Source organism: Styela clava, chromosome 3 (genome assembly GCF_964204865.1).
Source record: "Styela clava chromosome 3, kaStyClav1.hap1.2, whole genome shotgun sequence".
Lineage (NCBI taxonomy): Eukaryota > Metazoa > Chordata > Ascidiacea > Stolidobranchia > Styelidae > Styela > Styela clava.
Window position 1 is genome coordinate 747,206 of NC_135252.1, and position 72,089 is coordinate 819,294.

Sequence of the window (72,089 nt, forward strand, 5' to 3'; positions counted from 1 at the left end):
ACAAGATATGTTTCAATTTGTAATTGAGCATAATTGCCAAGTCGAATTTCAACAAGATTTGTCGTAGAAAATCCAAATCGTTGACCCGATAATAACAATTTTGATCATTTTTATTGCAAATTCTATTCTTCAATTTCATCAACTCGCCGCCGATAGTAGTCCGATTTATTTTAAAGGAAGTCTATACGGGACGTAGTACTTGATGTGGTGTGCCCATTGGACAACGGTGAGGCTGCTATAGAGGATGCGGCCCGTCGGAAGCATCCAAAGTATGAAGAGTTGTTTCACTCCATTTCTCTTGCCACTGACAAGATGGTGGAGTTCCCCGCATTTGTGGTTGGTTCCCTTGGCAATTATGCCGTGTGGAACCAGACAATTTGGGTGTGCGATTATGGCGGTCTCCGGTAATTAGGAACTCCATGCGCGCTTCCCGTCGCGTCTGGAGGGAAGGAAGGCCTGGTGTGGACTTTCTAACCGTTGTTGTGTTTGCGTATATGTTTCATAATAAAACCTCAACAAAAGTTTGCATGTTCCTCTATAATTTAACTACTAAAGTTAATCAAGTCTTTTATAAACGTTGCTACACCGATTTTCAGTTCATCCGAAGTGTTTACTTTTAGTCCATCACAAATGAAATATTGTAACAGGATTTAACACTTACTGCATAGATTCATTATTCCTCGATGTACAACGTGACCTTATTATATTTCATCAATTGCTCGGATGGCAAAAATTCTATTAGAGTATTCTACTGAATGGGCACTGTAATTTCATTGCGTATGCCATAGGGTGTCCATAAAGTACTTTTTTTAATTGAAAGGGAATTTATCGATGCCATATTTTGTTTTGGCTCTCTCAGATGTATTAAATGAAGTAAAAATACATAAATAATTACTGATTCAATACAAAAAAAAAACTGGTTAGGTAATTTTGTGAAGGACTTTATGCACACCATGTATATATAAAAGCAAACTAAATATGGCAAAATGATCTTTAAGTTGTAGCAATTTCCATATTAGTGGAACACCCAATAGTTATTCAATTATATTTAGACAATATGCATATAATGATATAAAATTCTGATTTAAATGTTAACTCGCAAACCCTTGAGCTGTATTGTCGGAACCCTGGTTGAAAACCATCGCAATACAGCATATTGTCTCATTTTTGTAGATTTGGTAAGAGGACGTCAAGAATTTTAGCAAATTCTTGGTTGTGTAGGTATTTTACATACTTCTGGGGGTATCATTCTCTACGGTGACCGTACATTTGAACCCACTTACATTTGAACCCATGTGTATATCCGCGGGTTCAATCTACATACATGGGCTAAAACCCATGGGTTAGGGTTGGTATGGGTTCAAATATTTGCCAAACGGAAAAAAAATTCATAGGTGCAATTGTCGTGGGTTCAAATGTACGTGGGTTCAAATTTACGGAAACCCTTCTTCACTTGTTTCTGCCACGGCTTAGATGGTGGCACCGTTCCCATCAGGATGTGGGGCATGATGCAGTCAAGTGTATGTATAATAAGATGCAAGTAGTACTGCTCATGTTTGTGTTAGTCAGATTGATGAAGTAGGTAAACTGAAACCATTCGGTTATTACGTGTACCTCCAATAACACCAATTACTTCAACAATCATCACGCTCATAATTACCTCACAAGTTCACATTGATAATAAGTAAATAAAAATGACGTTTACTTGAAAATATATCATGGCCAGTTACACGTCTCATTGCGGAAGGTTTTTAACACAGCAATAGAAGGTCCATGTGCGCCGTAGATTAAGTTAATGTGGCGATAGTTCGCAGGCGTAAATTAATGCGGCCCGCACGTTACCGGAAATGTGTTTATTTTTCCCGCAAGTACATAAAGTTTGCCGACCACTGTCTTAGTACGATTAGTCACACCGCCGCACCTGTTAATCTACTGGAAAAGAAAAATAAGAACACCATGAAGAAAGAAAATGCACTGCACATAGAAAACAATATAAATACAAAATACGATAAAGTAACTGGACATGGACTGGTAACCAAGCAAGAGGCTATGATTGTCGTATGATCAAGCAGTCTTATAGTTTTCCCTTCCCCCAGGATAAATATGTAAGATCCTACCATATCTCATACCCGACATGGAATGGTAACAAGGCGAGCACATGTAGTGCGCCATATGAATAAGCTATCTTATGGGCTTTCCATTCCCCCGGGATACATTCAGGTTTGTTGCAAAATGTACGTAAATATCACTATATAAAGTTTGAAGTTTTCAGTGACCAATCAAAACACAATATGAAGCATATGATTGCCACCAGCCATATTCCCTTCGATAATAAACATAGCACAAGCATGATATGAAGTTTCCATTTGACATAATATATTATCCACTTTTGATTTATTGTGTGTTGTGTCTCGCACCTGACACGCATTTATTAATGCTTTATATTCTATTCAAGTCCCACCAATGTTGCAATGGTGCCTGGCATGTTTAGTAATGTTTAATTACATTTCATTTTACTGTCAAGTTCCAAGGTACATGAAGCCCTAAAAGAGGTAGCTCAGTCTCCGTCTTGTTGTAGTTCTGAACAATTACGGTGAGACCCAAACTTCAATATTTCCGAATTATTAAAATGTTCGAATATTGATATATTTTGATATATTGATAAAATTTGTTGATACAGGGGTGTCACTGCGGACGCTTGAACACGAATTGGACATTTGATTCCTTCGGTCGCTTAAGAAATTTGCAGTTACTAATCTAGTACCATCAGAAAATGTCATATACGTTCATAAGAACCACTTGAACTAATATATATGGCATCTATGTGGGCGCAAGCGACATTTGTCATGAGTTAGAACAATTGCAGTCAAAGCATGTTCCAAAAATGTATCTTGGGGATGGCAGCGTCTCACTTCGAGGCAAATTCGATTCCGATTTATATTAACAAAATGTTGAAATTCAAACATGGCATGTTGGCTGAAGTGGTTGACAACTAGTTCGTGAATTTATGTGTAGCCCATGAATACAGCGCTCGCGTGGTGGGTAGTGTAGCTGTTTTCTCAATACGCCCAGTTCTATTATCAACTCGTTGAAAAAATTGCTGGGTCGATTCTTTGGATCATCCCGTTTATTGACAGAAGGGGGATTTCTTTGATTTGTTTGAAATAACGCCACGGCTGAAATCCCCTCCTTACAATAAAAGAATCAGCGAATCTAAGATCAGCGACTCAAAAATGGACGGGTATTTTCCGGACGAATTCCGCCAAACTATATTTTATGTGATTTTTCTAAAGCAGCGTAATCGAACAGAATGGAGAATAATTCAAATGAACATGACCCTCGTTAAATTGCATTTACAATTCTTTTTTATATATTATCTATAAATATTTAGCTCAATATCAGATGGCAATAGCTAATAAAAATATTCCAATCAAATAGAGCTATTGTTATTGAAAAGAGTACGGAGTATATATACTTAAGAACTACTAATCTGAAATGAGATTTAATCAGCATCAATCTTCTGTTAAAAACTACAATCTTCTCAGTTAAATGAACAGAATGCAAGGCATAGCAATTTCCAAAGATTGACTTAGTAACTTGGTTCACAGGTTCATATTGAGACTTTTCGGTCCCGTGAAAAAGTGTGCAGCGACTATAGTTATGTCGTGCTTTTTCCGACACTATGTATGTCATTTTAAACAGTCATAAAAGCTTATTCAAGCAGTATATGAAGGTTGAGCTTTGCATGAAAAACTAAAGTTGAATCTGCATTACTTCTTGCTTCATTCGAAGTGGGATATCTTTGTAATACCTAGATGCCCCAAATAAAATGGAATCCACATATTCGTGAAAGAGTATACTCTACAATGTTGTGTTTGCCGGGGGTGTGCTACATAGTATTAAAATTCAGTCGTATTTTGCTCTCTATAGCTTGGAGTTTCTAAATATTTAATCCGCATTAGTATTGAATATTGGCACACAGTTTTTGATCAGTCACTAAAGTGAAATATCTGTCGTGCAAAAAGTGACTCTGTTTTCGAACTGCTTCATCTATTATAGCAGAGGCTTGTTTCTCTCCTATGGTATATCATGCATCAGTGGAAGATAAAATTCTGGAAAATAAAGCACAGGGAGATCTGCTAGGTAGCACACATCAGCTATTTAGAAAGTTTACATTCAAATCCAAGATTCCGTGTTATTATTTGTACATTGCTTGAATATAATCAAATATTCACAGTATCTGATTTGTACGATGCGATGCCTTAGGCTAGTGGTTAGCCGCGCCCTTTTTTTAGCGTGTTCCAAAATTTTATCTTACCTTCTATAGCTAACAATAAAACAGACGATAGAGGCGAAAATATGTTTTATCCAAAACACCTTGAAAATACATGGGTGGAATTGCAATCTCTAAACAATAAATAAATGTAGATATCCAAAATAAGACGGGCAAGATCAAATCTAACAAATATTTCTACTTTTAATTAGCTTCATGCACTCTCCAAAAGTTTTCGGTAAATAAAAGCGTTAATTTTCAGTTGTAGTCAATTTCATATTCTTTCAGAAAATAGATCGATATCAGTTTTATAAAACCGGTTTCATTCAGAAATATGCCTTCACATTTTAAAAACTACCTGATATACTAATAGTTTTGTGAGACTTCAAAATTCGAAGGGCGCTGGGATTTACATATTTCAGAGAGAAAAAAGATACTGAAACGGCTTAATCATGTGGCAAAACACGGCATATCGCCTGGTTGTCAGTCCATGTTTGGTATAGGATTAGTTGGCCAGTTATCAGTTTTCAGATGTTTGGTCTTGATCAGTGGTTCTCAAACTTTTTTAGTCCCAGAGCCGCATTTCAAACCTCAAAGTTATGGAGAGCCGCACACAAACAACGCAAGTTAAAATAGCAACAAAACTTAAGCGCGTATCTAAAATACCAAGTCATCGTAACAACAACCCACGTAACAACTAGGGCTGGACAAAAATATTCGAATAGTAAAATATACGAATGGCATTTTATTATTCAAATATCCGGTACCACCTGACCTGCGCCGCTCTGCTTGGACACCGAACTCGCGCGTCTCCAACTCAATCGTGAATTGTGCGAGATTTCCCAACGGCGCCTGCTATCAGAAAAAAAAGACAAATTTGAAAAGTTGTTGTCTTTGCGTTATGGTGTTATATGCTTATCTTTGCACTTAACGTTTCGTTTCAATTCCATATTTTGCATAAAAAAAGTACCGACAGTTCCGTAAATTTTGAAACATCAAACCAGATTAGGTATTTAAAATAAATTTCCCAGATTTTAGACTCCGCATGCTTGGTGACATGTCATTAGTCATTTCTTGCATTACCGAACATAAAGTTGATTAAATTTAAATGTTGAAATGACTTTTCGGCGTTTCATTGTGAAAAAAGCGATTTTATTTAGGTCATTAGAAAACTCGAGGTATATAAATGGATTTAAAAATGACCAAAAGTTTTTCCAAAAGCTGGTTTGAGTTACTTGTATGAAAAACACTTATCAGGTTGTAACCAGATAAGAAATGTCATATCCTACTCCCTTTAAAGCACTCTGTATTAGCTCTTTAGTGATCCCCTCTATCCTTGGCCAAGTAATGTTTCGAATATGTAAACATTTTACTCGACCTTGCATGGCCGTTGAGCCAAGAGTAGAATGTAAAATCAATTGTGAATTTCGTTGTTACAATGCACACTGACTCGTTCACGAATTGTTGCCTCTATTATCATCGAAAATGAATACGATTGTTAAATTTTGAAGCATTTCGGCAGTATTAATTGGGCCTTAAGGCATGACATAATCAAAATTATTAAGTGAAGTGCTGAATTTGCAAATTCCGTAGAGAAAATTGTGCGTTACTCAGTGAGTATTTTAGGTATAATAACCATTAGGGTGTTGTTTTCAAAACTTGACGGAATTCGTTATAATTAGCGTCTGACCCTCTGTTACGCATAACGGCCTAGAAATGCCTTTATTGCCAATTTATTTAATCGCTATTTATCAACATTCAGGATTCACGCAATCGTAAATTTGCTAGGTTTATCTATCTAATACTAAAATACAACGAGCACTATAGAAAAGCATGAGAAACTCAATAATAGAGTAACCAGTAACCAGTAAGAAAAACGCTTTATTGCCGACTTTTCAATGTTTCTATTAATTTCCAAATGGAGCATCGAACTCCGACGTTCTGGATCCCTGGTATGTATAAAAAATATTCACTATTCGAGTATTCGGTATTCGTTAAAAACATTCAAATCATTCGAGTCGAAAAAAAATTCGATTTTGCCCACCCTAGACGAACAGCCATGTAATTTGGCTTTGATTTCTAACAAATTTGTCAAAGCGGGTCGTAATCGTGGAGGATGCAAGGTGCAGTAGCTTGCACGCAATAGAGATGATCATCAGATATTTCGGGACTATTTTTGATTACTGGAACAAAATTAAAATGCTCTAAAAATTAAAATATTCATTGAGGTATTTGATTTATACGTAATATTCGGCAATGTGACAAAAACTAAAAATCCACGAAAGCAAGCCAATGATAACAGCCATGTATAAAATCATTCCAAATGAAAAGTGTCCGAGTGGCCGCGAAAACGCTTACTGTTGCGTCACTATTGCATTTTGTAGATTAGTAAACGCTACGCAAATAAACATGGGGAAACCCATTCGACTAACTAATAGACTTCCGCATTTTAATTTCAAGTCAATGATTAGTTTTCAATAAAAAACGACTAAATTTTCTTTGAAAGTAATTAATTTTTGAAGCATTACCAAGAGCCGCAGGAAAGGTTGTTGAGAGCCGCATGCGGCTCCAACAATGTTAGAGCAACTTTGACAACAATTGCATAACGATATTCAGAAACGCGAGTCACAAAAGAGCGCAGACAACCGTAAAAAAAATTGTGAGGCTTTTTTGTTTCGTTCTCGTACAAGATATCGTTTCAATTTGTAATTGAGCATAATTGCCAGGTCGAATTTCAACAAGATTTGTCGTCGTAGAAAATCCAAATCGTTGACCCGATAATAACAATTTTGATCATTTTTATTGCAAATTCTATTCTTCAATTTCATCAACTCGCCACCGATAGTAGTCCGATTTATTTTGAAGGAAGTCTATACGGGTCGTAGTACTTGATGTGATGTGCCCATTCGACAACGGTGAGGCTGCTATAGAGGATGCGTCCCGTCGGAAGCATTCAAAGTATGAAGAGTTATTTTACTCCATTTCTCTTGCCACTGACAAAATGGTGGAGTTTCCCACATTTGTGGTTGGTTCCCTTGGCAATTTTGCCGTGTGGAACCAGACCTTTTGGGTGTGCGACTATGGCGGTCTCCGGTAATTAGGAACTCCATGCGCGCTTCCCGTCGCGTCTGGAGGGAAGGAAGGCATGGTGTGGACTTTCTAACCGTTGTTGTGTTTGCGTATATGTTTCATAATTAAACCTCATCAAAAGTTTGCATGTTCCTCTATAATTTAACTACTAAAGTTAATCAAGTCTTTTATAAACGTTGTTACACCGATTTTCAGTTCTTCCGAAGTGTTTACTTTTAGTCCATCACAAATGAAATATTGTAACAGGATTTAACACTTACTGCATAGATTCATTATTCCTCGATGTACAACGTGACCTTATTATATTTCATCAATTGCTCGGATGGCGAAAATTCTATTAGAGTATTCTACTGAATGGGCACTGTAATTTTATTGCGTATGCCATAGGGTGTCCATAAAGTACTTTTTTTAATTTAAAAGGGAATTTATCGATGCCATATTTTGTTTTGGCTCTCTCGGATGTATTAAATGAAGTAAAAATACATAAATATTTACTGATTCAATACAAAAAAAAAATGGTTAGGTAATTTTGTGAAGGACTTTATGCACACCATGTATATATAAAAGAAAACTAAATATGGCAAAATGATCTTCAAGTTGTAGCAATTTCCATATTAGTGGAACACCCCATAGTTATTCAATTATATTTAGACAATATGCATATAATGATATAAAATTCTGATTTAAATGTTAACTTGCAAACTCTTGAGCTGTATTGTCGGAACCCTGGTTGAAAACCATTGCAATACAGCATATTGTCTCATTTTTGTAGATTTGGTAAGAGGACGTCTTATCGGGAAATTTTAGCAAATTCTTGGTTGTGTAGGTATTTTACATACTTCTGTGGGTATCATTCTTTACGGTGACCGTACATTTGAACCCACTTACATTTGAACCCATGTGTATATTCGTGGGTTCAATCTACATACATGGGCTAAAACCCATGGGTTAGGGTGAGTATGGGTTCAAATATCCGCAAAACGGAAAAAAATTTCATAGGTGCAATATGCAGGTGCAATTGTCGTGGGTTCAAATGTACGTGGGTTCAAATTTACGGAAACCCTTTTTCACTTGATTCTGCCACGGCTTAGATGGTGGCACCGTTCCAATCAGGATGTGGGGCATGATGCAGTCAAGTGTATGTATGATAAGATGCAAGTAGTACTGCTCATGTTTGTGTTAGTCAGATTGATGGAGTAGGTAAACTGTAACCATTCGGTTATTACGTGTACCGCCAATAACACCAATTACTTCAACAATCGTCACGCTCATAATTACCTCACAAGTTCACATTGATAATAAGTAAATAAAAATAACGTTTACTTGAAAATATATCATGGTCAGTTACACGTCTCATTGCGGAAGGTTTTTAACACAGCAATAGAAGGTCCATGTGCGCCGTAATTTAAGTTAATGTGGCGATAGTTCGCAGGCGTAAATTAATGCGGCCCGCACGTTACCGGAAATGTGTTTATTTTTCCCGCAAGTACATAAAGTTTGCCGACCACTGGCTTAGTACGATTAGTCACACCGCCGCACCTGTTAATCTACAGGAAAAGAAAAATGAGAACACCATGAATAAAGAAAATGCACTGCACATAGAAAACAATATAAATACAAAATACGATAAAGTAACTGGACATGGACTGGTAACCAAGCAAGAGGCTATGATTGTCGTATGATCAAGCAGTCTTATAGTTTTCCCTTCCCCCAGGATAAATATGTAAGATCTTACCTTATCTCATAACCGACATGGAATGGTAACAAGGCGAGCACATGTAGTGCGCCATATGAATAAGCTATCTTATGGGCTTTCCATTCCCCCGGGATACATTCAGGTTTGTTGCAAAATGTACGTAAATATCACTATATAAAGTTTTTAGTGACCAATCAAAACACAATATGAAGCATATGATTGCCACCAGCCATATTCCCTTCGATAATAAACATAGCACAAGCATGATATGAAGTTTCCATTTGACATAATATATTATCCACTTTTGATTTATTGTGTGTTGTGTCTCGCACATGACATGCATTTATTAATGCTTTAAATTCTTTTCAAATCCCACCAATGTTGCAATGGTGCCTGGCATGTTTAGTAATGTTTAATTACATTTCATTTTACTGTCGAGTTCCAAGGTACATGAAGCCCTAAAAGAGGTAGCTCAGTCTCAGTCTTGTTGTAGTTCTGAACAATTACGGTGAGACCCAAACTTCAATATTTCCGAATTATTAAAATGTTCGAATATTGATAAATTTTGATATATTGATCAAATTTGTTGATACAGGGGTGTCACTGCGGACGCTTGAACACGAATTGGACATTTGATTCCTTCGGTCGCTTAAGAAATTTGCAGTTACTAATCTAGTAGCATCAGAAAATGTGATATACGTACATAAGTAGCACCCAATCAATAGTTGCCCATTCATGGTTACAGTTTTTGTTTTTATTTTCAAGAATGCGATTGAAGTCTGAAGTCAAAATCTTATATTCATTGCACAGTTGCAACTAGCAATTCAACTAGTACCATTTCCTTAACTCATATACGGAGGCCTCAAAATTATATCAGGTCAGCACGAGTATCTGCAGGCTCTGATTTTATGAAAATTGGGGTCGCGAAAAAAAAGTTTGGGAACCACTTGAACTAATATATATGGCATCTATGTGGGCGCAAGCGACATTTGTCATGAGATAAAACAATTGCAGTCAAAGCATGTTCCAAAAATGTATCTTGGGGATGGCAGCGTCCCACTTCGAGGCAAATTCGATTCCGATTTATATTTACAAAATGTTGAAATTCAAACATGGCATGTTGGCTGAACTGGTTGACAACTAGTTCGTGAATTTATGTGTTGGATGGATACAGCGCTCGCGTGGTGGGTAATGTAGCTGTTTTCTCAATACGCCCAGTTCTATTATCAACTCGTTGAAAAAATTGCTGGGTCGATTCTTTGGATCATCCCGTTTATTGACAGAAGGGGGATATCTTTGATTTGTTTGAAATAACGCCACGGCTGAAATCCTCTCCTTACAATAAAAGAATCAGCGAATCTAGTTTGTCAAAAATGGACGGGTATTTTCCGGACGAATTCCACCAAACTATATTTTATGTGATTTTTTTAAAGCAGCGTAATCGAACAGAATGGAGAATGATTCAAATGAACATGACCCTCGTTAAATTGCATTTGCAATTCTTTTTTATATATTATCTATAAATATTTAGCTCAATATCAGATGGCAATAGCTAATAAAAATATTCCAATCAAATAGAGCTATTGTTATTGAAAAGAGTACGGAGTATATATACTTAAGAACTACTAATCTGAAATGAGATTTAATCAGCATCAATCTTCTGTTAAAAACTACAATCTTCTCAGTTAAAATTATATGAAATGCACAGAATGCAAGGCATAGCTATTTCCAAAGATTGACCTAGTAACTTGGTTCACAGGTTCATATTCAGACTTTTCGGTCCCGTGAAAAAGTGTGCAGCGACTATAGTTATGTCGTGCGTTTCCTCGACACTGTGTATGTCATTTTAAACAGTCATAAAAGCTTATTCAAGCAGTATATGAAGGTTGAGCTTTGCATGAAAAACTAAAGTTGAATCTGCATTACTTCTCGCTTCATTCGAAGTGGGATATCTTTGTAATACCTAGATGCCCCAAATAAAATGGAATCCACATATTCGTGAAAGAGTATACGCTACAATGTTTTGTTTGCCGGGGGTGTGCTACATAGTATAAAATGTAGCTGTTTTCTCAATACGCCCAGTTCTATTATCAACTCGTTGAAAAAATTGCTGGGTCGATTCTTTGGATCATCCCGTTTATTGACAGAAGGGGGATATCTTTGATTTGTTTGAAATAACGCCACGGCTGAAATCCTCTCCTTACAATAAAAGAATCAGCGAATCTAGTTTGTCAAAAATGGACGGGTATTTTCCGGACGAATTCCACCAAACTATATTTTATGTGATTTTTTTAAAGCAGCGTAATCGAACAGAATGGAGAATGATTCAAATGAACATGACCATCGTTAAATTGCATTTGCAATTCTTTTTTATATATTATCTATAAATATTTAGCTCAATATCAGATGGCAATAGCTAATAAAAATATTCCAATCAAATAGAGCTATTGTTATTGAAAAGAGTACGGAGTATATATACTTAAGAACTACTAATCTGAAATGAGATTTAATCAGCATCAATCTTCTGTTAAAAACTACAATCTTCTCAGTTAAAATTATATGAAATGCACAGAATGCAAGGCATAGCTATTTCCAAAGATTGACCTAGTAACTTGGTTCACAGGTTCATATTCAGACTTTTCGGTCCCGTGAAAAAGTGTGCAGCGACTATAGTTATGTCGTGCGTTTCCTCGACACTGTGTATGTCATTTTAAACAGTCATAAAAGCTTATTCAAGCAGTATATGAAGGTTGAGCTTTGCATGAAAAACTAAAGTTGAATCTGCATTACTTCTCGCTTCATTCGAAGTGGGATATCTTTGTAATACCTAGATGCCCCAAATAAAATGGAATCCACATATTCGTGAAAGAGTATACGCTACAATGTTTTGTTTGCCGGGGGTGTGCTACATAGTATAAAAATTCAGTCGTATTTTGCTCTCTATAGCTTGGAGTTTCTAAATATTTAATCCGCATTAGTATTGAACATTGGCACACAGTTTTTGATCAGTCACTAAAGTGAAATATCTGTCGTGCAAAAAGTGACTCTGTTTTCGAACTGCTTCATCTAATATAGCAGAGGGTTGTTTCTCTCCTATGGTATATCATGCACCAGTGGAAGATAAAATTCTGGAAAATAAAGCACAGGGAGACCTGCTAGGTAGCACACATCAGCTATTTAGAAAGTTTACTTTCAAATCCAAGATTCCGTGTTATTATTTGTACATTGCTTGAATATAATCAAATATTCACAGTATCTGGTTTGTACGATGCGATGCCTTAGGCTAGTGGTTAGCCGCGCCCTTTTTTTAGCGTGTTCCAAAATTTTATCTAACCTTCTATAGCAAACAATAAAACAGATGATTGAGGCGAAAATATGTTTTATGATAAAACACCTTGAAAATACATGGGTGGAATTGCAATCTCTAAACAATAAATAAATGTAGATATCCAAAATAAGACGGGCAAGATCAAATCTAACAAATATTTCTATTTTTAATTAGCTTCATGAACTCTCCAAAAATTTTCGGTAAATAAAAGCGTTAATTTTCAGTTGTAGTCAATTTCATATTCTTTCAGAAAATACATCGATATCAGTTTTATAAAACCGGTTTCATTCAGAAATATGCCTTCACATTTTAAAAACTACCTGATATACTAATAGTTTTGTGAGACTTCAAAATTCGAAGGGCGCTGGGATTTACATATTTCAGAGAGAAAAAAGATACTGAAACGGCTTAATCATGTGACAAAACACGGCATATCGCCTGGTTGTCAGTCCATGTTTGGTATAGGATTAGTTGGCCAGTTAGCAGTTTTCAAATGTATGATCTTGATGGTGGAGAAAGCCGTAACGACCATCGCTTACATGAAACACCTTATGGCGACAGGGAGTCCTGCAACACTCTCGCATATAATCATTCCCGCATGGGATTCGAACCTACGCAGGTTAATTAGAGGTTCTGTGACGAGCGTATTCTGAGTGTTCAGCATGATGCACCATAACACCGAGCCAAGAATATTTTTTGCAGAGCTTTGCTCAACATTATCATCCGTTCTGGACAATCTCAATAGGGCGCTGGGTCATATTGTATCTCTAATTCTGTAAAACAGTGTACAAACGCTTTTATTTAATTTTTATTTACATTTTTTATTTAATGAAGTGTGATAAACAAATGGCTTGACATGTCGACGTTTTTGAGGCATCATATCATATTTCCAAAATTGCAATTTGTCCTTAGTTCTCCACCTTCTCAACCATCATTTTCTTTAACTTTGCACAAAATTAGATTTCCCATTTATGAAGTCCAATTTCGCTCTTTCCACCAGCCGACCAAAATGCGGTGGGTTTCGATTGAAGCTTGCAGAATAGCATAGGTAGGCTCTCAGATGCTAAATATGACTTCTATGAATGAACATTTTTCTGAAAAATTGCTCGAGCTCACCAACGCTTATTTGAATTCACTAAGCGAAAAATATGAGAAATTGCATTAGCCTGTATCGACTGTATTTTCTGTTTTTTTTACAGAAAAACCAGGAACTAATTTTATACGTAAACCTCATATCAACAAAAGTGTTGTCATTGCAGCAGCATACTACATTAATGCAATTTATCTGATTGGAATGAGTAAATTACGTTTAATTACGTAACAATAATTAACTAATTGCAGCACAAGATTTGTTTATTCTATTTGTTTACGTCTGTGTTTACTTCTGAGCATGGGTGAAATCGGTTTGCTTTACATGTAGTTGTTGTATCATTTAACATAGCTGTATGAAAAATAATGTCCAATATTAATGTTGTAAGGAAACCCAAATGAGGAAAGATTTGATGTAATTAGTTTTCAAAAATGATTGCAATTACTATATTTTAGACATAAATTTAGATTAGTTCACGAAATGCAAGATGACATCTATATATATGTGTAAACCATCATTTCAAAAAGGAATCATATCCACTATCAGATTTAATATGACAAAGTTACAACTCACCAAACGGCAAGTTTCTTTTATAGATAGCAAAAAAGGAGAATGAAAAATAATGTCCAATATTAATGTTGTAAGGAAACCCAAATGAGGAAAGATTTGATGTAATTAGTTTTCAAAAATGATTGCAATTACTATATTTTAGACATAAATTTAGATTAGTTCACGAAATGCAAGATGACATCTATATATATGTGTAAACCATCATTTCAAAAAGGAATCATATCCACTATCAGATTTAATATGACAAAGTTACAACTCACCAAACGGCAAGTTTCTTTTATAGATAGCAAAAAGGGAGAATGTGTTATAATAGAGGTTATAGCATGGTTTATTTAACAATGATGTATGAGGTAAAGTGACACAAATATATTAACAAGTCTTAACACAGACGTAACATTATTATTCATTTACAGGTGTCTTTTTATAATAATTTTATCATTGCAACAAAAGTCTACATCAGTAAACAAGTCGGAGGTTGGTTTGGTCACTGGGACTAAACCCAGTCATCATTTCGGCCCTGGGTCATGATATATGACCTAGGTTTAAGGTGGTTTTGAAAAAGTTTGGGATGGATTCTTAAAGAAATTTGATTATCGATCTGTATTCAACCGCATTAGAGTCACCACCTTCCTGATTTATTTTTATTTCAGATTTCTGGATCGTTAATTTATGACTACAAAACATTTTTCGCAAACGGCATCGCATGCGGGAAGAGACTAAATTGCAAATCTACTTCTCGTATATCACCAAAAACATTTTGCACCCCCGAAAAACGCCCCGAGAAATGAACTAATCAATTGTTATGTTACGTCTTCAACAATGTTAGAGCAACTTTGACAACAATTGCATAACGATATTCAGAAACGCGAGTCACAAAAGAGCGCAGACAGCCGTAAAAAAATTGTGAGGCTTTTTTGTTTCGTTCTCGTACAAGATATCGTTTTAATTTGTAATTGAGCATAATTGCCAGGTCGAATTTCAACAAGATTTGTCGTCGTAGAAAATCCAAATCTTTGACCCGATAAAAACAATTTTGATCATTTTTATTGCAAATTCTATTCTTCAATTTCATCAACTCGCCGCCGATAGTAGTCCGATTTATTTTAATTAAAGGAAGTCTATACGGGTCGTAGTACTTGATGTGGTGTGCCCATTCGACAACGGTGAGGCTGCTATAGAGAATGCGGCCCGTCGGAAGCATTCAAAGTATGAAGAGTTATTTCACTCCATTTCTCTTGCCACTGACAAGATGGTGAAGTTTCCCGCATTTGTGGTTGGTTCCCTTGGCAATTATGCCGTGTGGAACCAGACCTTTTGGGTGTGCGACTATGGCGGTATCCGGTAATTAGGAACTTCATGCGCGCTTCCCGTCGCGTCTGGAGGGGAGGAAGGCCTGGTGTGGACTTTCTAACCGTTGTTGTGTTTGCGTATATGTTTCATAATTAAACCTCATCAAAATTTTGCATGTTCCTCTATAATTTAACTACTAAAGTTAATCAAGTCTTTTATAAACGTTCTTACACCGATTTTCAGTTCTTCCGAAGTGTTTACTTTTATTCCATCACAAATGAAATATTGCATCAGGATTTAAAACTTACTGCATAGATTTAGTCCGGCAGAATCGGGCCTTAACATTGTTTTGGGACATAAAGTTTTTTTTATTGTTTAGATATAATGTATATGACATATATAATGATACTCAGGTGGGTGTGGAGTATATAATGTTGAGCAATTTTTTTTAAGTGGATTTAAAGTATTCGGTCCAAGATGACGCACATCCTGAATCCTAACCTGGTAAACATACAATGTTCAGGTTATGCGCCATCTTGGTACGAATACTTCAGGAGCGCCTTTTTGTTAAAAATAATTATTTCATAACTACATGATTTAGTTTTGCATACATAGTAACATTGAACTTCCTTACAATGCCAGAAATTCAAATTTAGTAGAATAAATGGTAGTTTATTTCACTAATACAAGCCAAGATCCATCGACAGCATCTAGCCACTTTCTATTGCGCTCTTCAAACTACATTTGCGTTGCCGCGCGCATTTCGTTTTCCTAGTTTAAGCTTAGGGACTTGGGAAATATTATATTAGTTGAATTGGATTTGAATATTCTGTTCTTTCACTCCGAACAAGGCCATGTAAAACCATCCACTGGTATCTGAAGATGTGTAACGTGTTTTCTTTTGGAAGAACCGCAACCTTTCAGTGCTGCATTGACTTTGGCAAAATTAATATATCCTTGTGGAAATAGAAGGTATGCGTATGCGAAACCGAGGTGTGCACCTGTTATGCCAACATAGTTGAGTCAAACGTTTTGAATACTAGTACATCACACACATTTTCCTGCCTGCTTCGGTTGTACGTAGTAACGTGCACATTTTTGCGCACATGCATCAAATTCCACTTGGTTATTGAGCTATAGGTTTTTGACGAGCTTTTGTGTATGATTTCATTCCATAGAATTTGTATGCTGTTCTAAAGAATACTAGTTTTAGCTTTTTCATTCATTCAAACCGCGTGTTGAAAGTAAGTTTTGTAATATTGCGTGTTGGTTTCTAAAAGATCAGTCACATCTGCAATAAAAACAGCAGTACCCACTCAAATGACAGCTGGGGGATGAATACTCTTAGTATCTGCTCCATCGCGTGCCTCTTACAGTCTTACCAGTTTACATGAGTGCCAATTGGTATCTAAGCTCAGCCAGAGACAAAAAGTTTCGGACTGCAGTTGGCGTGACGAAATGTTTTTAAATATATATTCTACAATAAGATTATTTGATTGCATACTACTGAAAGTTCCGCCTTGTATGTCTTTTCCCATTGCACTATTTCTTTACTGATATTCGATAATATGATGCTCATCTGACATAGTTCTTAAAGTGTGTAGATAGGTATAATCTTTTCCACGCTGTTCAGATGGGAATGCGCGAATATATATAAGAATTGCTGATATTGGTTTGCAATGCGATAAAATCCCATCTTGGCATTTCTGCCTCTCGCAATTGCTGCGTATACTTATCGGGGAAGTTCTGTGGCGTGGTTATCAAATGAAAAAAAAAGCATGGGAGTATTCTTTCTACTTCTCTACTACTATCAAACTTTGACATTTTGTGAAAACTTTTTTTCATGCATTTTTTTTAAAACATCCCCAACAACCACAATTAATTCTGTTATTAAACTTCCGAAACAAACACATAAAATCATCAACAGATACATATCACCAAGTAGGTATAGCTGAATTGATCTTTATTTTACCATTTTTCATGTAATTCTTTTTGGTAAACCTGTTATCTATCGTAAATACAGCACATTTGACAATGTTGTAGTGTGACTATTTTAACCACACATTTTGTGAGAATATTAATAAAATCATAAAATTTAACAATCCATTTCCGTGAAATTTTTGTTGTAGCTGAATTCCAGGGACAGCATGACAACAAGCAAGAGAAGCACGGTCGCCTCTTTTAGTTTGTGACAGGGTTTCTGAAAAGGGGACCCCGTCCTCCTTGGAGGCCGCTGATCGGTTATCTGGGAGCACGAACAAACAGATGGAAATGCGATCATATAATAACAATGTATTTTTATAGAAGAGAAGAAGCAAAAGTGTTGAGAGTCTTTGGTAGTTTGAAAAGCATTGGCATGGAACATAAGAATGAACTACATTCTTTCCCAGGGATATACTATAAAATGTAGCAATTTTCTCATTCTTCTTCTCATGATATCATTATCTTTCACTGCGTCGTCGTGATCATCCCGCTGCATAACAATTCTCGCTAATAAATAATTGACTCCATCGGGTGTATATCCACTTGAACCACTAGCGACTGCATTAGCAGGCTTGTATTGTTAATTGCAACAAAAACGGGTATTTTTAAAATAGTACTCTTTATTTTACGCGTATGTTTCGACAGTATTTCCATATACTGTATATGGGTCGCGACCCAAAGCTGGGCTCAACAAATACCTAAAAGTTATCGATTTTATTTCCTAGTAAATTTGGTGCTTGCGTAGTTTGTGCACCAAGCTTGCGCACAACCTGAACATAGTATTGTAACAGATTATGGTTCAGGTTGTGCGTCATTATGATGCACATGTTTGACGAAAAACACTAATAAAAATATCTCCATATATACCTAAAAGGTATTGATTTTATTTCCTAGTAAATTTGGTGCTTGCGTAGTTTGTGCATCAAGATTGCGCACAACCTGAACATAGTATTGTAACAGGTTATGGTTCAGGTTGTGCGTCATTATGATGCACAGGTTTGACGAAAAACACTAACACAAATATCAAGCCGTAAAAAAAATTGCTCAAGGCTGTAAACTCCACACCCATGTAGAAATGATGGGCAATGACCTCAAGATGAATAATCACAAATAAAAAAAACTTTATGTCTGAAATCAAACTTGGACCAAAAAGGTCCCCTTATCTGCCGGACTAATTCATTATTCATCGATGTACAACGTGACCTTATTATATTTCATCAATTGCTCGGATGGCGAAAATTCTATTAGAGTAATCTACTGAATGGGCACGGTAATTTTATTGCTGGTTTCGATTGCAGCTTGCAGAATAGCATAGATAGGCTCTCAGATGCTAAAAATGACTTCTGTGAATGGACATTTTTCTGAAAAATTGCTCGAGCTCACCAACGCCCATTTGAATTTACTAAGCGAAAAATATGAGAAATTGCATTAGCCTGTATCGACTGTATTTTTTGTTTTTTTTACAGAAAAACCAGAAACTAATCTTATACGTAAACCTCATATCAACAAAATTGTTGTCATTGCAGCAGCATACTACATTAATGCAATTTATCTGATTGAAATGAGTAAATTACGTTTAATTACGTAACAATAATTACCTAATTGCAGCACAAGATTTGTTTATTCTATTTGTTTACGTATGTGTTTCTTCTGAGCATGGGTGAAATCGGTTTGCTTTACATGTGGTTGTTGTATCATTTAACATAGCTGTATGAAAAATAATGTTCAATATTAATTAATGTTGTAAGGAAACTTAAATGAGGAAAGGTTTGATGTAATTAGTTTTCAAAAATGATTGCAATTACTATATTTTAGACATAAATTTAGATTAGTTCACGAAATGCAAGATGACATCTATATATATGTAAAAACCATCAATTCAAAAAGGAATCATATTCACTATCAGATTTAATATGACAAAGTTACAACTCACCAAACAGTAAGTTTCTTTTATAGATAGCAAAAAGGGAGAATGTGTTATAATAGAAGTTATAGCATGGTTTATTTAACAATGATGTATGAGGTAAAGTGACACAAATATATTAACAAGTCTTAACACAGACGTAACATTATTATTCATTTACAGGTGTCTTTTTATATTAATTTTATCATTGCAACAAAAGTTTACATCAGTAAACAAGTCGGAGGTTGGTTTGGTCACTGGGACTAAACCCAGTCATCATTTCGGCCCTGGGTCATGATATATGGCCTAGGTTTAAGGTGGTTTTGAAAAAGTTTGGGATGGATTCTTAAAGAAATTTGATTATCGATCTGTATTCAACCGCATTAGAGTCACCACCATCCTGATTTATTTTTATTTCAGATTTCTGGATCGTTAATTTATGACTACAAAACATTTTTCGCAAACGGCATCGCATGCGGGAAGAGACTAAATTACAAATCTACTTCTCGTATATCACCAAAAACATTTTGCACCCCCGAAAAACGCCCCGAGAAATGAACTAATCAATTGTTATGTTACGTCTTCAACAATGTTAGAGCAACTTTGACAACAATTGCATAACGATATTCAGAAACGCGAGTCACAAAAGAGCGCAGACAGCCGTGAAAAAAATTGTGAGGCTTTTTTGTATCGTTCTCGTACAAGATATCGTTTCAATTTGTAATTGAGCATAATTGCCAGGTCGAATTTCAACAAGATTTGTCGTCGTAGAAAATCGAAATCTTTGACCCGATAATAACAATTTTGATCATTTTTATTGCAAATTCTATTCTTCAATTTCATCAACTCGCCGCCGATAGTAGTCCGATTTATTTTAAAGGAAGTCTATACGGGTCGTAGTACTTGATGTGGTGTGCCCATTCGACAACGGTGAGGCTGCTATAGAAATGCGGCCCGTCGGAAGCATTCAAGGTATGAAGAGTTATTTCACTCCATTTCTCTTGCCACTGACAAGATGGTGGAGTTTCCCGCATTCGTGGTTGGTTCCCTTGGCAATTATGCCGTGTGGAACCAGACCTTTTGGGTGTGCGACTATGGCGGTATCCGGTAATTAGGAACTCCATGCGCGCTTCCCGTCGCGTCTGGAGGGAAGGAAGGCCTGGTGTGGACTTTCTAACCGTTGTTGTGTTTGCGTATATGTTTCATAATTAAACCTCATCAAAAGTTTGCATGTTCTTCTATAATTTAACTACTAAAGTTAATCAAGTCTTTTATAAACGTTGTTACACCGATTTTCAGTTCTTCCGAAGAGTTTACTTTTTGTCCATCACAAATGAAATATTGTAACAGGATTTAACACTTACTGCATAGATTCATTATTCCTCGATGTATAACGTGACCTTATTATATTTCATCAATTGCTTGGATGGCGAAAATTCTATTAGAGTATTCTACTGAATGGGCACTGTAATTTTATTGCGTATGCCATAGGGTGTCCATAAAGTACTTTTTTTTAATTGAAAAGGGAATTTATCGATGCCATATTTTGTTTTGGCTCTCTCAGATGTATTAAATGAAGTAAAAATACATAAATAATTACTGATTCAATACAAAAAAAAACTGGTTAGGTAATTTTGTGAAGGACTTTATGCACACCATGTATATATAAAAGCAAACTAAATATGGTAAAATTATCTTCAAGTTGTAGCAATTTCCATATTAGTGGAACACCCAATAGTTATTCAATTATATTTAGACAATATGCAATAATGATATAAAATTCTGATTTAAATGTTAACTTGCAAACCCTTGAGCTGTATTGTCGGAACCCTGGTTGAAAACCATTGCAATACAGCATATTGTCTCATTTTTGTAGATTTGGTAAGAGGACGTCTTATCGGGAAATTTTAGCAAATTCTTGGTTGTGTAGGTATTTTACATACTTCTGTGGGTATCATTCTTTACGGTGACCGTACATTTGAACCCACTTACATTTGAACCCATGTGTATATCCGCGGGTTCAATCTACATACATGGGCTAAAACCCATGGGTTAGGGTTAGTATGGGTTCAAATATCCGCAAAACGGAAAAAAAATTCATAGGTGCAATATGCAGGTGCAATTGTCGTGGGTTCAAATGTACGTAGGTTCAAATTTACGGAAACCCTTTTTCACTTGTTTCTGCCACGGCTTAGATGGTGGCACCGTTCCCATCAGGATGTGGGGCATGATGCAGTCAAGTGTATGTATAATAAGATGCAAGTAGTACTGCTCATGTTTGTGTTAGTCAGATTGATGGAGTAGGTAAACTGAAACCATTCGGTTATTACGTGTACCGCCAATAACACCAATTACTTCAACAATCGTCACGCTCATAATTACCTCACAAGTTCACATTGATAATAAGTAAATAAAAATAACGTTTACTTGAAAATATATCATGGCCAGTTACACGTCTCATTGCGGAAGGTTTTTAACACAGCAATAGAAGGTCCATGTGCGCCGTAATTTAAGTTAATGTGGCGATAGTTCGCAGGCGTAAATTACGCACGTTACCGGAAATGTGTTTATTTTTCCCGCAAGTACATAAAGTTTGCCGACCACTGGCTTAGTACGATTAGTCACACCGCCGCACCTGTTAATCTACTGGAAAAGAAAAATAAGAACACCATGAAGAAAGAAAATGCACTGCACATAGAAAACAATATAAATACAAAATACGATAAAGTAACTGGACATGGACTGGTAACCAAGCAAGAGGCTATGATTGTCGTATGATCAAGCAGTCTTATAGTTTTCCCTTCCCCCAGGATAAATATGTAAGATCTTACCTTATCTCATAACCGACATGGAATGGTAACAAGGCGAGCACATGTAGTGCGTCATATGAATAAGCTATCTTATGGGCTTTCCATTCCCCCGGGATACATTCAGGTTTGTTGCAAAATGTACGTAAATATCACTATATAAAGTTTTTAGTGACCAATCAAAACACAATATGAAGCATATGATTGCCACCAGCCATATTCCCTTCGATAATAAACATAGCACAAGCATGATATAAAGTTTCCATTTGACATAATATATTATCCACTTTTGATTTATTGTGTGTTGTGTCTCGCACATGACATGCATTTATTAATGCTTCATATTCTTTTCAAATCCCACCAATGTTGCAATGGTGCCTGGCATGTTTAGTAATGTTTAATTACATTTCATTTTACTGTCGAGTTCCAAGGTACATGAAGCCCTAAAAGAGGTAGCTCAGTCTCAGTCTTGTTGTAGTTCTGAACAATTACGGTGAGACCCAAACTTCAATATTTCCGAATTATTAAAATGTTCGAATATTGATAAATTTTGAAATATTGATCAAATTTGTTGATACAGGGTTGTCACTGCGGAAGCTTGAACACGAATTGGACATTTGATTCCTTCGGTCGCTTAAGAAATTTGCAGTTACTAATCTAGTAGCATCAGAAAATGTCTTATACGTACATAAGTAGCACCCAATCAATAGTTGCCCACTGGTTGACAACTAGTTCGTGAATTTATGTGTAGCCCATGGATACAGCGCTCGCGTGGTGGGTAGTGTAGCTGTTTTCTCAATACGTCCAGTTCTATTATCGCCTCGTTGAAAAAATTGCTGGGTCGATTCTTTGGATCATCCCGTTTATTGACAGAAGGGGAATTTCTTTGATTTGTTTGAAATAACGCCACGGCTGAAATCCCCTCCTTACAATAAAAAAATCAGCGAATCTAGTTTGTCAAAAATGGACGGGTATTTTTCGGACGAATTCCACCAAACTATATTTTATGTGATTTTTCTAAAGCAGCGTAATCGAACAGAATGGAGAATGATTCAAATGAACATGACCCTCGTTAAATTGCATTTGCAATTCTTTTTTATATATTATCTATAAATATTTAGGTCAATATCAGATGGCAATAGCTAATAAAAATATTCCAATCAAATAGAGCTATTGTTATTGAAAAGAGTACGGAGCATATTTACTTAAGAATTACTAATCTGAAATGAGATTTAATCAGCATCAATCTTCTGTTAAAAACTACAATCTTCTCAGTTAAAATTATTTGAAATGCACAGAATGCAAGGCATAGCTACACTCTAAGAAATGTTCGGTAAATTTTACCGTCATTTTAGGGGTAAAAAATTAAAAAATGAGGTCGGTAAAATGATTCACCGACAAATGTCGGTAATAATCACCGACATGGGAGGCGTGGCATTAGTCAATGTTGCGCGCGCACACTGGTTAAGGAGAGCAGCCAATCAGACGCTATATTTCAAACGCGTAATTAATCACGCGCGTTTTTTTGTTGCTTTACTCCTTAATTTGTCCGTTTGATTTGACGAATTCCAGACTTTTGGATTTTGATATTTGGTCGGCCGACAGTCATATCTTGGTCGCTTTTGTAATTACTGCAGTATTGCGTTGGCAGTATTTCTGTAAGCCATCTTGGATTCAATAATGTCAGTGTAGGTGTTGTGTTGTTTAGTGCTGGGTATTAATGTGTATTGTTCAGTGGGATTACATTATGGCAGTATGGGGCAGTCGGGAAGTAGAGTAAGATCTATCGTTTCAATTACTGAATTAATATATATATATGATAATATGAATACATACTGACTATAACAGTACAGCAGTATACGGTACTGGTATAAGGTTGATTGGACTAGCTTACATCAGTACATCCGCAGATCCATGTTACGCCTGTCGATACTTAACACAGCCAGAGCTTGATTCGTATTTCCAAATCTGAATTTTTTTGTCAGTAGACTGGCAAATGTAAAAATGCCGAAACGGCAATACAATATCTGAATATGCCCATTTTACAGCTCTAGACTATGAAATGTTAGCATCTAATTACTGAATCAAGATAAACCTGTAAACCGTCAAAATTATCAACAGCTTTATGATGATCGCAAACTCAGACTACTGGCAGGCTGGACTACAAGAAACACATGAACAGGCAGACAGGGGAGGGGGTGACGTTGCTCTACACCCAGAAACCGTGACTTGAAGAATGTGGCATTAAAAGAAACAGGTATCAATTAATTATATAGGCCTACTCATATAATTATATACTGATTCAGTGATTGAAAATCATCTACAGACAGACAGATTTGTATTTGATTATGATATTTTAAGTTATTGATTCTAGGACTAATTCAGAACAGTTTCATTTGAAAAAGAGCAATTTTAGGCAATTCACATTTAACTGTCATAAAAACACTAGATTTTCTTTTAACTTATGACACTATAAATAGAAAATTAATCAAAACAACATTTATCCACCTTATTCTGCATATTTACCAAAACCAATTCTATAAATTTTGTTGAATTTCTCTTTTGAATAAGACCGAATTTGAACATATTACATATAATGATGGTGGGGAATGAATACAATCCTTTTTAACAGTGTTTTCTTTTTAGAAACTGAAGAATCTGATTATGCAGGCATGAACAAATTGTCTGCCCCAACTCTGAACTATGAAAATGTCAATGTCTAAGGCTTCATAATATTTGAGATTCTTACTAACATGTTATTTCAAGGAAGAAGAATTTGAGGTTAGTTATAATGTTAATTTTAAATTGTTAAAAGAGAAACTTTGTCATCTGCTCTGACAATAAAGTATTAGGACTTAGGAGTGTAATTTTTATTATTTAGGGACTTCTGAATAATTTATTCCATTTCAATACTATTTCAGGTAGCCTACCTCTTCCATCTCATCTACAAAGTTTGGTAATACTGGAAAAGTCTGTATCGATTGATTGCCCACAGATTTTTGTCCTTGAACTCCAAGAGGAAAAGAAAATATGAAAATTTATAGAAAGGTTGGATATTGTAATGAATGCTAGTATATGCAATTGAATAATTTCAGATATTTCCAACTTGCAAAAGAATTAGATTGATTGATTGAATACTACAAAATGTTAAATCTTATTCGAAAATTAAGTAATATTTTTAAATTTTGGAGTTGTTTGGGTAAAACTCTTTGTACATTCCATTTCAGATAACTTGAAGTTATGGAGAAGAAAATACCATGAGTTCCTCAAAGCAAATGGATAATGCAATACAATCAGCATGGGAAACACTAACCCGGAAAGACTCCCCCTCTGCCATAGACTATTCTCTCTTAGAGGCTGTCTATAGAGACTTGTTTAAAGTGACTATGTGGACGGATACCCTGTGAGCATAAACTTCTTCAACGAGAAGTTTCTGTTTACCTCGCATTTCTAACTTTTCACTATACAATTTCTCATTTTTCCAAGTTTTCAATCATTCATTTCACGTTCACTTTTATTTTTTGAATAAACCTTGTTTCATAGAATAGTCTGTGACTTTTACTGATCATATCCTGTAAAATGTAATGCCAGGAGATTTACGGTACTTTTTACCGGGTTCTGAATGTAAATTCACCGAATTTGTAATGTAAATTCACAGGCTAGCGTCGGTAAATATTACTACGCATTGCCGGTGAAAATTACTAGAAAATAATTGTAAGGATTACTAGGAAAATCCTGTAAAATTTACAGGTGTTCAACAGCGATTTTACCGAAAATTCTTGTGATATTTACCTTAAAATCGCATTAAAATTTCACAACTACATTCCAGTAATATGTAATGCCAGGCGATTGCCGGTAAATATTTCTTAGAGTGTATTTCCAAAGATTGACCTAGTAACTTGGTTCACAGGTTCATATTGAGACTTTTCGGTCCCGTGAAAAAGTGTGCAGCGACTATAGTTAGTCGTGCGTTTCCTTGACACTATGTATGTCATTTTAAACAGTCATAAAAGCTTATTCAAGCAGTATATGAAGGTTGAGCTTTGCATGAAAAACTAAAGTTGAATCTGCATTACTTCTCGCTTCATTCGAAGTGGTATATCTTTGTAATACCTAGATGCCCCAAATAAAATGGAATCCACATATTCGTGAAAGAGTATACGCTACAATGTTTTGTTTGCCGGGGGTGTGCTACATAGTAATAAAATTCAGTCGTATTTTGCTCTCTATAGCTTGGAGTTTCTAAATATTTAATCCGCATTAGTATTGAACATTGGCACACAGTTTTTGATCAGTCACTAAAGTGAAATATCTGTCGTGCAAAAAGTGACTCTGTTTTCGAACTGCTTCATCTATTATAGCAGAGGCTTGTTTCTCTCCTATGGTATTATGCACCAGTGGAAGATAAAATTCTGGAAAATAAAGCACAGGGAGACCTGCTAGGTAGCACACATCAGCTATTTAGAAAGTTTACATTCAAATCCAAGATTCCGTGTTATTATTTGTACATTGCTTGAATATAATCAAATATTCACAGTATCTGGTTTGTACGATGCGATGCCGTAGGCTAGTGGTTAGCCGCGCCCTTTTTTTAGCGTGTTCCAAAATTTTATCTAACCTTCTATAGCTAACAATAAAACAGATGATTGAGGCGAAAATATGTTTTATGATAAAACACCTTGAAAATACATGGGTGGAATTGCAATCTCTAAACAATAAATAAATGTAGATATCCAAAATAAGACGGGCAAGATCAAATCTAACAAATATTTCTACTTTTAATTAGCTTCATGCACTCTCCAAAAATTTTCGGTAAATAAAAGCGTTAATTTTCAGTTGTAGTCAATTTTATATTCTTTCAGAAAATACATCGATATCAGTTTTATAAAACCGGTTTCATTCAGAAATATGCCTTCACATTTTAAAAACTACCTGATATACTAATAGTTTTGTGAGACTTCAAAATTCGAAGGGCGCTGGGATTTACATATTTCAGAGAGAAAAAAGATACTGAAGCGGCTTAATCATGTGACAAAACACGGCATATCGCCTGGTTGTCAGTCCATGTTTGGTATAGGATTAGTTGGCCAGTTATCAGTTTTCAAATGTATGATCTTGATGGTGGAGAAAGCCGTAACGACCAGCGCTTACATGAAACACCTTATGGCGACAGGGAGTCCTGCAACACTCTCGCATATAATTATTCCCGCATGGGATTCGAACCTACGCAGGTTAATTAGAGGTTCTGTGACGAGCGTATTCTGAGTGTTCAGCATGATGCACCACAACACCGAGCCAAGAATATTTTTTGCAGAGCTTTGCTCAACCTTATCATCCGTTCTGGACAATCTCAATAGGGCGCTGGGTCATATTGTATTTCTAATTCTGTAAAACCGTGTACAAACGCTTTTATTCAATTTTTATTTACATTTTTTATTTAATGAAGTGTGATGAACTAATGCCTTGACATGTCGACGTTTTTGAGGCATCATATCATATTTCCAAAATTGCAATTTGTCCTTAGTTCTCCACCTTCTCAACCATCATTTTCTTTAACTTTGCACAAAATTAGACTTCCCATTTATGACGTCCAATTTCGCTCTTTCCACCAGCCGACCAAAATGCGGTGGGTTTCGATTGCAGCTTGCAGAATAGCATAGGTAGGCTCTCAGATGCTAAAAATGACTTCTATGAATGGACATTTTTCTGAAAAATTGCTCGAGCTCACCAACGCTTATTTGAATTCACTAAGCGAAAAATATGAGAAATTGCATTAGCCTGTATCGACTGTATTTTCTGTTTTTTTTACAGAAAAACCAGAAACTAATCTTATACGTAAACCTCATATATATCAACAAAATTGTTGTCATTGCAGCAGCATACTACATTAATGCAATTTATCTGATTGAAAGAGTAAATTACGTTTAATTACGTAACAATAATTAACTAATTGCAGCACAAGATTTGTTTATTCTATTTGTTTACGTATGTGTTTACTTCTGAGCATGGGTGAAATCGGTTTGCTTTACATGCGGTTGTTGTATCATTTAACATAGCTGTATGAAAAATAATGTTCAATATTAATGTTGTAAGGAAACTTAAATGAGGAAAGGTTTGATGTAATTAGTTTTCAAAAATGATTGCAATTACTATATTTTAGACATAAATTTAGATTAGTTCACGAAATGCAAGATGACATCTATATATATGTGAAAACCATCATTTCAAAAAGGAATCATATCCACTATCAGATTTAATATGACAAAGTTACAACTCACCAAACAGCAAGTTTCTTTTATAGATAGCAAAAAGGGAGAATGTGTTATAATAGAGGTTATAGCATGGTTTATTTAACAATGATGTATGAGGTAAAGTGACGCAAATATATTAACAAGTCTTAACACAGACGTAACATTATTATTCATTTACAGGTGTCTTTTTATATTAATTTTATCATTGCAACAAAAGTCTACATCAGTAAACAAGTCGGAGGTTAGTTTGGTCACTGGGACTAAACCCAGTCATCATTTCGGCCCTGGGTCATGATATATGGCCTAGGTTTAAGGTGGTTTTGAAAAAGTTTGGGATGGATTCTTAAAGAAATTTGATTATCGATCTGTATTCAACCGCATTAGAGTCACCACCATCCTGATTTATTTTTATTTCAGATTTCTGGATCGTTAATTTATGACTACAAAACATGGGTTAGGGTTAGTATGGGTTCAAATATCCGTAAAACGGAAAAAAATTTCATAGGTGCAATATGCAGGTGCAATTGTCGTGGGTTCAAATGTACGTGGGTTCAAATTTACGGAAACCCTTCTTCACTTGTTTCTGCCACGGCTTAGATGGTGGCACCGTTCCCATCAGGATGTGGGGCATGATGCAGTCAAGTGTATGTATAATAAGATGCAAGTAGTACTGCTCATGTTTGTGTTAGTCAGATTGATGGAGTAGGTAAACTGAAACAATTCGGTTATTACGTGTACCGCCAATAACACCAATTACTTCAACAATCATCACGCTCATAATTACCTCACAAGTTCACATTGATAATAAGTAAATAAAAATAACGTTTACTTGAAAATATATCATGGCCAGTTACACGTCTCATTGCGGAAGGTTTTTAACACAGCAATAGAAGGTCCATGTGCACCTAATTTAAGTTAATGTGGCGATAGTTCGCAGGCGTAAATTAATGCGGCCCGCACGTTACCGGAAATGTGTTTATTTTTCCCGCAAGTACATAAAGTTTGCCGACCACTGGCTTAGTACGATTAGTCACACCGCCGCACCTGTTAATCTACGGGAAAAGAAAAATAAGAACACCATGAAGAAAGAAAATGCACTGCACATAGAAAACAATATAAATACAAAATACGATAAAGTAACTGGACATGGACTGGTAACCAAGCAAGAGGCTATGATTGTCGTATGATCAAGCAGTCTTATAGTTTTCCCTTCCCCCAGGATAAATATGTAAGATCTTATCTTATCTCATACCCGACATGGAATGGTAACAAGCTATCTTATGGGCTTTCCATTCCTCCGGGATACATTCAGGTTTGTTGCAAAATGTACGTAAATATCACTATATAAAATTTGAAGTTTTTAGGGACCAATCAAAACACAATATGAAGCATATGATTGCCACCAGCCATATTCCCTTCGATAATAAACATAGCACAAGCATGATATGAAGTTTCCATTTGACATATTATATTATCCACTTTTGATTTATTGTGTGTTGTGTCTCGCACATGGCATGCATTTAATGATTTATTTTCTTTTCAAATCCCACCAATGTTGCAATGGTGCCTGGCATGTTTAGTAATGTTTAATTACATTTCATTTTACTGTCGAGTTCCAAGGTACATGAAGCCCTAAAAGAGGTAGCTCAGTCTCAGTCTTGTTGTAGTTCTGAACAATTACGGTGAGACCCAAACTTCAATATTTCCGAATTATTAAAATGTTCGAATATTGATAAATTTTGATATATTGATCAAATTTGTTGATACAGGGGTGTCACTGCGGACGCTTGAACACGAATTGGACATTTGATTCCTTCGGTCGCTTAAGAAATTTGCAGTTACTAATCTAGTAGCATCAGAAAATGTCATATACGTACATAAGTAGCACCCAATCAATAGTTGCCCATTCATGGTTACAGTTTTTGTTTTTATTTTCAAGAATGCGATTGAAGTCTGAAGTCAAAATTTTATATTCATTGCACAGTTGCAACTAGCAATTCAACTAGTACCATTTCCTTAACTCATATACGGAGGCCTCAAAATTATTTCAGGTCAGCACGAGTATCTGCAGGCTCTGATTTTATGAAAATTGGGGTCGCGAAAAAAAAGTTTGGGAACCACTTGAACTAATATATATGGCATCTATGTGGGCGCAAGCGACATTTGTCATGAGTTAGAACAATTGCAGTCAAAGCATGTTCCAAAAATGTATCTTGGGGATGGCAGCGTCCCACTTCGAGGCAAATTCGATTCCGATTTATATTTACAAAATGTTGAAATTCAAACATGGCATGTTGGCTCAACTGGTTGACAACTAGTTCGTGAATTTATGTGTTGCCCATGAATACAGCGCTCGCGCGGTGGGTAGTGTAGCTGTTTTCTCAATACGTCCAGTTCTATTATCAACTCGTTGAAAAAATTGCTGGGTCGATTCTTTGGATCATCCAGTTTATTGACAGAAGGGGGATATCTTTGATTTGTTTGAAATAACGCCACGGCTGAAATCCCCTCCTTACAATAAAAGAAGCAGCGAATTTAGTTTGTCAAAAATGGACGGGTATTTTCCGGACGAATTCCACCAAACTATATTTTATGTGATTTTTTTAAAGCAGCGTAATCGAACAGAATGGAGAATGATTCAAATGAACATGACCCTCGTTAAATTGCGTTTGCAATTCTTTTTTATATATTATCTACAAATATTTAGCTCAATATCAGATGGCAATAGCTAATAAAAATATTCCAATCAGATAGAGCTATTGTTATTGAAAAGAGTACGGAGTATATATACTTAAGAACTACTAATCTGAAATGAGATTTAATCAGCATCAATCTTCTGTTAAAAACTACAATCTTCTCAGTTAAAATTATTTGAAATGCACAGAATGCAAGGCATAGCTATTTCCAAAGATTGACCTAGTAACTTGGTTCACAGGTTCATATTCAGACTTTTCGGGACCGTGAAAAAGTGTGCAGCGACTATAGTTATGCCGTGCGTTTCCTCGACACTACGTATGTTATTTTAAACAGTCATAAAAGCTTATTCAAGCAGTATATGAAGGTTGAGCTTTGCATGAAAAACTGAAGTTGAATCTGCATTACTTCTCGCTTCATTCGAAGTGGGATATCTTCGTAATACCTAGATGCCCCAAATAAAATGGAATTAACATATTCGTGAAAGAGTATACGCTACAATGTTTTGTTTGCCGGGGGTGTGCTACATAGTATTAAAATTCAGTCGTATTTTGCTCTCTATAGCTTGGAGTTTCTAAATATTTAATCCGCATTAGTATTGAACATTGGCACACAGTTTTTGATCAGTCACTATAGTGAAATATATGTCGTGCAAAAAGTGACTCTGTTTTCGAACCGCTTCATCTATTATAGCAGAGGCTTGTTTCTCTCCTATGGTATATCATGCACCAGTGGAAGATAAAATTCTGGAAAATAAAGCACAGGGAGACCAGCTAGGTAGCACACATCAGCTATTTAGAAAGTTTACATTCAAATTCAAGATTCCGTGTTATTATTTGTACATTGCTTGAATATAATCAAATATTCACAGTATCTGGTTTGTACGATGCGATGCCTCAGGCTAGTGGTTAGCCGCGCCCTTTTTTTAGCGTGTTCCAGAATTTTATCTGAACTTCTATAGCTAACAATAAAACAGATGATTGAGGCGAAAATATGTTTTATGATAAAACATCTTGAAAATACATGGGTGGAATTGCAATCTCTAAACAATAAATAAATGTAGATATCCAAAATAAGACGGGCAAGATCAAATCTAACAAATATTTCTACTTTTAATTAGCTTCATGCACTCTCCAAAAATTTTCGGGAAATAAAAGCGTTAATTTTCAGTTGTAGTCAATTTCATATTCTTTCAGAAAATACATCGATATCAGTTTTATAAAACCGGTTTCATTCAGAAGTATGCCCGAAGGGCGCTGGGATTTACATATTTCAGAGAGAAAAAAGATACTGAAACGGCTTAATCATGTGACAAAACACGGCATATCGCCTGGTTGTCAGCCCATGTTTGGTATAAGATTAGTTGGCCAGTTATCAGTTTTCAAATGTATGGTCTTGATGGTGGAGAAAGCCGTAACGACCAGCGCTTACATGAAACACCTTATGGCGACAGAGAGTCCTGCAACACTCTCGCATATAATCATTCCCGCATGGGATTCGAACCTACGCAGGTTAATTAGAGGTTCTGTGACGAGCGTATTCTGAGTGTTCAGCATGATGCACCACAACACCGAGCCAAGAATATTTTTTGCAGAGCTTTGCTCAACATTATCATCCGTTCTGGACAATCTCAATAGGGCGCTGGGTCATATTATATCTCTAATTCTGTTAAACCGTGTACAAACGCTTTTATCCGCAATTTATTGAAGTGTGATAAATAAATGGCTTGACATGTCGACGTTTTTGAGGCATCATATCATATTTCCAAAATTGCAATTTGTCCTTAGTTCTCCACCTTCTCAACCATCATTTTCTTTAACTTTGCACAAAATTAGATTTCCCATTTATGAAGTCCAATTTCGCTCTTTCCACCAGCCGACCAAAATGCGGTGGGTTTCGATTGCAGCTTGCAGAATAGCATAGGTAGGCTCTCAGATGCTAAAAATGACTTCTATGAATCAACATTTTTCTGAAAAATTGCTCGAGCTCACCAACGCTTATTTGAATTCACTAAGCGAAAAATATGAGAAATTGCATTAGCCTGTATCGACTGTATTTTTTACAGAAAAACCAGAAACTAATCTTATACGTAAACCTCATATCAACAAAATTGTTGTCATTGCAGCAGCATACTACATTAATGCAATTTATCTGATTGAAATGAGTAAATTACGTTTAATTACGTAACAATAATTAACTAATTGCAGCAGAAGATTTGTTTATTCTATTTGTTTACGTATGTGTTTACTTCTGAGCATGGGTGAAATCGGTTTGCTTTACATGTGGTTGTTGTATCATTTAACATAGCTGTATGAAAAATAATGTTCAATATTAATGTTGTAAGGAAACTTAAATGAGGAAAGGTTTGATGTAATTAGTTTTCAAAAATGATTGCAATTACTATATTTTAGACATAAATTTAGATTAGTTCACGAAATGCAAGATGACATCTATATATATGTGAAAACCATCATTTCAAAAAGGAATCATATCCACTATCAGATTTAATATGACAAAGTTACAACTCACCAAACAGTAAGTTTCTTTTATAGATAGCAAAAAGGGAGAATGTGTTATAATAGAGGTTATAGCATGGTTTATTTAACAATGATGTATGAGGTAAAGTGACACAAATATATTAACAAGTCTTAACACAGACGTAACATTTTTATTCATTTACAGGTGTCTTTTTATATTAATTTTATCATTGCAACAAAAGTCTACATCAGTAAACAAGTCGGAGGTTGGTTTGGTCACTGGGACTAAATCCAGTCATCATTTCGGCCCTGGGTCATGATATATGGCCTAGGTTTAAGGTGGTTTTGAAAAAGTTTGGGATGGATTCTTAAAGAAATTTGATTATCGATCTGTATTCAACCGCATTAGAGTCACCACCATCCTGATTTATTTTTATTTCAGATTTCTGGATCGTTAATTTATGAATACAAAACATTTTTCGCAAACGGCATCGTATGCGGGAAGAGACTAAATTGCAAATCTACTTCTCGTATATCACCAAAAACATTTTGCACCCCCGAAAAACGCCCCGAGAAATGAACTAATCAATTGTTATGTTACGTCTTCAACAATGTTAGAGCAACTTTGACAACAATTGCATAACGATATTCAGAAACGCGAGTCACAAAAGAGCGCAGACAACCGTAAAAAAAAATTTGAGGCTTTTTTGTTCCGTTCTCGTACAAGATATCGTTTCAATTTGTAATTGAGCATAATTGCCAGGTCGAATTTCAACAAGATTTGTCGTCGTAGAAAATCCAAATCGTTGACCCGATAATAACAATTTTGATCATTTTTATTGCAAATTCTATTCTTCAATTTCATCAACTCGCTGCCGATAGTAGTCTAAAGAAAGTCTATACGGGTCGTAGTACTTGATGTGATGTGCCCATTCGACAACGGTGAGGCTGCTATAGAGGATCCGGCCCGTCGGAAGCATTCAAAGTATGAAGAGTTATTTCACTCCATTTCTCTTGCCACTGACAAGATGGTGGAGTTTCCCGCATTTGTGGTTGGTTCCCTTGGCAATTTTGCCGTGTGGAACCAGACCTTTTGGGTGTGCGACTATGATGTGTAAGTTCGAAAATTGGTATTATCTACTATCAATGGGGATTTCCCTAAAGTGAAACTACAAATAGCAAGTTCCAGATGTCAACACATGTTGCAATCGACTCTCCCTGGACTAGTCTAATCTTGCCTCGCTGTCACATGACTCGCTGCCGTGTTTTGACGGTAGTTGTTGCTTATTTATTCGCAAGGATTGTTTTTATGTGTTATATAAATGACGTTTAACGTTTGGTTGTAGAGATATTTAATTGCTCGTTCCTGAGGCTTATATCAATAGAACATATAACTGCTGTAACTTTTATTGTAGAATTTTAAGTAATCTAGAAATAGACTATAATTTGATTGATTCCTGAACTGAATTTGAAGAAGTTATTTCTATATATTCTAAAGTTGAATTTGTTATTGCCTGGCTCAAAACGTTTCGGTAAGATTGTAATTTTTGTTTTACATTACTGGTTTATGATAATATTTTCCTCATACTGTCATAGTGTTGTCTTGGTTTGATATTAATTTGTGATCAACATGACTTGTTAGTGTTCGAATATTATTTACTTTAATTGATAATTTAAGATTACAAGTGCTTCAATGCATTATTGTTTCATATGATTGAATTTGAATATTTTTATTTAAATTCAGAAAACCGCAACATACGCAACATTTGGATCATAACGCATCATTCTGTCATTACGTAATACCACACATCCACACCTCTTTAACCTCATTCAACATTGTGAACTGTTTTACTGGATTTATTTCAATATATCAAATTTCATTGAACAACATCATTCTTTTGATATTTGTGGCACTGGAGGACACACTGAGAGTTGCGCATTTTCGAATAGTTTTCCAAGAATCAAAGAACAGCCAGATATTCCAGTCACCCCCTTATGCGACACCTGTATTTGCCAGGATACATAGAAAAGGTGTTACATAGAAAGTTTTCGAAACGTTTTTAAACGTTTCATATGAACAAAGTTTTGAACGAATTCATTTTCAATAAACCTACAGACTGAAGAAAATAAATCATGAACTTGAGTTCGAGTGATGAAGATTACTCACCCAGAACACTGGCTTTGAGGCAACTGGCTAACTATTCAACAGCCGCTTGTCAGAAGATGCCATCACTGGCTGATGTCAAAAAACAACGTACAATGTTAGAACATTTATATTTCATGGCTGAGAAAGCAATTTCTGATCGAGATTTGCATGTGCTAAATTCTGTTATGTCAAGTATTGATGATCCTTTTGCAAAACTTGTGGAAATGTACTCTGAGAGTATATCAGCTGCACCTAATGATGGAATAAGATTGAAATTCGAAAATGAACTTCGGAATGTGAATAAAGACATTGACAACCTTTTTGCTCGAGTACGTGAATTTACACATTTACAAAACCCCAAGACGTGGAGTTCAAATCAATGCAAAGATTCTAAACTTCCCGATTCCAGAAGAGAAAGAGCGGAAAGTGAAGTCATGTCCTTGTCTGGTAGCATACGAAGTAAACGATCTTACACGAGTAGCAAGAAATCACTATGCAGCAAAGGGTCTGTACATATGGCCAAGGCACAAGTTAAGCGTGAAAGAGCTCGAATTGCATTACAAAGAGCAGAAGAACAACGAAAAATAGCCTAAATGTTGAAAAGCGAAAAATTGACAATGAGGAAAGAAAAATTGAAGATGAAAAACGAAAATTTGAAGAGGAAAGACGCAAAATTGAAGATGAAAATCAAATATTGGAAGCAAAATTTGATTTGCAAGAAGCAGAGGCTGCTGTTTGGGAGAATTTATCTTTGATTGATGATGCTGGAAGTTCTCGGTCTTCATTAGATATATTCAGAGGGTCTGGTGTTCAAAAGGAGGCTACTGTTGGAGTAACTTCGCAGACTGTAGAACACGAACAACAACCTGAGAGAAAAGTTCTCATTCAACAGGTGGTAAGTCAATCATCTCCTATAGCTACAACTAAACCTGCTGTTTCACCTAAACAAGACGTGGTGTCACCAAACAAGGATGACAGCATGAATTCAGGGTTTTCCCAACAATCGGCTGATTTTGCACCGAATACAGATTCAAATATTGAACATATATCTAAACCTTTGGTCACTGACACTGATAAAGTTGCTCACAGTATAGCCAGAGCATTTGGTGAAGCCATGCATGCTCCCAAGTTGGAATATTTGACATTTTCTGGCAACCCTATTGACTACTATATTTTCAAGAAAAATTTTGAAACTAATATTGATGCTAAAGCACCTACAGATGCCTTGAAATTAGATTTCTTACTACATCAATGTAAAGGGAAGGCAGAATCACTCATACAACACTGTTCTATATTTGAACCGGAAGTGGGTTATGCCAAGGCTAAATCTATTCTTCACAAGAAATTTGGTGATTCAGATGTTGTAACTGAAGCTTTTAAGGAACAGTTGAACCGCTGTTCGAATATAAAACCAGATGATCATGCAGCACTGCAGGACTATGCTCTTTTATTAAGAAAATGTGTTCTTGTACTCGGTAAGCTTGATAGCCTTGGAGAAATGAATACATCTGATCGTATTATCGATTTTGCCAGTAAGCTACCTTACAGCTCACAAAAGGCATGGGAAAGGAAAGCTGTGAGGATCAAGAATGATACTGGTAAAAAGGCTCAGATATGGGACTTGGCTGATTTCATAGAAGAGGAAGCTGATATTGCAGGATCAAATACTGCAAAATCATTGAACATCAGAAGACGTGAAGATAAGCCACAACTAAAACGACAATCAACACGAAAGTCTACAACTTATACTGTTAAAACTGAGGATGTCAAAGCAACTTCTCATGTCCAGAGTCCTACTATTTTGAAATGTAAGTGTTGTTCCTTTTCCCATCTTTTGTCGAAATGTGAAAAGTTTAATGCAAAGTCGATTGAAGAACGAGTGAAGTTTCTGAAAGAATTTGGTTTCTGCTTCAATTGTCTACGTGTAGGTCACTTGGTAAAGGACTGCAAGTCACAATATACATGCACCGTTAAAGGGTGTGGCCGAAGACATCATACCTTGTTGCATTTGAATACTAAAAAATTTGAAAATGAAGAAAATGCAAACTTCAAAAGAAATGATGATAAACAAAGCCCAATTCAGAAGAATGTGACTTCTGCAGTTCAAGCTAATTCAAATGCATGTAAGAGCTCCATGTATACCTACAGGAATATTTTGCCTTTCAGGATTCGAGCAAACAATGTGGAAGTGGAAGCATATGCTCTGGTCGATATTGGGTCTGATACAACATTTTGTGAAACAAGCCTAATTGAAGAACTCGGTTTGACTGGAAAACAAAGGACTGTTGAAATCAACACATTAGGACAACGACCAGTCATGCATGATGGTGTTGTAGTAAATCTCACTGTTGCATCAATCGACGATAAAGAAGAAATATTCATCGAAAATGTGATGTCTATTGACAAGATTCCAGTTCAACCAAATCCTATTCCATCTGATGAAGAATTCAAGCTACTTCCACATCTGCAAGAAATTGATCTACCTAAGATTAAAAATACAAAGGTTTCTCTGCTTATTGGAACTGATTGTCCATATGCACATTATGTGTTGGAAGTTCGAACTGGAAACAAGAAGCAGCCATTTGCACAAAAATCTCCATTGGGATGGTCGATTATCGGACCATCAGTGAATATTCCATCAACACACAAGATCCATGTCAACTTTGTGAAGTCTGATATGCTACTTGAAGAAGAGATTAGAAGAACATGGTACACTGATTTTGAAGATGAGATTGGAGATTTGACATTTCCAACCTAAAAAGAAGATAGACATGTTCTAAATTTTCTGAAGAGCTCTGTAGAGCATTTCGATGGGCATTTCACAATACCTTAACCTTGGCGTCCTGGAGCACAGCTGCCAAGTGGAAGTCATTCATTGGCTGAACGCAGACTGGAGTATCTCCAGAAACGTTTTCTAAAAATGATGATTTGAGAGAGAAATACACAGAAAAAATGCAGGAATATATTACAAAAGGTTTTGCGAAAAAGCTTTCGCAAGAAGAAGATATCCCTGCAGGTCCTGTTTGGTATTTGTGCCACCACCCGGTGTGTACCCCAAATAAACCGAAAGTGCGTATTGTATTTGATTGTGCTGCAATTTATAAAGGTATTTCTCTCAATGACACTCTCATGCCTGGACCAGACTTGGTGTCAAGCCTTATTGGTGTGTTGACTCAATTTTGTAAGGGACGCATAGCTTTAGTTGCTGATATTGAAGCTATGTTTCATCAAATTAAAGTTAAGAAAGAAGATTGCAATGCTTTGCGATTTCTTTGGTGGCCAAATGGTGACATTTCAAAGAAGGCGGAATTATATTCCATGGAACGTCATATATTTGGAGCTTGCAGTTCACCTTGCATTGCTGCATTCTGCTTGAAGGAAACCGGGAAACGATTTGGTCATGAATTTGATAAAAGAATTTGTGAGATTGTTGAAAATGGATTTTATGTAGATGACTGTCTTACATCTTCTGATAGTGATGAAGATGCAATAGACACAAAAACACAACTTTGTAAGTTGATGAAGAAGGGAGGTTTCAATCTAACAAAGTGGATTTCAAATACCGTAGTTCCACTGTGATGGCCAAAATTCCAGAATCTGAACAGTCTATAAAGGATTTAGATTTGCATGAACCTCGAAAAGAGCGTGTTCTTGGAGTTTTTTGGAATGTGGATGCCGATGCTTTTCAATTTCGTTCAACTGTACCTAAGTTGAAGACATATACAAGAAGGACAATTTTATCTGCGGTTAATTCACTATTTGATCCTCTGGGAATGCTTGCTCCTGTGATTCTGGTAGCAAAAATGTTGCAACAAGAAATCATTGAAAAAGGATTAGGCTGGGAGGAGTAATTACAGAAGACAATGTCAAAGAATGGGACACTTGGTTCAACCAGCTCACTGAACTTGAATATATTTCGATTCCAAGATGCTTCAAGCCACAAGAGCTTGGAAATATCAAACATTGTCAGATACATCATTTCTCAGATGCTTCCAGCTTCGGTTATGGTATAGTTTCGTATTTAAGGCTGGTCGATGAAAATAACCAAATACACTGCTCCTTTTTGTGTGGTAAAGCAAAGGTGACTCCTCCGAGGGCTGAAAGCATTCCTAGACTTGAACTTGTCGCTGCTGTGCTAGCTGTAAAAGCAGACAAGTGGCTACGATTAAAGTTGGGTTATTCTGATTGTGAATCTGTATTTTGGACTGATTCAAGTGCAGTGCGTCAAAGGCCCAGGGATGGCCAATACCGAATAGTTCACTATTTCGAATACATTCGAAATTATTTTTTTCGAATATGAAATTTCGAATACTTCGAAAATAAAATCCACTAATTGAAACTTATCTAAATGTATGTAGGAATTTCCATACAATAAGCAATGGAATAACTGCTATCTACAAGTTACAACCTAGCTATATTACCAGGCATTTCATATTTGCAGATATATATTTTATATACCATGAGTCATGTTAACAGAATTGAATTAATACGACAATAGTGGTATCGATGATGGATTTGAATATTTGCGCAACACAAAATCACCCTAGTAAAACGGCCATACTTTTAAATACCAACCATTATCCAGATTATTTGTCGAAAAGCGGGATAAAGTATGAGGTATTTTTCCGACTTGTGACAATTTTTTCGTGAGTACGAAAATACGAATCAAAACTTAATTATATTTGGGAACTTTACCACACATTTTAAGTCCGCAGATCGCCGTTGTATGTTTCAGTAATAATACTTTTATTATTTTATAAATATGAAAATAGGAATCAAAAACTATTTATAATCGGGTAGTTTACCACACATTGTAAGTCCACAGATCGCCGTTGTATTTTGTAAATACGAAAATAGGAATCAAAAATTAATATTAATCGCGAGTTTGCCACACAATTTATGTCCACAGATTGCCGTGATATTGTGCCGAATATAATTAGTTTTGATTCTTATTTTCGTACTCACGAAAAAATTGTCACAAGTCGGAAAAAGAATTTATATTTTATCCCGCTCTTGGGAACTAATTTGTATAATGGTTGCCATTGGTTTGTATTTAAAAGTATGGACTTTTTACAAGGATGATTTTGTGCTGCGCAAAATATTCGAATCCATGACCGATACCACTACTTAAAATGCCTTACCGTGTCAATTTAATTCTATTATCATAACTCAAATGTTGGTAAATCGGGCAGTTTACCACACATTTGAAGGCCACAGATCGCCGTTGCATTTTAGAATTATTAGTTTTATTATTTTGTAAACACGAATCCGAAATTAATTACAATTGGGCAGTTTACCACGTATTTCATGTCCACAAATGCCAGTTGTATTTGGCATTAATACTTTCATTATTTTATCAATATGAAAATAGGAATCAATATTTAATAATATCCGTCAGTTTACTACACATTTTATGTCCACAGATAGTCGATACAACCATGAGTTACGTTGAACAGAATTAAATTAATACGGCATGACATTTTAAATGCTGGTACCAGTCATGGATTGGATTATTTTGCGCAACAAAAAATCATCCTGGAAAGGATGAATACTTTTAACTATCGTTATCAGAATTATTTTCTAATAAATCGACTTGTTTTTCCAACTTGTGACAATTTATTCGATATCGTAACAATTACGGCTATAATTACCGTATTTCCCGGCTAATAAGTCCACATGGCAAATAGGACGATGTCTATTTTTAGCACTCAAAAAAAGGGTTTTTCCATATAGGCCTCCAATAAGACGGGTAGAAAAATTCGCTAATAATTTTATATGTTTAGAACCAGATCATGTTAGTTTGGTAGAATCATACTCACAGAATTAACTATTTTTAACAATTGAGCGGTGGATTTAAGTTGTAAAGCGGCAATCATTTTGGACAACCTATTAACCCGAATGTTGAAATAATTTTGGAATGTGATAAGTACTACACTGTACGTCCACGGGTTATTTCACAGCTGTGTTTTCCTGTCCCTGTCGTGTTTTGCTGAATCGGCAAAACGAAAGGGTCACAAATCACTTTATCTTGGTGGCCGTGTTTCTCTTCAAAGTAACGATAACCAGCCTGCGATTAAATATCATGATTGGCAGACCCTAAGACCCAAATATAAGGTTACACAAATCATGCTTGAGAAGACTCATGCGAATAATAAGCAGGCCACATAGAAATAAAAGAAACATACTTTCTCAATTTTTCGACGTAATGGAAATGAATTTGTAAATTAAAAGCCTCGTACACGAATGTCGGCAATGTCCACCCACGCAAACGTGCAAATGTGTCGCAACACTATGCGACGTACGGTCGCACAGAATATAAACAATCAAAGTGCCGATTTAAAAAGTCGTTTAAAGATTCCCGTAAAACGAAGCACCACGTTTACGGCGAAAAGTGGCTACTATTCGGAATTATTCGAAAATCAGCCGAAAAGGTATTCGAATACCTTGATATTCGAATACATTCGAATATTCGATTCGTTTTGGACAACCCTGGTCAAAGCATATGCAATCCAAGAAAACGTTTTCGTACCTTTGTTGCAAATAGATTGGCCAAGATTCATCGACAGTCAAATCCGTCTCAATGGCGACATGTGCCTTCAAAAATCAATCCGGCTGATGACGCATCACGCGGCTTATCATTGAAAACACTCATCAATAAAAGTCGTTGGTTGCTTGCACCTGAATTTTTATGGAAGAATGAAGATAGTTGGCTAATAAATTGTGAAGATAAAACAGACTTGCCTGATGAATTTCAGCCAATAGAAAGAAAGAAAGTGGCAACAATTATTGCTTCGAATATTGACACAATGGACAACTACATAAAAAGCTTTTCTGATTTACAAAGACTCAAGATTTCTACTGCATGGGTGTTACGATATAAAGGTTTTTTTCGTAACCACAATTCTGTTACCACAAGAAATATAACTGTGGAAGAAATGCAATATGCAGAGCAAGCACTTGTGAAATATGTCCAGCATCAAAATTACAAATCTGTCATTGATAATTTATCAGACAAAAGTGAAATTGGTGACAGGAAGGCTCGTCATGAGATGAAGAAAGCTGAGCATACAAAATCAATTGCAAAACTGGATCCAATAATACCTGATGGAATTCTACGGATTGGGGGGAGGTTGGATAAAGCTCCTATTTCATTTGAAATGCGACATCCCATCATTTTACCAAATGATCACCACTTAACCAGATTGATCATTGACTTCTATCACAAGAAAGTTGGGCATTCAAGTGTTTCTCATACTTGGAATGTTATTCGTGAAAAATATTGGATCACAAGACCAAGAGCAACAATTCGGCATGAATTGAATAAATGTGTAACTTGTAGAAAAGCTAACACACGACAAGGAGAACAGTTAATGGCTGAACTGCCATCTGCTCGTCTAAAGGTTGGCCAACCACCATTCTATTCGACGGGAATTGACTTCTTCGGCCCATATTTGATCAAACGTGGAAGAAGTGAAATCAAAAGATATGGCTGCATATTTACATGCCTCACAACAAGAGCTGTTCATATTGAACTGGCTGAAGATTTGTCCACTGATGCTTTTATAAATGCTCTTAGGAGGTTTATGGCAAGAAGATCAAAACCCTTTGAATTACACAGTGACAATGGCTCCAATTTTGTAGGAGCTCAACGAATATTGCGAGAAGAAATACAGAAGCTTGATCATACCAAATTAGATGGGTTCTTCAGAAAACAAGAAATACTCTGGTATTTCAATACTCCAACAGCCAGCCAGCAACCAAGGAGGTTCCTGGGAAATTTTAATTCGATCAATACGAAGAATTTTGAACAAGATGTTTTATAAATCTCCTGTAGTATCTCAAGATGTTCTGCACACTGCGCTTCTGGAGGCAGAATACATAATCAATTCAAGACCTTTGTGTCGGGTTTCTTTTGATCCGAGAGATAATGCACCATTATCCCCAAATCATCTACTTCTACAAAGACCAACGCCATGTATTCCACCTAGATTGTTCGATAATCAAGATTTCTGCAGTGGCGTCAAGTTCAACTTCTTGCTGACGAGTTCTGGAGAAGATTCTGCAAAGAATATTTGCCAACCATAGCTATTCGTCAAAAATGGCCTGACAAGACTAGAAACTTCACTGTTGGGGACATAGTACTTGTGGTAAACAACAGTGTACCAAGAGGCAAATGGGAAATGGGGTGAATTATCAACACATATCCGGATAGATTTGACATAGTTCGTAATGTAGATGTCAAAACTCAATGGGGTGTACTGAGAAGACCAATCAACAAGTTATGTCTCATTCAAGAATCAAATGTGGAAGAAAAGTAATAAAAGGACTGAACTGTTTAAAACAGCTTTTTATGGACTGTTTATTCAAGATGAGAAATCTTGAAATTATTGCACATGTACATACAAGTTGAGATTTTGTCAATTTTTATTATTTGACCATAATTTCGTTTTCTGCAATTTTTGAACTTTTTGCTTTCAGGGGAAATGTATTTATTGTCCCAATGCATACATTTGGGGGAGTTTATGTAAGTTCGAAAATTGGTATTATCGACTATCAATGGGGATTTCCCTAAAGTGAAACTACAAATAGGAAGTTCCAGATGTCAACACATGTTGCAATCGACTCTCGTTGGACAAGTCTAATCTTGCCTCGCTGTCACATGACTCGCTGCCGTGTTTTGACGGTAGTTGTTGCTTATTTATTCGCAAGGATTGTTTTTATGTGTTATATAAATTACGTTTAACGTTTGGTTGTAGGGATATTTAATTGCTCGTTCCTGAGGCTTATATTAATAGAACATATAACTGCTGTAACTTTTATTGTAGAATTTTAAGTAATCTAGAAATAGACTATAATTTGATTGATTCCTGAACTGAATTTGAAGAAGTTATTTCTATATATTCTAAAGTTGAATTTGTTATTGCCTGGCTCAAAACGTTTCGGTAAGATTGTAATTTTTGTTTTACATTACTGGTTTATGATAATATTTTCCTCATACTGTCATAGTGCTGTCTTGGTTTGATATTAATTTGTGATCAACATGACTTGTTAGTGTTCGAATATTATTTACTTTAATTGATAATTTAAGATTACAAGTGCTTCAATGCATTATTGTTTCATATGATTGAATTTGAATTTGAATATTTTTATTTAAATTCAGAAAACCGCAACATTTGGATCATAACGCATCATTCTGTCATTACGTAATACCACACATCTACACCTCTTTAACCTCATTCATCATTGTGAACTGTTTTACTGGATTTATTTCAATATATCAAATTTCATTGAACAACATCATTCTTTTGATATTTGTGGCACTGGAGGACACACTGAGAGTTGCGCGTTTTCGAGTAGTTTTCCAAGAATCAAAGAACAGCCAGATATTTCAGTCACCCCCTTATGCGACATCTGTATTTGCCAGGATACATAGAAAAGGTGTTACATGGCGGTCTCCGGTAATTAGGAACTCCATGCGCGCTTCTCGTCGCGTCTGGAGGGAAGGAAGGCCTGGTGTGGACTTTCTAACCGTTGTTGTGTTTGCGTATATGTTTCATAATTAAACCTCAACAAAAGTTTGCATGTTCCTCTATAATTTAACTACTAAAGTTAATCAAGTCTTTTATAAACGTTGTTACACCGATTTTCAGTTCTTCCGAAGTGTTTACTTTTAGTCCATCACAAATGAAATATTGTAACAGGATTTAACACTTACTGCATAGATTCATTATTTCTCGATGTACAACGTGACCTTATTATATTTCATCAATTGCTCGGATGGCGAAAATTCTATTAGAGTATTCTACTGAATGGGCACTGCAATTTTATTGCGTATGCCATAGGGTGTCCATAAAGTACTTTTTTTAATTGAAAAGGGAATTTATCGATGCCATATTTTGTTTTGGCTCTCTCAGATGTATTAAATGAAGTAAAAATACATAAATGTTTACTGATTCAATACAAAAAAAAACTGGTTAGGTAATTTTGTGAAGGACTTTATGCACACCATGTATATATAAAAGCAAACTAAATATGGCAAAATGATCTTCAAGTTGTAGCAATTTCCATATTAGTGGAACACCCAATAGTTATTCAATTATATTTAGACAATATGCATATAATGATATAAAATTCTGATTTAAATGTTAACTTGCAAACCCTTGAGCTGTATTGTCGGAACCCTGGTTGAAAACCATCGCAATACAGCATATTGTCTCATTTTTGTAGATTTGGTAAGAGGACGTCTTATCGGGAAATTTTAGCAAATTCTTGGTTGTGTAGGTATTTTACATACTTCTGTGGGTATCATTCTTTACGGTGACCGTACATTTGAACCCACTTACATTTGAACCCATGTGTATATCCGCGGGTTCAATCTACATACATGGGCTAAAACCCATGGGTTAGGGTTAGTATGGGTTCAAATATCCGTAAAACGGAAAAAAATTTCATAGGTGCAATATGCAGGTGCAATTGTCGTGGGTTCAAATGTACGGAAACCCTTCTTCACTTGTTTCTGCCACGGCTTAGATGGTGGCACCGTTCCCATCAGGATGTGGGGCATGATGCAGTCAAGTGTATGTATAATAAGATGCAAGTAGTACTGCTCATGTTTATGTTAGTCAGATTGATGGAGTAGGTAAACTGAAACCATTCGGTTATTACGTGTACCGCCAAGGACACCAATTACTTCAACAATCGTCACGCTCATAATTACCTCACAAGTTCACATTGATAATAAGTAAATAAAAATAACGTTTACTTGAAAATATATCATGGCCAGTTACACGTCTCATTGCGGAAGGTTTTTAACACAGCAATAGAAGGTCCATGTGCGCCCTAATTTAAGTTAATGTGGCGATAGTTCGCAGGATTAAATTACGCACGTTACCGGAAATGTGTTTATTTTTCCCGCAAGTACATAAAGTTTGCCGACCACTGGCTTAGTACGATTAGTCACACCGCCGCACCTGTTAATCTACTGAAAAAGAAAAATAAGAACACCATGAAGAAAGAAAATGCACTGCACATAGAAAACAATATAAATACAAAATACGATAAAGTAACTGGACATGGACTGGTAACCAAGCAAGAGGCTATGATTGTCGTATGATCAAGCAGTCTTATAGTTTTCCCTTCCCCCAGGATAAATATGTAAGATCTTACCTTATCTCATACCCGACATGGAATGGTAACAAGGCGAGCACATGTAGTGCGCCATATGAATAAACTATCTTATGGGCTTTCCATTCCCCCGGGATACATTCAGGTTTGTTGCAAAATGTACGTAAATATCACTATATAAAGTTTGAAGTTTTTAGTGACCAATCAAAACACAATATGAAGCATATGATTGACACCAGCCCTATTCCCTTCGATAATAAACATAGCACAAGCATGATATGAAGTTTCCATTTGACATAATATATTATCCACTTTTGATTTATTGTATGTTGTGTCTCGCACATGACATGCATTTATTAATGCTTTATATTCTTTTCAAATCCCACCAATGTTGCAATGGTGCCTGGCATGTTTAGTAATGTTTAATTACATTTCATTTTACTGTCGAGTTCCAAGGTACATGAAGCCCTAAAACAGGTAGCTCAGTCTCAGTCTTGTTGTAGTTCTGAACAATTACGGTGAGACCCAAACTTCAATATTTCCGAAATATTAAAATGTTCGAATATTGATAAATTTTGATATATTGATCAAATTTGTTGATACAGGGGTGTCACTGCGGAAGCTTGAACACGAATTGGACATTTGATTCCTTCGGTCGCTTAAGAAATTTGTAGTTACTAATCTAGTAGCATCAGAAAATGTCATATACATACATAAGTATCACCCAATCAATAGTTGCCCATTCATGGTTACAGTTTTTGTTTTTATTTTCAAGAATGCGATTGAAGTCTGAAGTCAAAATTTTATATTCATTGCACAGGTGCAACTAGCAATTCAACTAGTACCATTTCCTTAACTCATATACGGAGGCCTCAAAATTATTTCAGGTCAGCACGAGTATCTGCAGGCTCTGATTTTATGAAAATTGGGGTCGCGAAAAAAAAGTTTGGGAACCACTTGAACTAATATATATGGCATCTATGTGGGCGCAAGCGACATTTGTCATGAGTTAGAACAATTGCAGTCAAAGCATGTTCCAAAAATGTATCTTGGGGATGGCAGCGTCCCACTTCGAGGCAAATTCGATTCCGATTTATATTTACAAAATGTTGAAATTCAAACATGGCATGTTGGCTGAAGTGGTTGACAACTAGTTCGTGAATTTATGTGTAGCCCATGGATACAGCGCTCGCGTGGTGGGTAGTGTTGCTGTTTTCTCAATACGTCCAGTTCTATTATCAACTCGTTGAAAAAATTGCTGGGTCGATTCTTTGGATCATCCCGTTTATTGACAGAAGGGGGATTTCTTTGATTTATTTGAAATAACGCCACGGCTGTAATCCCCCTCCTTACAATAAAAGAATCTGCGAATCTAGTTTGTCAAAAATGGACGGGTATTTTCCGGACGAATTCCACCAAACTATGTTTTATATGATTTTTTTAAAGCAGCGTAATCGAACAGAATGGAGAATGATTCAAATGAACATGACCCTCGTTAAATTGCATTTGCAATTCTTTTTTATATACTATCCCTAAATATTTAGCTCAATATCAGATGGCAATAGCTAATAAAAATATTCCAATCAAATAGAGCTATTGTTATTGAAAAGAGTACGAAGTATATATACTTAAACGATATCTCTATTTATGCAAAACAATGTGCAAAACAATGGACAAACGCTTTTAACTGCATTTGAATGCAGTTTGAACTTTAAAGTATACCAAAAACTAAGTTATCAATGTTTTTGAGGCATCATCTCTCGGATCTTCAAAGTTGCCATTTAAAAACTACCTGATATACTAATAGTTTTGTGGGACTTCAAAATTTGAAGGGCGCTGGGATTTGCATATTTCAGAGAGAAAAATGATACTGAAACGGCTTAATCATGTGACAAAACACGGCATATCGCCTGGTAGGCTTGCACGTAATTGACAAAAATCAATTCCGTAATTACGGCAAAATCAATTACGTAATGACCCCGTAATTGCGATATTTTTCCACGCTATTAAACCTATCATAACAACCAATTGAATCCACTTCTTTTCCGAATGGGTCATTGAAGTTGGGTTTTCATATTCTTGGCAGTACTACACGCCGTCGGCAGATGTTAAAGACAAATATCAAGGAGTGAATTCAAATTAATTTTATTCTGATTTTTATCTTTTGTGTTAGCTTTGGTTTTCCTTTATCACCTTCGCAAATTAACCGTCCCATTTTTATGCGATCAATTTTATTTTATCAATACCGACACTGGTATACGGATATTTATGGAAACGATAGTTTTTTAAAAAAACCACCTTAGTGCTGAATAAAAATTCCGACATTACTGCCTTGTTAGCATTTTATAATAATAATTATTGATGTCGACTTATTGACGATATTCCGATTACCATGCTTCATTTTACATTTAATCATTTCGCGGACTGAATGTTTATAACATTATTTGCGATAAATTTAGATCAAATATTATTTATTTGAGTATAATTTAAATATGGAACTTATATGATATGCCTTCTCCGAAAATACAAAGTTATATCGCAAAACAATGCATTTTGTGACATTTATTTTACACTCACGACATTTATTTGCTAACTCAAGTCGGCGATCCTATCGGCCAAGATTGACACAAGTTTGGTCGAGTGCCGGTGGTATTCAAGTCGACGATAAATCCAAATAAGTTGCCGCATTTGGTAAGACAGTTAATCATATATGACCGAAATATTGAGAGGAATTGTGAAAAACATCATGAGCAGGGCCAAGTCCGGACTGATATATAACGATAAAACCGTTAACAGAAAACATCAAGATTTTGTAATAGAAAATTGATCTCGCACAGAATAAACACACTGGCTCATATTTGATTATATATGATAGCAGTTAAATTTTTAGCGGTCCGCGAGGAATCCTTCGTTTTGCTGTTTCTCTGCCGTCTCAATCGCTTTACCGATGCCGAGAGACGAAGTTGCGTTGGTTCATTACGCAATCTCTCTTTTGTCGTCATATTGCTATTTGATAAGCGCGACATTAATTATCACGGCGAGGTATTGGTGCGAGTGATCAATCGCTCTTTTCGCTTATTTGGTTCCAATTCGTCGCGAAAGCTCTTCGTTAAATTTCACAAGATAGTCGTGTTGAAAGGTTATGGATATTTTCCTGTTTATACCCCAAGTCTGAAATAAAACAGCCAAAAACAGTATGATATTCCATGTTCATATATCAAGTGTTGATATTAACAATAAAGAATGGTTAAGCATTGCTAATCCACACTTGGTGGGGAATTCCCACTATTTAAACGCGTGACTATAAAATAGAAACGGAACATATATATTATATACCATAAGTAACGGAAAACTGGAACAAGTAAATAATAAATAAGAGTAAAATGAATACAAATGTTTGATAGACCATGTTTGAAAGATTGATCTCCTGCGTTCATTAGTCATTTCACCCGAAGAAGTTGAAACCGGGCGTGTCAGCGTCCATCGGTCTTAACACAATTCTTCTCCCTATCTACGGTTATTATGTACATTGGCCATGGCCATGCTAGATAAGAAGCGAGAGAAGTTGAAACCAGGTGTGTTGGCGTCAATCGGTCTCAACGCAATTCTATCCCTTATCTACGGTTAAGTTACGGGAGAAGTTAAAACCAGGTGTGTTGGCGTCAAACGGCCCTACTCAGTTCTTCCCCCTTAACTACGTTAATAATTTACATTGGCCATGCCAGAGAAGTTAATAATAGGTTATAAATGGCAACGCGTCATGCCTTCCTTCACCTACGTAACAAGAGAGAGAAAAACGGCTGCGAATACCGGAATTCTCTTCTACTTGTTGAGCTTTCATTTTTCGAAATCGACGAAATTGACTGCTTTGAAGAAAGCTCGTTTCAATGCAATAATTACGACTTTACGTAATTCGTAACTTCCCTTCCGTAACTCCAAATAATTACGTAATTCCGTAAATCCGTAAATTACGTGCAAGCCTATCGCCTGGTTGTCAGTCCATGTTTGGTATAGGATTAGTTGGCCAGTTATAATTTTCCAGATGTATGGTCTTGATTGTGGGGAAAGCCGTAACGACCAGCGCTTACATGAAACACCTTATGGCGACAAGGAGTCCTGCAACACTCTCGCATTTAATCATTCCAGCATGGGATTCGAACCTACGCAGGTTAATTAGAGGTTCTGTGACGAGCGTATTCTCAGTGTTCAGCATGATGCACCACAACACCGAGCCAAGAATATTTTTTGCAGAGCTTTGCTCAACATTATCATCCGTTCTGGACAATCCCAATATGGCGCTGGGTCATATTGTATCTCTAATTCTGTAAAACCGTGTACAAACGCTTTTATCCGCAATTTAATGAAGTGTGATAAACAAATGGCTTGACATGTCGACGTTTTTGAGGCATCATATCATATTTCCAAAATTGCAATTTGTCCTTAGTTCTCCACCTTCTCAACCGCCCCACTTATGCTATAAAAATATCAGTTCCCCTGTCGGCGACACCATGACACGACACTGGCAATTGTCACAAAAGTTTCTCCATCATTTTCTTTGACTTTGCACAAAATTAGACTTCCCATTTATGAAGTCCAATTTCGCTCTTTCCACCAGCCGACCAAAATGCGGTGGGTTTAGATTGCAGCTTGCAGAATAGCATAGGTAGGCTCGCAGATGCTAAAAATGACTTCTATGAATGGACATTTTTCTGAAAAATTGCTCGAGCTCACCAACGCTTATTTGAATTCACTAAGTGAAAAATATGAGAAATTGCATTAGCCTGTATCGATTGTATTTTCTGTTCTTTTTTTTTTTACAGAAAAACCAGAATCTAATCTTATACGTAAACCTCATATCAACAAAATTGTTGTCATTGCAGCAGCATACTACATTAATGCAATTTATCTGACTGGAATGAGTAAATTACGTTTAATTACGTAACAATAATTAACCAATTGCAGCACAAGATTTGTTTATTGTATTTGTTTACGTCTGTGTTTACTTCTGAGCATGGGTGAAATCGGTTTGCTTTACATGTAGTTGTTGAATCATTTAACATAGCTGTATGAAAAATTATGTTCAATATTAATGTTGCAAGAAAACTTAAATGAGGAAAGATTTGATGTAATTAGTTTTCAAAAATGATTGCAATTACTATATTTTAGACATAAATTTAATTTAATTCACGAAATGCAAGATGACATTTATATATATGTGAAAACAATCATTTCAAAAAAGAATCATATCCACTATCAGATTTAATATGACAAAGTTACAACTCACCAAACAGCAAGGTTCTTTTATAGATAGCAAAAAGGGAGAATGTGTTATAAAAGAGGTTATAGCATGATTTATTTAACAATGATGTATGAGGTAAAGTGACACAAATATATTAACAAGTCTTAACACAGACGTAACATTATTATTCATTTACAGGTGTCTTTTTATATTAATTTTATCATTGCAACAAAAGTCTACATCAGTTAACAAGTCGGAGGTTGGTTTGGTCACTGGGACTAAACCCAGTCATCATTTCGGCCCTGGGTCATGATATATGGCCTAGGTTTAAGGTGGTTTTAAAAAAGTTTGGGATGGATTCTTAAAGAAATTTGATTATCGATCTGTATTCAACCGCATTAGAGTCACCACCATCCTGATTTATTTTTATTTCAGATTTCTGGGTCGTTAATTTATGACTACAAAACATTTTTCGCAAACAGCATCGTATGCGGGAAGAGACTAAATTGCAAATCTACTTCTCGTATATCACCAAAAACATTTTGCACCCCCGAAAAACGCCCCGAGAAATGAACTAATCAATTGTTATGTTACGTCTTCAACAATGTTAGAGCAACTTTGACAACAATTGCATAACGATATTCAGAAACGCGAGTCACAAAACAGCGCAGACAGCCGTAAAAAAATTGTGAGGCTTTTTTGTTTCGTTCTCGTACAAGATATCGTTTCAATTTGTAATTGAGCATAATTGCCAAGTCGAATTTCAACAAGATTTGTCGACGTAGAAAATCCAAATCGTTGACCCGATAATAACAATTTTGATCATTTTTATTGCAAATTCTATTCTTCAATTTCATCAACTCGCCGCCGTTAGTAGTCCGATTTAATTTTAAATGGAGTCTATACGGGTCGTAGTACTTGATGTGGTGTGCCCATTCGACAACGGTGAGGCTGCCATAGAGGATGCGGTCCGTCGGTAGCATTAAAAGTATGAAGAGTTATTTCACTCCATTTCTCTTGCAACGGACAAGATGGTGGAGTTTCCCGCATTTGTGGTTGGTTCCCTTGGCAATTATGCCGTGTGGAACCAGACCCTTTGGGTGTGCGACTATGGCGGTCTCCGGTAATTAAGATCTCCATGCGCGCTTCCCGTCGCGTCGGGAAGGAAGGAAGGCCTGGTGTGGACTTTCTAACCGTTGTTGTGTTTGCGTATATGTTTCATAATTAAACCTCATCAAAAGTTTGCATGTTCCTCTATAATTTAACTTCTAAAGTTAATCAAGTCTTTTATAAACGTTGATACACCGATTTTCAGTTCTTCCGAAGTGTTCACTTTTAGTCCATCACAAATGAAATATTGTAACAGGATTTAACACTTCCTGCATAGATTCATTATTCCTCGATGTACAACGTGACCTTATTATATTTCATCAATTGCTCAAATGGCGAAAATTATATTAGAGTATTCTACTGAATGGGCACGGTAATTTTATTGCGTATGCCATAGGGTGTCCATAAAGTACTTGTTTTAATTAAAAAGGGAATTTATCGATGTCATATTTTGTTTTGGCTCTCTCAGATGTATTAAATGAACTAAAAATACATAAATAATTACTGATTCAATACAAAAAAAAATGGTTAGGTAATTTTGTGGAGGACTTTATGCACACCATGTATATATAAAAACAAATTAAATATGGCAAAATGATCTTCAAGTTGTAGCAATTTCCATATTAGTGGAACACCCAATAGTTATTCAATTATATTTAGACAATATGCATATAATGATATAAAATTCTGATTTAAATGTTAACTTGCAAACGCTCGAGCTGTATTGTCGGAACCCTGGTTGAAAACCATTGCAATACAGCATATTGTCCCATTTTTGTAGATTTGGTAAGAGGACGTCTTATCGGGAAATTTTAGCAAATTCTTGGTTGTGTAGGCATTTTAAATACTTCTGTGGGTATCATTCTTTACGGTGACCGTACATTTGAACCAACGTACATTTGAACCCATGTGTATATCCGCGGGTTCAATCTACATACATGGGCTAAAACCCATGGGTTAGGGTTAGTATGGGTTCAAATATCCGCAAAACGGAAAAAAATTTCATTGGTGCAATTGTCGTGGGTTCAAATGTACGTGGGTTCAAATTTACGGAAACCCTTCTTCACTTGTTTCTTCCACGGCTTAGATGGTGGCACCGTTCCCATCAGGATGTGGGGCATGATGCAGTCAAGTGTATGTATAATAAGATGCAAGTAGTACTGCTCATGTTAGTGTTAGTCAGATTGATGGAGTAGGTAAACTGAAACCATTCGGTTATTACGTGTACCGCCAATAACACCAATTACTTCAACAATCATCACGCTCATAATTACTTCACAAGTTCACATTGATAATAAGTAAATAAAAATAACGTTTACTTGAAAATATATCATGGCCAGTTACACGTCTCATTGCGGAAGGTTTTTAACACAGCAATAGAAGGTCCATGTGCGCCGTAATTTAAGTTAATGTGGCGATAGTTCGCAGGCGTAAATTACTGCGGCCCGCACGTTACCGGAAATGTGTTTATTTCTCCCGCAAGTACATAAAGTTTGCCGACCACTGGCTTAGTACGATTAGTCACACCGCCGCACCTGTTAATCTACTGGAAAAGAAAAATAAGAACACAATGAAGAAAGAAAATGCACTGCATATAGAAAACAATATAAATACAAAATACGATAAAGTAACTGGACATGGACTGGTAACCAAGCAAGAGGCTATGATTGTCGTATGATCAAGCAGTCTTATAGTTTTCCTTTCCCCCAGGATAAATATGTAAGATCTTACCTTATCACAGACCCGACATGGAATGGTAACAAGGCGAGCACATGTAGTGCGCCATATGAATAAGATATCTTATGGGCTTTCCATTCCCCCGGGATACAATCAGGTTTGTTGCAAAATGTCCGTAAATATCACTATATAAATTTGAAGTTTTTAGTGACCAATCAAAACACAATATGAAGCATATGATTGCCACCAGCCATATTCCCTTCGATAATAAACATAGCACAAGCATGATATGAAGTTTCCATTTGACATAATATATCATCCACTTTTGATTTATTGTGTGTTGTGTCTCGCACATGACATGCATTTATTAATGCTTTATATTCTTTTCAAATCCCACCAATGTTGCAATGGTGCCTGGCATGTTTATTAATGTTTAATTACATTTCATTTTACAGTCGAGTTCCAAGGTACATGAAGCCCTAAAAGAGGTAACTCAGTCTCCGTCTTGTTGTAGTTCTGAACAATTACGGTGAGACCCAAACTTCAATAATTCCGAATTATTAAAATGTTCGAATATTGATAAATTTTGATATATTGATCAAATTTGTTGATACAGGGGTGTCACTGCGGACGCTTGAACACGAATTGGACATTTGATTCCTTCGGTCGCTTAAGAAATTTGCAGTTACTAATCTAGTAGCATCAGAAAAAGTCATATACGTACATAAGTAGCACCCAATCAATAGTTGCCCATTCATGGTTACAGTTTTTGTTTTTATTTTCAAGAATGCGATTGAAGTCTGAAGTCAAAATTTTATCTTCATTGCACAGGTGCAACTAGCAATTCAACTAGTACCATTTCCTTAACTCATATACGGAGGCCTCAAAATTATTTCAGGTCAGCACGAGTATCTGCAGGCTCTGATTTTATGAAAATTGGGGTCGCGAAAAAAAAGTTTGGGAACCACTTGAACTAATATATATGGCATCTATGTGGGCGCAAGCGACATTTGTCATGAGTTGCACAATTGCAGTCAAAGCATGTTCCAAAAATGTATCTTGGGGATGGCAGCGTCCCACTTCGAGGCAAATTCGATTCCGATTTATATTTACATATTGTTGAAATTCAAACATGGCATGTTGGCTGAAGTGGTTGACAACTAGTTCGTGAATTTATGTGTAGCCCATGGATACAGCGCTCGCGGGGTGGGTAGTGTAGCTGTTTTCTCAATACGTCCAGTTCTATTATCAACTCGTTGAAAAAATTGCTGGGTCGATTCTTTGGATCATCCCGTTTATTGACAGAAGGGGGATTTCTTTGATTTGTTTGAAATACCGCCACGGCTGAAATCCCCTCCTTACAATAAAATAATCAGCGAATCTAGTTTGTCAAAAATGGACGGGTATTTTCCGGACGAATTCCACCAAACTATATTTTATGTGATTTTTCTAAAGCAGCGTAATCGAACAGAATGGAGAATGATTCAAATGAACATGACCCCCGTTAAATTGCATTTGCAATTCTTTTTTATATATTATCTATAAATATTTAGCTCAATATCAGATGGCAATAGCTAATAAAAATATTCCAATCAAATAGAGCTATTGTTATTGAAAAGAGTACGGAGTATATATACTTAAGAACTACTAATCTGAAATGAGATTTAATCAGCATCAATCTTCTGTTAAAAACTACAATCTTCTCAGTTAAAATTATTTGAAATGCACAGAATGCAAGGCATAGCTATTTCCAAAGATTGACCTAGTAACTTGGTTCACAGGTTCATATTGAGACTTTTCGGTCCCGTGAAAAAGTGTGCAGCGACTATAGTTATGTCGTGCGTTTCCTCGACACTATGTATGTCTTTTTAAACAGTCATAAAAGCTTATTCAAGCAGTATATGAAGGTTGAGCTTCGCATGAAAAACTAAAGTTGAATCTGCATTACTTCTCGCTTCATTCGAAGTGGGATATCTTTGTAATACCTAGATGCCCCAAATAAAATGGAATCCACATATTCGTGAAAAGAGTATACGCTACAATGTTTTGTTTTCCGGGGGTGTGCTACATAGTATTAAAATTCAGTCGTATTTTGCTCTCTATAGCTTGGAGTTTCTAAATATTTAATCCGCATTAGTATTGAACATTGGCACACAGTTTTTGATCAGTCACTAAAGTGAAATATCTGTCGTGCAAAAAGTGACTCTGTTTTCGAACTGCTTCATCTATTATAGCAGAGGCTTGTTTCTCTCCTATGGTATATCTTGCACCAATGGAAGATAAAATTCTGGAAAATAAAGCACAGGGAGACCTGCTAGGTAGCACACATCAGCTATTTAGAAAGTTTACATTCAAATCCAAGATTCCGTGTTATTATTTGTACATTGCTTGAATATGATCAAATATTCACAGTATCTGGTTTGTACGATGCGATGCCTCAGGCTAGTGGTTAGCCGCGCCCTTTTTTTAGCGTGTTCCAAAATTTTATCTAACCTTCTATATCTAACAATAAAACAGATGATTGAGGCGAACATATGTTTTATCCAAAACACCTTGAAAATACATGGGTGGAATTGCAATCTCTAAACAATAAATAAATGTAGATATCCAAAATAAGACGGGCAAGATCAAATCTAACAAATATTTCTACTTTTAATTAACTCCATGCACTCTCCAAAAATTTTCGGTAAATAAAAGCGTTAATTTTCAGTTGTAGTCAATTTCATATTCTTTCAGAAAATACATCGATATCAGTTTTATAAAACCGGTTCCATTCAGAAAAATGCCTTCACATTTTAAAAACTACCTGATATACTAATAGTTTTGTGAGACTTCAAAATTCGAAGGGCGCTGGGATTTACATATTTCAGAGAGAAAAAAGATACTGAAACGGCTTAATCATGTGACAAAACACGGCATATCGCCTGGTTGTCAGTCCATGTTTGGTATAGGATTAGTTGGCCAGTTATCAGTTTTCAGATGTATGGTCTTGATGGTGGAGAAAGCCGTAACGACAAGCGCTTACATGAAACACCTTATGGCGACAGAGAGTCCTGCAACACTCTCGCATATAATCATTCCCGCATGGGATTCGAACCTACGCAGGTTAATTAGAGGTTCTGTGACGAGCGTATTCTGAGTGTTCAGCATGATGCACCACAACACCGAGCCAAGAATATTTTTTGCAGAGCTTTGCTCAACATTATCATTCGTTCTGGACAATCTCAATAGGGCGCTGGGTCATATTGTATCTCTAATTCTGTAAAACCGTGTACAAACGCTTTTATCCGCAATTTATTGAAGTGTGATAAACAAATGGCTTGATATGTCGACGTTTTTGAGGCATCATATCATATTCCCAAAATTGCAATTTGTCCTTAGTTCTCCACTTTCTCAACCATCATTTTCTTTAACTTTGCACAAAATTAGATTTCCCATTTAGGAAGTCAAATTTCGCTCTTTCCACCAGCCGACCAAAATGCCGTGTGTTTCGATTGCAGCTTTCGGAATAGCATAGGTATGTTCTCAGATGCTAAAAATGACTTCTATGAATGGACATTTTTCTGAAAAATTGCTCGAGCTCACCAACGCTTATTTGAATTCACTAAGCGAAAAATATGAGAAATTGCATTAGCCTGTATGGACTGTATTTTCTGTTTTTTTTACAGAAAAACCAGAAACTAATCTTATACGTAAACCTCATATATATCAACAAATTTGTTGTCATTGCAGCAGCATACTACATTAATGCAATTCATCTGATTGGAATGAGTAAATTACTTTTAATTACGTAACAATAATTAACTAATTGCAGCACAAGATTTGTTTATTCTATTTGTTTACGTCTGTGTTTACTTCTGAGTATGGGTGAAATCGGTTTGCTTTACATGTAGTTGTTGTATCATTTAACATAGCTGTATGAAAAATAATGTTCAATATTAATGTTGTAAGGAAACTGAAATGAGGAAAGATTTGATGTAATTATTTTTCAAAAATGATTGCAATTACTATATTTTAGACATAAATTTAGATTAGTTCACGAAATGCAAGATGACATCTATATATATGTGAAAACCATCATTTCAAAAAGGAATCATATCCACTATCAGATTTAATATGACAAAGTTACAACTCACCAAACAGCAAGTTTCTTTTATAGATAGCAAAAAGGGAGAATGTGTTATAATAGAGGTTATAGCATGGTTTATTTAACATTGATGTATGAGGTATAGTGACACAAATATATTAACAAGTCTCAACACAGACGTAACAATATTATTTATTTACAGGTGTCTTTTTATATTAATTTTATCATTGCAACAAAAGTCTACATCAGTAAACATGTCGGAGGCTGGTTTGGTCACTGGGACTAAACCCAGTCATCATTACGGTCCTGGGTCATGATATATGGCCTAGGTTTAAGGTGGTTTTGAAAAAGTTTGGGATGGATTCTTAAAGAAATTTGATTATCGATCTGTATTCAACCGCATTAGAGTCACCACCATCCTGATTTATTTTTATTTCAGATTTCTGGATCGTTAATTTATGACTACAAAACATTTTTCGCAAACGGCATCGTATGCGGGAAGAGACTAAATTGCAAATCTACTTCTCGTATATCACCAAAAACATTTTGCACCCTCGAAAAACGCCCCGAGAAATGAACTAATCAATTGGTATGTTACGTCTTCAACAATGTTAGAGCAACTTTGACAACAATTGCATAACGATATTCAGAAACGCGCTCACAAAAGAGCGCAGACAGCCGTAAAAAAATTGCGAGGCTTTTTTGTTTCGTTCTCGTACAAGATATCGTTTCAATTTGTAATTGAGCATAATTGCCAGGTCGAATTTCAACAAGATTTGTCGTCGTAGAAAATCCAAATCGTTTACCCGATAATAAAAATGTTGATCATTTTTATTGCAAATTCTATTCTTCAATTTCATCAACTCGGAGCCGATAGTAGTCCGATTTATTTTAAAGGAAGTCTATACGGGTCGTAGTACTTGATGTGGTGTGCCCATTCGACAACGGTGAGGCTGCCATAGAGAATGCGGCCCGTCGGAAGCATTCAAAGTATGAAGAGTTATTTCATTCCATTTCTCTTGCCACTGACAAGATGGTGGAGTTTCCCGCATTTGTGGTTGGTTTCCTTGGCAATTATGGCGTGTGGAACTAGACCTTTTGGGTGTGCGACTATGGCGGTCTCCGGTAATTAGGAACTCCATGCGCGCTTGCCGTCGCGTCTGGAGGGAAGGAAGGCCTGGTGTGGACTTTCTAACCGTTGTTGTGTTTGCGTATATGTTTCATAATTAAACCTCATCAAAAGTTTGCATGTTCCTCTATAATTTAACTACTAAAGTTAATCAAGTCTTTTATAAACGTTGTTACACCGATTTTCAGTTCTTCCGAAGTGTTTACTTTTAGTCCATCACAAATGAAATATTGTAACAGGATTTAACACTTATTGCATAGATTCATTTTTCCTCGATGTACAACGTGACCTTATTATATTTCATCAATTGCTCGGATGGCGAAAATTCTATTAGAGTATTCTACTGAATGGGCACGGTAATTTTATTGCGGGTTTCAATTACAGCTTGCAGAATAGCATAGGTAGGCTCTCAGATGCTAAAAATCACTTCTATGAATGGAAATTTTTCTGAAAAATTGCTCGGGCTCACCAACGCTTATTTGAATTCACTAAGCGAAAAATATGAGAAATTGCATTAGCCTGTATCGACTGTATTTTTTGTTTTTTTTTACAGAAAAACCAGAAACTTATCTTATACGTAAACCTCATATCAACAAAATTGTTGTCATTGCAGCAGCATACTACATTAATGCAATTTATCTGATTGAAATGAGTAAATTACGTTTAATTACGTAACAATAATTACCTAATTGCAGCACAAGATTTGTTTATTCTATTTGTTTACGTATGTGTTTCTTCTGAGCATGGGTGAAATCGGTTTGCTTTACATGTGGTTGTTGTATCATTTAACATAGCTGTATGAAAAATAATGTTCAATATTAATGTTGTAAGGAAACTTAAATGAGGAAAGGTTTGATGTAATTAGTTTTCAAAAATGATTGCAATTACTATATTTTAGACATGAATTTAGATTAGTTCACGAAATGCAAGATGACATCTATATATATGTAAAAACCATCATTTCAAAAAGGAATCATATCCACTATCAGATTTAATATGACAAAGTTACAACTCACCAAACAGTAAGTTTCTTTTATAGATAGCAAAAAGGGAGAATGTGTTATAATAGAAGTTATAGCATGGTTTATTTACCAATGATGTATGAGGTAAAGTGACACAAATATATTAACAAGTCTTAACACAGACGTAACATTATTATTCATTTACAGGTGTCTTTTTATTTTAATTTTATCATTGCAACAAAAGTCTACATAAGTAAACAAGTCGGAGGTTGGTTTGGTCACTGGGACTAAACCCAGTCATCATTTCGGCCCTGGGTCATGATATATGGCCTAGGTTTACGGTGGTTTTGAAAAAGTTTGGGATGGATTCTTAAAGAAATTTGATTATCGATCTGTATTCAACCGCATTAGAGTCACCACCTTCCTGATTTATTTTTATTTCAGATTTCTGGATCGTTAATTTATGACTACCTTTTATGACAGACCTTTTGGGTGTGCGACTATGGCGGTCTCCGGTAATTAGGAACTCGATGCGCGCTTCCCGTCGCGTCTGTAGGGAAGGAAAGCCTGGTGTGGACTTTCTAACCGTTGTTGTGTTTGCGTATATGTTTCATAATTAAACCTCATCAAAAGTTTGCATGTTCCTCTATAATTTAACTACTAAAGTTAATCAAGTCTTTTATAAACGTTGTTACACCGATTTTCAGTTCTTCCGAAGTGTTTACTTTTAGTCCATCACAAATGAAATATTGAAACAGGATTTAACACTTACTGCATAGATTCATTATTACTCGATGTACAACGTGGCCTTATTATATTTCATCAATTGCTCCAATGGCGAAAATTCTATTAGAGTATTCTACTGAATGGGCACTGTAATTTTATTGCGTATGCCATAGGGTGTCCATTAAGTACTTTTTTTTAATTGAAAAGGGAATTTATCGATGCCATATTTTGTTTTGGCTCTCTCAGATGTATTAAATGAAGTAAAAATACATAAATAATTATTGATTCAATACAAAAAAAAACTGGTTAGGTATTTTTGTGAAGGACTTTATGCACACCATGTATATATAAAAGCAAACTAAATATGGCAAAATGATCTTCAAGTTGTAGCAATTTCCATATTAGTGGAACACCCAATAGTTATTCAATTATATTTAGACAATATGCATATAAGGATATAAAATTCTGATTTAAATGTTAACTTGCAAACCCTTGAGCTGTATTGTCGGAACCCTGGTTGAAAACTATTGCAATACAGCATATTGTCTCATTTTTGTAGATTTGGTAAGAGGACGTCTTATCGAGAAATTTTAGCAAATTCTTGGTTGTGTAGGTATTTTACATACTTCTGTGGGTATCATTCTCTACGGTGACCGTACATTTGAACCCACTTACATTTGAACCCATGTGTATATCCACGGGTTCAATCTACATACATGGGCTAAAACCCATGGGTTAGGGTTAGTATGGGTTCAAATATCCGCAAAACGGAAAAAATTCATAGGTGCAATATGCAGGTGCAATTGTCGTGGGTTCAAATGTACGTGGGTTCAAATTTACGGAAACCCTTCTTCAATTGTTGCTGCCACGGCTTAGATGGTGGCACCGTTCCCATCAGAATGTGGGGCATGATGCAGTCAAGTGTATGTATAATAAGATGCAAGTAGTACTGCTCATGTTTGTGTTAGTCAGATTGATGGAGTAGAAAAACTGAAACCATTCGGTTATTACGTGTACCGCCAATAACACCAATTACTTCAACAATCATCACGCTCATAATTACCTCACAAGTTCACATTGATAATAAGTAAATAAAAATAACGTTTACTTGAAAATATATCATGGCCAGTTACACGTCTCATTGCGGAAAGTTTTTAACACAGCAATAGAAGGTCCATGTGCGCCCTAATTTAAGTTAATGTGGCGATAGTTCGCAGGCGTAAATTAATGCGGCCCGCACGTTACCGGAAATGTGTTTATTTTTCCCGCAAGTACATAAAGTTTGCCGACCACTGGCTTAGTACGATTAGTCACACGGCCGCACCTGTTAATCTACTGGAAAAGAAAAATAAGAACACCACGAAGAAAGAAAATGCACTGCACATAGAAAACAATATAAATACAAAAAACGATAAAGTAACTGAACATGGACTGGTAACCAAGCAAGAGGCTAAGATTGTCGTATGATCAAGCAGTTTTATAGTTTTTCCTTCCCCCAGGATAAATATGTAAGATCTTACCTTATCTCATAACCGACATGGAATGGTAACAAGGCGAGCACATGTAGTGCGCCATATGAATAAGCTATCTTATGGGCTTTCCATTCCTCCGGGATACATTCAGGTTCGTTGAAAAATGTACGTAAATATCACTATATAAAGTTTGAAGTTTTTAGTGACCACTCAAAACACAATATGAAGCATATGATTGCCACCAGCCATATTCCCTTCGATAATAAACATAGCACAAGCATGATATGAAGTTTCCATTAGACATAATATATTATCCACTTTTGATTTATTGTGTGTCGTGTCTTGCACATGACATGCATTTATATATGCTTTAAATCCTTTTCAAATCCCACCAATGTTGCAATGGTGCCTGGCATGTTTAGTAATGTTTAATTACATTTCATTTTACTGTCGAGTTCCAAGGTACATGAAGCCCTAAAAGAGGTAGCTCAGTCTCCGTCTTGTTGTAGTTCTGAACAATTACGGGAGACCCAAACTTCAATAATTCCGAATTATTAAAATGTTCGAATATTGATAAATTTTGATATATTGATCAAATTTGTTGATACAGGGGTGTCACTGCGGACGCTTGAACACGAATTGGAAATTTGATTCCTTCGGTCGCTTGAGAAATTTGCAGTTACTAATCTAGTACCATCAGAAAATGTCATATACGTACATAAGTAGCACCCAATCATTAGTTGCCCATTCATGGTTACAGTTTTTGTTTTTATTTTCAAGAATGCGATTCAAGTCTGAAGTCAAAATTTTATATTCATTGCACAGGTGCAACTAGCAATTCAACTAGTACCATTTCCTTAACTCATATACGGAGGCCTCAAAATTATTTCAGGTCAGCACGAGTATCTGCAGGCTCTGATTTTATGAAAATTGGGGTCGCGAAAAAAAAGTTTGGGAACCACTTGAACTAATATATATGGCATCTATGTGGGCGCAAGCGACATTTGTCATGAGTTAGAACAATTGCAGTCAAAGCATGTTCCAAAAATGTATCTTGGGGATGGCAGCGTCCCACTTCGAGGCAAATTCGATTCCGATTTATATTTACAAAATGTTGAAATTCAAACATGGCATGTTGGCTGAAGTGGTTGACAACTAGTTCGTGAATTTATGTGTAGCCCATGAATACAGCGCTCGCGTGGTGGGTAGTGTAGCTGTTTTCTCAATACGTCCAGTTCTATTATCAACTCGTTGAAAAAATTGCTGGGTCGATTCTTTGGATCATCCCGTTTATTGACAGAAGGGGGATTTCTTTGAATTGTTTGAAATAACGCCACGGCTGAAATCCCCTCCTTACAATAAAAGAATCAGCGAATCTAGTTTGTCAAAAATGGACGCGAATTCCACTAAACTATATTTTATGTGATTTTTCTAAAGCAGCGTAATCGAACAGAATGGAGAATGATTCAAATGAACATGACCCTCGTTAAATTGCATTTGCAATTCTTTTTTATATATTATCTATAAATATTTAGCTCAATATCAGATGGCAATAGCTAATAAAAATATCCCAATCAAATAGAGCTATTGTTATATACTTAAGAACTACTAATCTGAAATGAGATTTAATCAGCATCAATCTTCTGTTAAAAACTACAATCTTCTCAGTTAAAATTATTTGAAATGCACAGAATGCAAGGCATAGCTATTTCCAAAGATTGACCTAGTAACTTGGTTCACAGGTTCCTATTGAGACTTTTCGGTCCCGTGAAAAAGTGTGCAGCGACTATAGTTATGTCGTGCGTTTCCTCGACACTATGTATGTCATTTTAAACAGTCATAAAAGCTTATTCACGCAGTATATGAAGGTTGAGCTTTGCATGAAAAACTAAAGTTGAATCTGCATTACTTCTCGCTTCATTCGAAGTGGGATATCTTTGTAATACCTAGATGCCCCAAATAAAAATGGAATCCACATATTCGTGAAAGAGTATACGCTACAATGTTTTGTTTGCCGGGGGTGTGCTACATAGTATTAAAATTCAGTCGTATTTTGCTCTCTATAGCTTGGAGTTTCTAAATATTTAATCCGCATTAGTATTGAACATTGGCACACAGTTTTTGATCAGTCACTAAAGTGAAATATCTGTCGTGCAAAAAGTGACTCTGTTTTCGAACTGCTTCATCTATTATAGCAGAGGCTTGTTTCTCTCCTATGGTATATCATGCACCAGTGGAAGATAAAATTCTGGAAAATAAAGCACAGGGAGATCTGCTAGGTAGCACACATCAGCTTTTTAGAAAGTTTACATTCAAATCCATGATTCCGTGTTATTATTTGTACATTGCTTGAATATAATCAAATATTCACAGTATCTGGTTTGCACGATGCGATGCCTTAGGCTAGTGGTTAGCCGCGCCCTTTTTTTAGCGTGTTCCAAAATTTTATTTAACCTTCTATAGCTAACAATAAAACAGATGATTGAGGCGAAAATATGTTTTATCCAAAACACCTTGAAAATACATGGGTGGAATTGCAATCTCTAAACAATAAATAAATGTAGATATCCAAAATAAGACGGGCAAGATCAAATCTAACAAATATTTCTACTTTTAATTAGCTTCATGCACTCTCCAAAAATTTTCGGTAAATAAAAGCGTTAATTTTCAGTTGTAGTCAATTTCATATTCTTTCAGAAAATACATCGATATCAGTTTTATAAAACCGGTTTCATTCAGAAATATGCCTTCACATTTTAAAATTTACCTGATATACTAATAGTTTTGTAAGACTTCAAAATTCGAAGGGCGCTGGGATTTACATATTTCAGGGAGAAAAAAGATACTGAAACGGCTTAATCATGTGACAAAACACGGCATATCGCCTGGTTGTCAGTCCATGTTTGGTATAGGATTAGTTGGCCAGTTATCAGTTTTCAGATGTATGGTCTTGATGGTGGAGAAAGCCGTAACGACCAGCGCTTACATGAAACACCTTATGGCGACAGGGAGTCCTGCAACACTCTCGCATATAACACTGGCCAACAAAAAAAAATTTTTTTCATGGTGCCCAAGATGTTTTAAACGTTTTTAGCACATTTGAAGGCGCTGATTTCAGAAATGCTGTCACTTTTTCTCTATCAGGTCTAGTTTTTCCTCTATGGTATATCCCTCTCTGCAGGATGCCGATAGCTACAATAAAGAAGGCAAATGAAGAAACAACATTTTTCTGTAATTTTATTGAACATATCCATGGAATCTCACCAAAATATTCACAATTAAAGCTGGAACTTGTAATAAATGCTAACTAATAGATGTCATCGGCTATAAATTGACGTTTTACTGATTTTCTAAAATGGGGGGCCTCGGCATCATTGCGCTTGATAGACCAACAGTAGTCTGCAAGCATGGTGGAATCCCAACGACCTTGATAGCGAACTTCCATGTCGCTGATATCTTGATGGAAGCGCTCCCCTTGCTCATCGCACACATCACCTAGATTTTCTGGAAAACGGGCAAGATGGCTGTGCAAAAAATGTAACTTGATGCTCATATTCGCACCCAGTTGACGGAGACTTGTAAGTAGTGTTTCAGCAAGCTCTTTGTAGTTGGGCGCCTTCGTTTTTCCCAAAAAGAATTTTACTCCATTTGTAAACGCCGTCCAAGCCCTCAATTCTGTTGGATTCATAAAATTACAGAAAGTTACATCATTCATTAAATTTCGAATCTGGGGTCCATCAAAAATTCCAGCTCTTAATTTTCCTGTGGTTAGCCCTGGAAATTTCCTGCAAATATATTTGAAACAATCGCCATCTTTCTCAAGAGCCTTCACAAACTGTTTCGTGATGCCAAGCTTTATGTGAAGAGGAGGAAACACAATTTTTGAACGGTCGACCAAAGGAGGAGCCAAAACATTGAGAAAGCCAGGAATCAACTCACTGCGCACTGGCAAATCTTTTTTTTATCCAATGCTCTGTTCTTGCCCTGCTGTCCCACAAACACAAGAAGCAAGGAAATTTCGTGTAGCCACCTTGTAGCCCAAGGAGAGATCCAACCATTTTCAAATCGACACATATGATCCATTGGTGCTGTCTGTATGATTTTTTTTTTCAGTGCAAATTTGATTTCATCATATTTTTCTTTGAGGGTTATTGAATGACCTAGAGCATAGGTTCTCAAAGTGCTCCGTACGGAGCCCCAGGGCTCCGCGAGATAAACCCAGGGGCTCCGCGAACTATTCTATTACTTTTTAAAATACCGACTTGGCTAATTTAAAACTATTCCTAGAAGCAGTAACAGCTTTAATAAAATTTGACAACAATATAGCCTAGAAATATGGCAAAGTGGCGGAATTAAAAAATGACATTATTTATAAGCAGGAGCGCAGCCAGGATTCTTAAGAGGGAGGAGGTTAAAAATTGGAATCGGAAATTTACGCGTAACATTCTTGGCGATTCAAAAAAAACGGATAACGAGATTTCTGTTGCGTAAAATATTCAATTCATGTCCGATGCGAGCATTTGAAGTATCTTATCGTAATAATTTAATTGTGCTCATCGTTACTCACGTTCGATTCGAGATTACTGTTAGTGTTAGGATTACTAAAATGAAAAAATACTATTCTAAAATAACATAAACTGCCAACTACAAATAAATTGGAGTCTTATTTTTGCGATCTTGGGATTTGTTAAACTTGATTTTTTCTTTCGCACTCGATATTATTTTTAAGCAAGATATCGCCGTTTGAAAAATCACAAGGTCTTGAAAAAATACGAACGATTGAAATTTATTTTAGCGCATGCGGCTCCGTCGGTAGTTTCAGAATGGAAAAATGGTACATCGCGCGCATAATTAATTGACTGTGTTTCAATTTCGCAGTTACTACGATGCATAACCGAAGAAAACCTAACATAACACCAAATTTTGTGATTTACAATGTCTATAAGAGCGTTTTTTTTTCACGTGAGGCTGCTGAAACAAAACTTATAGTGCTATCTTCCATTTTGAGTTTGGTTCTAATATTTTAGAATGCCGCTTTTTAATCAAGAAATTTGAATTGCCGATTTACCTCTTTATTAACTATTATTTTTAGCATTTGGTCGGCGATGATTATAATATGGTTACATGTTTTTCACATTGAACTCATAATTCCCCACGAGAACGAAAAAGCAATTATCGTCGTCATTGTGGAACAATACATGTATATGACGAAGGAAATTTTGATTCATGGAGAATAAACACCTGCGTAAAGATGTTTGAGGTTTAAGTCTTTTAAGTCTTCCAAAAATGTCAAGAGGGGAAAAGATTCAACCCCTAATTTATTAATATGTTTGTCATGTGCCAAATTTACAGCTTCAGTATATACAACTTATCTTTGAAATTTAGATTTATTTATGACTTGGATTAACCTTATTAAAAGGGTTTAGTATATAAATTGAGTAAAGTACGTTTAACTTACCCAGGAATATTAACCGGAAAGTATCAATTTTAACATTATTCTGGGGCTCCGTGAATAATAGTCAACCTTTTTAAGGGCTCCGCAACACCAAAAGTTTGAGAACCCCTGACCTAGAGGAACTGATCCAAATAAATTTCCATTGTGAAGAAGAACACATTTTAAACTTCTTTTGGAACTGTCTATAAAAAGGCGCCAATCTTGAGGATCATACTGTTGGATACCAAGCTGCCGCAGCAGGCCGGCCGGCCTGAGTGAAATATGACAAGAATTCAATATGGCGTTTTCTATAGAATGTTATGAGAGTTCCCGGCTGAAGTAGATTTTTTTCATTGAGTCTTGAAGCTAGAAGTTCAGAAGATTCTTTAGATAGGTTGAGATCTCTAGTCAGATCATTAAGTTCTTCTTGAGAAAAAAGCTGTGGCAGTGAAGAAGAAGGAAACCAGATATCTGAAACAGTGCCCTCACTACTTTCAGTGGACAAAACGGAGGTTTGATATTCTTCAGAGCAAGGCAATTCCAATTCGGGCAAGCCTTCAAACACTGGAACAGGAATTTCATTGCAATGTGGAATTGGCCTAATTGCAGACTCGAGGTTTGGATAAACCAACGATTTCCTGTTCTTCCTATTGATTCCCTTAGTGTTTACTGCACAGAAGTAGCAGTCATCAAAATGATTTTTCGCTTCCCGCCAGACCATTGGAATACCAAAGCGGAGTGACTTTCTATCCTTTTTTGTCCACTGTCGAAGATTCAACACATTGCTTGCATACAATATGGGGTGCCCATACCTTATCTTGATCACCCAGCATTACTTTGAAGTAGGCAAGATAGGCACACCTCACAAATTTACTGATCCCTTTCCTGTTGGATTGCAATGTATATTCTCCGCAAATATAGCAAAATACATTTGGATTGTTTGAACAATGTCGCCTAAGAGAAGATGTAGCCATACTGAATTTTTGCTTCAAAAATCTGCAACTCAACCAAAACAATGAAGCCTATTTATTTCATGTCTTACTTCTATATATATATATAATTTGACTTATATAAGGCGTGTGATGTCATAATCGTTTGGCATACATCACAATAAAAACCTACACTTTTAATTATAACGCTAAAATCCATATAGAAATACCCCTAATTTTAAGGAAAAAAGGTATAAAATAGCAAATATTTCAAAAATTTGACCTGATGAGAAAAAACGAGTATGATTTTTGGACTCAGCACCCCCAAATTAATCTGAATCAGCTTAGAAACCTTGGGCAACAAAAAATGTGTTGGCCAGTGTAATCATTCCCGCATGGGATTCGAACCTACGCAGGTTAATTAGAGGTTCTGTGACGAGCGTATTCTGAGTGTTCAGCATGATGCACCACAACACCGAGCCAAGAATATTTTTTGCAGAGCTTTGCTCAACATTATCAGCCGTTCTGGACAATCTCAATAGGGCGCTGGGTCATACTGTATATCTAATTCTGTAAAACCGTGTACAAACGCTTTTATCCGCAATTTAATGAAATGTGATAAACAAATGGCTTGTCATGTCGACGTTTTTGAGGCATCATATCATATTTCCAAAATTGCAATTTGTCCTTAGTTCTCCACCTTCTCAACCATCATTTACTTTAACTTTGCACAAAATTTGATTTCTCATTTATGAACTCCAATTTCGCTCTTTCCACCAGCCGACCAAAATGCGGTGGGTTTCGATTGCAGCTTGCAGAATAGCATAGGTAGGCTCTCAGATGCTAAAAATGACTTCTATGAATGGACATTTTTCTGAAAAATTGCTCGAGCTCACCAACGCTTATTTGAATTCACTAAGCGAAAAATATGAGAAATTGCATTAGCCTGTATCGAATGTATTTTCTGTTTTTTTTTTACAGAAAAACCAGAAACTAATCTTATACGTAAACCTCATATCAACAAAATTGTTGTCATTGCAGCAGCATACTACATTAATGCAATTTATCTGATTGGAATGAGTAAATTACGTTTAATTACGTAACAATAATTAACTAATTGCAGCACAAGATTTGTTTATTCTATTTGTTTACATCTGTGTTTACTTCTGAGCATGGGTGAAATCGGTTTGCTTTACATGTAGTTGTTGTATCATTTAACATAGCTGTATGAAAAATAATGTTCAATATTAATGTTGTAAGGAAACTTAAATGAGGAAAGATTTGATGTAATTAGTTTTCAAAAATGATTGCAATTACTATATTTTAGACATAAATTTAGATTAGTCCACGAAATGCAAGATGACATCTATATATATGTGAAAACCATCATTTCAAAAAGGAATCATATCCACTACCAGATTTAATATGACAAAGTTACAACTCACCAAACAGCAAGTTTCTTTTATAGATAGCAAAAAGGGAGAATGTGTTATAATAGAGGTTATAGCATGGTTTATTTAACAATGATGTATGAGGTAAAGTGACACAAATATATTAACAAGTCTCAACACAGACGCAACATTATTATTCATTTACAAGTGTCTTTTTATATTAATTCTATCATTGCAACAAAAGTCTACATCAGTAAACAAGTCGGAGGTTGGTTTGGTCACTGGGACTAAACCCAGTCATCATTTCGGCCCTGGGTCATGATATATGGCCTAGGTTTAAGGTGGTTTTGAAAAAGTTTGGGATGGATTCTTAAAGAAATTTGATTATCGATCTGTATTCAACCGCATTAGAGTCACCACCATCCTGATTTATTTTTATTTCAGATTTCTGGATCGTTAATTTATGACTACAAAACATTTTTCGCAAACGGCATCGTATGCGGGAAGAGACTAAATTGCAAATCTACTTCTCGTATATCACCAAAAACATTTTGCACCCCCGAGAAATGAACTAATCAATTGGTATGTTACGTCTTCAACAATGTTAGAGCAACTTTGACATATTATATTCAGAAACGCGAGTCACAAAAGAGCGCAGACAGCCGTAAAAAAAAATTGTGAGGCTTTTTTGTTTCTTTCTCGTACAAGATATCGTTTCAATTTGTAATTGAGCATAATTGCCAGGTCGAATTTCAACAAGATTTGTCGTCGTAGAAAATCCAAATCGTGGGCCCGATAATAAAAATTTTGATCATTTTTATTGCAAATTCTATTCTTCAATTTCATCAACTCGCCGCCGATAGTAATCCGATTTATTTTAAAGGAAGTCTATACGGGTCGTAGTACTCGATGTGGTGTGCCCATTCGACAACGGTGAGGCTGCCATAGAGGATGCGGCCCGTCGGAAGCATTTAAAGTATGAAGAGTTATTTCACTCCATTTCTCTTGCCACTGACAAGATGGTGGAGTTCCCCGCATTTGTGGTTGGTTCCCTTGGCAATTATGTCGTGTGGAACCAGACCTTTTGGGTGTGCGACTATGGCGGTCTCCGGTAATTAGGAACTCCATGCGCGCTTCCCGTCGCGTCTGGAGGGAAGGAAGGCCTGGTGTGGACTTTCTAACCGTTGTTGTGTTTGCGTATATGTTTCATA

The 72,089-nt window shown here is 36.0% G+C and overlaps 2 protein-coding genes, 1 long non-coding RNA gene and 1 pseudogene across 3 annotated transcripts; 3 read left to right on the plus strand and 1 right to left on the minus strand.

The window, feature by feature from the left end:
* Positions 1-24,049: 24,049 nt before the first annotated feature.
* LOC120347266 (uncharacterized) lies at positions 24,050-25,347 on the plus strand. The gene is made up of 4 exons (XR_013474721.1): positions 24,050-24,287; positions 24,677-24,811; positions 24,952-25,078; positions 25,258-25,347. It is a non-coding gene; the product is annotated as an uncharacterized LOC120347266 (long non-coding RNA).
* A 13,203-nt stretch (positions 25,348-38,550) lies between these two features.
* On the plus strand, positions 38,551-39,177 carry LOC144420801 (uncharacterized). Its single transcript, XM_078110456.1, has one exon. It carries the CDS (start codon positions 38,551-38,553, stop codon positions 39,175-39,177), a length of 627 nt encoding a protein of 208 aa, XP_077966582.1.
* LOC144420802 (uncharacterized) lies at positions 39,177-43,683 on the plus strand. The gene is made up of 3 exons (XM_078110461.1): positions 39,177-39,445; positions 42,143-43,235; positions 43,345-43,683. The coding sequence occupies exons 1-3, from the start codon at positions 39,177-39,179 to the stop codon at positions 43,681-43,683; spliced, it is 1,701 nt and encodes a 566-aa protein (XP_077966587.1).
* Positions 43,684-66,223: 22,540 nt separating this feature from the next.
* LOC144421066 (uncharacterized) lies at positions 66,224-67,182 on the minus strand (annotated as a pseudogene).
* Between the last annotated feature and the right edge of the window lie 4,907 nt (positions 67,183-72,089).

Excerpts from the sequence above, each read along its gene's own strand:
- LOC144420802 (XM_078110461.1), top strand. The coding sequence starts at position 39,177 with ATGGCCAAAATTCCAGAATCTGAACAGTCTATAAAGGATTTAGATTTG. Across the intron at positions 39,446-42,142 it reads AAAGGATTAGGCTGGGAGGA|ATTGGCCAAGATTCATCGAC; the intron begins GTAATTACAGAA and ends TGTTGCAAATAG. Across the intron at positions 43,236-43,344 it reads GTGACAATGGCTCCAATTTT|CCAGCCAGCAACCAAGGAGG; the intron begins GTAGGAGCTCAA and ends ATACTCCAACAG.
- LOC144420801 (XM_078110456.1), top strand. The coding sequence starts at position 38,551 with ATGCAGGAATATATTACAAAAGGTTTTGCGAAAAAGCTTTCGCAAGAA.